Source organism: Haematobia irritans, chromosome 5, assembly GCF_050003625.1.
Source record: "Haematobia irritans isolate KBUSLIRL chromosome 5, ASM5000362v1, whole genome shotgun sequence".
Taxonomy (NCBI): domain Eukaryota; kingdom Metazoa; phylum Arthropoda; class Insecta; order Diptera; family Muscidae; genus Haematobia; species Haematobia irritans.
Window position 1 is genome coordinate 115,196,188 of NC_134401.1, and position 72,089 is coordinate 115,268,276.

At 29.6% G+C, this 72,089-nt stretch overlaps 1 protein-coding gene across 1 annotated transcript; it reads right to left on the bottom strand.

Annotated features, from left to right (window-relative positions):
• Positions 1-2,379: 2,379 nt before the first annotated feature.
• Positions 2,380-49,628, bottom strand: FMRFa (FMRFamide related propeptide). The gene is made up of 2 exons (XM_075309639.1): positions 49,400-49,628; positions 2,380-4,161 (listed from the first exon to the last, which is right to left on the bottom strand). Exon 2 carries the CDS (start codon positions 4,146-4,148, stop codon positions 2,790-2,792), a length of 1,359 nt encoding a protein of 452 aa, XP_075165754.1. The 5' UTR covers positions 4,149-4,161; positions 49,400-49,628; the 3' UTR covers positions 2,380-2,789.
• Positions 49,629-72,089: the final 22,461 nt, after the last annotated feature.

The window sequence follows — 72,089 nt, forward strand, 5'->3', positions numbered from 1 at the left end:
AGATGCCAATTGAACTCTATATTTCAAATTTAGGGCAATGTCTAATAAATAAAATAATGATATAAATACCCATCATAATATGTGAAGATACCAACAGTATATGTATTTGTGGACCAAAATTATTGATACTATCTCAAATCCTTTAAATTTGTTGCGAGCTATATAAAGGTTTATATTCCCATATGCATGAATTTGAATCTGAATCGATTTAGACAAAATTGTGTATACTTCTACAAAATCTATGTATTTAAAATTTAAATCTAACGTTATGGGACGTAACACAATTTTAACAAAAAATAAAAATGCAAGGAAAGTCTAAAGTCGGGCGGGCCGATTATAATATACTCTGCACAACTTTGTATTTAGATCTACATTTTGATAAAATCTCAAATCAGACTTCTACAAAATCTCGGGCAATATTTGGGAAATATTTATAATTGTTTAGACAATTTCGCAAAAATGCATTTATGATTCATTCATTGAAAAATTTAAAAATTTGAGTTATTTCTACAAGTTTTTGACTAAGCAGTGAGTATCAGTGAGCATACAGTTTTGGAAAAATGTTTGTCTAGTAAAAAAAAAATTTTCTACAGAAACAAAATTTTGACTAAATTTTCTATAGAAATAAAATTTTGAATAAAATTTTTATAGAAATCAAATTTTGATTATATATATATAGAAATAAAATTTTGAATAAAATTTTTATAGAAATAAAATTTGGCAAAATTTTTTTATAGAAATAAAAGTTTGAAAAAATTATCAATAGAAATACAATTAAAAAAAAAAATTGTGTAGCAAACAAAATTTTGCAAAATTTTCTATAGAAATAAAATTTTGCAAAATATTCTATAGAAACAAAGTTTTGACTAAATTTTCTATAGAAATAAAATGTTGACTAAATTTTATAAAGAAAAAAATATTTTTATATTAATAAAATTTTGAATACATTTTTTATAGCAGTGAGTATCAGTGAGCATCAGTAAGAAAAAAATTTTGAGAAAATTTGCTATAGAAATAAAATTTGCCAATTTTTTTTTTATAGAAATACAATTTTGAAAAAATTATCAATAAAAATACAATTTTAGAAAAATTTTTGTGTAGTAAATAAAATTCTGCAAAATATTCTACAGAAACAAAATTTCGACTAAATTTTCTATAGAAATAAAATTTTGACTAAATTTTCTATAGAAATAACATTTTGACAAAATTTTCTATAGAAATAAAATTTTGACCAAATTTTCTAATAAAAAAATCTATTACTATAAAATGTTGGCAAAAATTTCTATAGAAATAAAATTTTGACTTAAATTTTTATAGAAATAAAATTATCAATAGAAATAAAATTTTGAAAAAATTTTTGTGTAACAAACAAAATTTTGTAAAATTGTCTATAGAAATAAAATTTTGCAAAATATTCTATAGAAACAAAATTTTGACCAAATTTTCTAATAAAAAAGTCTATTACTATAAAATTTTGGCAACATTTTCTATAGAAATAAAATTTTGACTTAAATTTATAGAAATAAAGTTATCAATAGAAATAAAATTTTGAAAAACTTTTTGTGTAACAAACCAAATTTTGCAAAATTTTCTAAAGAAATAAAATTTTGACAAGACTTTTTATAGAAATAACATTTTGACAAATTTTTCTATAAAAAACAACTTTGAAAAAAATTTTCTGTCAATATTCCACATATGTATATGGCCTTAAAATAAAATTAAAAAAAAAATAATTTCGATTGTTCGAAATATTTCAAATAAATTGATACAGACATTAAAATGGATCGATCCAGCCCATCTGCTAGTCTAACATTCTAGGAAACATAAAAAGATAGTCGTAATTGGGAGTTGATTTTCATTTACAATCATGATGTACATTGGTCGAATGAATAACGCAATGGAAACTAATTTGCGTAAAAACTTGCTTAGTTACAAAAATGTGAAGTGTTTTAAAAAATTTGGTTTAGCCGGAGTAGAGCAAAATTTTTACGACTCCGACTCCAGCAAAATCTTGAGACTCCGACTCCAAGACTCCGACTCCGGCTCCACAGCCCTGGTTACAACTATATAATATCAGACATTTCTGCTCAGAGTGTGCCAAAACTCCCTTAACCAAAGTTATCCCAGAAATTCTAATCTTTTCTAATTCAGTAGGGGTGGTATAGGGTATGATATAGTCGGCCCCGCCCGACTTTCTGCTTTACTTACATGTTTTTTTTTTTTTTTAATTTTTTTTTTATTTTTTTATATAGAAATAACATTTTGTAGATATAACATTTGTGCTCAAATTTTCTATTGAAACAAAATTTTGCAAAAAAAAAAAAATTCTGAGGAAAAATATGTTTGAATAATGGCTCGGTTTAAATGAAAGTCATAAAATTGCTTTTGGAAATATCAACTTAATTTCTTCAATTTTATTTATAATATTTTTTTCTGGTTAATAGTGTAAAGTATACAATGTTAAACATTTACATAATGTATAATTAAAATATGATCTGTTTTGAACATTAAAGTGAATTCTTTTTATCCAGCCCTGTTGAAAAAATTCACCCATTTTTGGGGATTTGTTTGTTCAAACATATTTAATGGAATTAAAATATTTCATTTTAAAATATCCATAAAAGTTTTTTTTTTTTGGTAATCTCTTCTACATTACATTTGCTATATATCAAGATTAGTTATTTATATAAAATATTTGTGATTTTTTATTTTTTTTCTATTATTTACAAAGGATCCCTAGTAGAGTAGATTCGGTTTTTTTTTGTCATATTCTCCTGTTGCGGTGCCTATTAATTTGTCATTTTAAAAAAGTAATCCAATTCGGTATTCTGATCATCTGAAGGTCCTTCATGTTGTGTAGAATCGGCCGATTGTTCGTCATCATTATCGAAATGCTGCATTTGGTCGTTGCTTTGTTGTTCATGTTTATCGAAGAGCACTTTCATGGCTTTATCGACGGGGTTCTCATTATCGGCATTCTTATCAGCTTCATGTATGAGTTTAACTGCCTGTTTTAATTCGCTTTTTCCCAACTGCTGTTTTAATTGATTTGACACGGTGTTATTCTCGGATTTCGAAAGACTTTTGCCGAAACGCATGAAATCTGAATTTTGTAATGGGGTACGGCCGAAACGCATAAAGTTGTCGGGCCTACTGTAACGATCAAAATAACCTTTTTGAAGATCCGATGGAGAACTACGACCAAAACGCATAAAATCTTGCGGTGATGGAGCTCGGCCAAATCTCATAAAATCTTGAGCAGATGGTGTACGACCAAATCTCATAAAATCTTTAGACGATGGTGTGCGGCCAAATCTCATGAAATCTTGCTGTCCTGTCGCTGTTCTTCCAAATCGCATAAAATCTTGTCCTGCTGCCGCTCTTCCGAATCGCATAAAATCTTGCCCTGCTGCTGCTCGACCAAATCTCATGAAGTCATGGCCTGGTGCTCGACCAAATCTCATAAAATTATCTTGATTACCTCTTCCGAAACGCATAAAGTCTTGATTTGCAGCTCGTCCAAAGCGCATAAAATCATTGTTTCCACCCGAAGCTCGTCCGAAACGCATGAAATTATCATCGCCATTGCCATTGTTACCCACCGAACGACCAAATCGCATAAAATTATCACCCCTTGAGTCACGTACTACCTGATGACTATGGTGATAATCCATGCGTGTTGCTCCGGAGTTGCCAAATTCATTTCTCGACACCGGATAGTTCTCGTAAGATCGCTTGCCCCATCGTATAATATTTTCCTGTAGTGATCGCAGCCTTTTGATTTCTTCAGGGTCGAGTTTATTGTTGATTTTAGTTTGTTTGGGATTTTGAAATTTCAATAGTATGGCATTACGCAAATTGTTCAGAGTCACCCATTGAATGGGTTTGGGAAATTGCAACTCTTCAGTTTCATCATCTACAGATTGGATCACGGGAAAGTTATCTCCTCTTTCAGCAGCATTATTTTCCATATCTCCATCACTAGCGATATCTCCCAGTTCGTTTGCCAATTCATTATTATGGTTAGGAAAGAAGTCTGTATGTAGAGGATCGTCATCGTATTGTGGAGGTAAATTCGTAATGGAATTCGCCACTGTAGCTGTGTGACATAGTTGAAAAGCCAGTAAAAGAAACAGGAATGCCGTCATGCTTTGATATTACCTGCAATGATAAAATCATATAAATATTATTTCAGAGGCAATGATAAGAAACTTCTGCCGAAACTGAAAATTTAAAATTATTGAGGTTTAGAGAACAATTTCTTTGTTAAATAGTCCCTCCCTTATTTTGTTAAGATTTTTCGTGAAAGTATTGTGCATTCTTGCTTTAAAACTTCTTTGATATGAGGCAAAATTTGTTGAAAGTTTTCAAAATTTGCATCAAAAGTTTATCTCTCGTGAACTGTTCTAGCGTATTCCTCTTACATGCCGATAAAGCAGTTTTTCCATGTGTTTCTTATTCCCTTATTTTGTTAAGATTTTTCGTGAAAGTATTTTGCGTTCATGCTTTAAAACTTCTTTGATATGAGGCAAAATTTGTTGAAAGTTTTCAAAATTTGCATCAAAAGTTTATCTCTCGTGAACTGTTCTAGCGTATTCCTCTTACATGCCGATAAAGCAGTTTTTCCATGTGTTTCTTATGGGCGAAAATGTAAACAAGCTATAACATCGTCTTCTTGAACTGATTTTCGCGAGTGGTGCAAATTGTTTAATAAATATTACATGCTGATAATGCAGTACACATAGGTAGGTTCAGTTTTGAAGTTGAAAACCAGCTAATTTTCATGGTTACTTTTTTTAATCAATTAATTTAGAAATATTAAATGTTTCGCAATCTATATATTCTATATTTTCCATCCACAATTTGACAAGACTAGATAAAAATTTAATCGTCTTCATATATATTTTTTCACTTTTAATTTAATGTTTTGGTGAAAAGACCGAACATCTTCTCCCTAGAAATTCTACTGAACTACTAACATAAAAAATAGCAATAATTTTTTTTTTTGCAAAATTGAGTTACAATCGATTACATATGTTTTCTCCTTATAAAGCTGGATTCTAGATCACGATTGCCACTCGTGACATAAAAAATCTATCAAATTTAAAAAATTTAATTTATAAGGCTTTGATCAAAATTTTACCAAAATATTATTTCTATAGAAAATTTTGTCAAAATTTTATTTCTATAGAAAATATTGCAAAAATTTTATTTATATAGAAGGTTAGGTTAGGTTAGGTATAATGGCAGCCCACAGTGGTGAAATTCTCTCTTATCACTGAGTGCTGCCCGATTCCATGTTAAGCTCAATGACAAGGGACCTCCTTTTTATTGCCGAGTGCGAACGGCGTTCCACATAGAAGTGAAACCACTGAAAAGCTGAAACACACTAAGAAATATCATCAGCATTACTGAGGTGGGATAATCCACCCCTGAAAACTCTTTGGTGTGTGGTCGAAACTGGGTTCGAATCCGCGACCCTGTGTATGCAAAGCGGCCATTGCACCACGGTGGCTCCCATTTCTATAGAAAATTTTGCCAAAATTTTATTTCTATAGAAAATGTTGTCAAGATTGTATTTCTATAAAAAAATTTGTCAAAATTTTAGTTCGATAGAAAATTTTGTCAAAATTTTATTTCTATAGAAAATTGTGCCAAAATTGGATTTCTATAGAAAATTTTGCCAAAATTTTATTTCTATAGGAAATTTGGCCAAAATTTTTTTTCTATAGAAAATTTTGTTAAAATTTTATTTCTATATGAAATTTTGTAAACATTTTATTTCTATAGAAAATTGGGCCAAAATTGTATTTCTATAGAAAATTTTGCCAAAATTTTATTTCTATAGGAAATTTGGCCAAAATGTTATTTCTATAGGAAATTTTTTCAAAATTTTATTTCTATAGAAAATTGTGCCAACATTTTATTTCTATAGAAAATTTTGCCAAAATTTTATTTCTATATAAAATTTTGCCAAAATTTTATTTCTATAGAAAATTTTGTCAAAATTTTATTTCTATTGAAAATTTTGTCATAATTTTATTTCTATCGACAATTTTGTCAAAATTTTATTTCTATCGAAAAATTTATCAAGATTTTCTTTCAATCGAAAATATTGTCAAATTTTTATTTCTATAGAACATTTCGCCTAAATTTTATTTCTATAGAAAATTTTGTCAAAACTTTATTCCTATAGAAATTTTGTCAATATTGTATTTCTATAGAAAATTTTGTTAAAATTTTATTTCTATAGAAAATTTTGTCAAAATTTTATTTCTATAGAAAATTTTGCCAAAGTTTTAATTCTTTAGAAAATTTTGTCAAAATTTTATTTATTTAGAAAATTTTGTCAAAATTTTATTTCTTTAGAAAATTTTGTCAAAATTAAAAAAACAACATCTTATTTCTATACAAAATTTTGGCAAAATTTTAAAATTTACGGGTTCCCGTTTACACTGATATGTAAGTCATGGTTAGGAATCCATGCGGGTCTTAAATCATATAAACTCTGCCTATTTTCAACTTAAAGTCCGGTATATCGCCTTTCCAATAATGTACTTATGCTTTCTTATGAGAGCTAAATTTAAACAATAGATAATATCGTCTTAGAGAAGGAATTCAATCATTGTTACAGTGCGATAAAATCATTTGTAAACCTCTATTTATTGTGATTGGGTAAGTAATTTATTATAAGATGGAACAGTTCGAGCTGAGATACTCAATACAATGAATACAATGAATACAATGATTTTTTCTCCAAGATTGGACCAAAATTCGTACCAGCGGACAATTTTTCCAAATTAAATTAATAGCATTAAAAAGTTAAAATTTTTCCAAAATTATACGTCAATAGAAAATTTTTTCAAATTTTTATTTTTATTCAAAATGTTTATTTCCATAGAAAATTTTGGCAAAATTTTATTTCTATAGAAAATTTGGGCAAAATTTTATTTTTATAGAAAAATTGGTATAAATTTCATTTCTATAGAAAATTTTATCACAATTTTATTTCTATAGAAAATTTTGTCAAAATTTTGTTTCCATAGAAAGATATTGCAAAATTTTATTTCTATATAAAATTTTTACAAAATTGTCGCATAATTTTGTTTCTATACAAAATTCTTTTAAAGTTTATTTTTGTACAAAATTTGGTCAAAATTTTATTTCTATAGAAAATTTTGTCAAAGTTGTATTTCTATTGAAAATTTTGTCACAATTTCATTTCTATAGAAAATTTTGTGAATAGTTTATTTCTATAGAAAATTTTGTCAACATTTTATTTCTAAAGAAAATTTTGTCAAAATTGTATTTCTATAGAAAGATATCGCAAAGTTTTATTTCTATACAAAATGTTTACAACATTTTCGCATAATTTTGTATCTACACAAAATTCTTTTAAAGTTTATTTTTGTACAAAATTTTGGCAAAATTTTATTTCTATAGAAAATTTTGTATTTTGTCACAATTTTATTTCTATAGAAAATTTTGTCAAAATTTTATTTCTACAGAAAATTTTGTCACAATTTTATTTTTATAGAACATTTTGTCAAAATTTTATTTTTATAGAAAATTTTGTCAAAATTTTATTTCTATAGAAAATTTTGTCAAAATTTTATTTCTATAGAAAGATATCGCAAAATTGTATTTCTATATAAAATTTTTACAAAATTTTCGTATAATTTTGTATCTATACAAAATTCTTTTAAAGTTTATGTTTGTACAAAATTTTGGCAACATTTTATTTCTATAGAAAATTTGGTAAAAATTTTATTTCTATAGAAAGATATCGGAAAATGTTATTTCTATATAAAACTTTTACAAAATTTTCGCATAATTTTGTATCTATACAAAATTCTTTTAAAGTTTATTTTTGTACAAAATGTTGTCAAAATTTTATTTCTATAGAAAATTTTGTCACAATTTTATTTCTATAGGAAAATTTGTCAAAATTTTATTTCTATAGAAATTTTTTTCAACATTTTATATCTAAAGAAAATTTTGCCAAAATCTTATTTCTAAAGAAAATTTTGACAAAATTGTATTCCTATAGAAAATTTTGTTATAGTTTAATTTCTATAGAAAATTTTGTCAAAATTTTATTTCTATAGAAAAATATCGTAAAATTTTATTTCTATATAAAATTTGTACAAAATTTTCGTATAATTTTGTATCTATACAAAATTCTTTTAAAGTTTTTTTTTTTGTACAAAATTTTGCAAAATTTTATTCGTATAGAAAATATTGTTAAAATTTAATTTCTATAGAAAATTTTGTCAAAATTTTATTTCTATAGAAAAATTTGTCAAAATTTTATTTCTATAGAACATTTTTTCAACATTTTATATCTAAAGAAAATTTTGTGAAAATTTTATTTCTAAAGAAAATTTTGTCAAAATTGTATTTCTATAGAAAATTTTGTTATAGTTTAATTTCTATAGAAAATTTTGTCAAAATTTTATTTCTATAGAAAGATATCGCAACATTTTATTTCTATATAAATTTTTTACAAAATTTTCGCATAATTTTGTATCTATACAAATTCTTTTAAAGTTTTTTTTTTGTACAAAATTTTGACAAAATTTTATTCCTATAGAAAATATTGTTAAAATTTTATTTCTATAGAAAATTTTGTCAAAATTTTATTTCTATAGAAAAATTTGTCAAAATTTTATTTCTATAGAACATTTTTGCAACATTTTATATCCAAAAAATTTTGTCTAAATTTTATTTCTAAAGAAAATGTTGTAAAATTGTATTTCTATAGAAAATTTTGTTATAGTTTAATTTCTATAGAAAATTTTGTCAAAATTTTATTTCTATAGAAAGATATCGCAAAATTTTATTTCTATATAAAACTTTTACAAAATTTTATTTCTATATAAAACTTTTACAAAATTTTATTTCTATATAAAATTTTTACAAAATTTTCGCATAATTTTGTATCTATACAAAATTCTTTTAATGTTTGTTTTTGTACAAAATTTTGGCAAAATTGTATTCCTATAGAAAATATTGTTAAAATTTTATTTCTATAGAAAATTTTGTCAACATTTTATTTCTATAGAAAATTTTTTCAACATTATATTTCTATAGAAAATTTTGTCAAAATTTTATTTCTATATAAAATTTTGAAAAAATTATCGATTTGACGAAAATGGACCAAAATCAACCAAATTCCATTTGGTCCGACCATTGGACCAAATTTAAAAATTAATACGTTTTTGGACCAATTTTGATCCGATCGGACCAAAATGGCAACCCTGGGGAAGATGCAATTATCCAGAAAAGTTTTTTTTGAGTTAGTCTTTATGAAATTGATTTAATATCCTGTAAAAGAATCAACGTTTATCACATAATAGTACACTGAAAAAAATATTGACCTAATATGGAAGATTATGCAACTTAAATTTTAGGATTCGAAATTTACGCATTGTTAAGGACAAAATTCTTTAAAATAGTGACATTTTAATTAAAAGAAACTTTATAATCCTTGCTTCAAAAAAATTTTTTTTCAATAAATTTAGGACACAAATCTTGTATATTTGCGTCTCTCTGCTGAAGTTGTAGATCTTTGAAGTAAAGCAAATTTTCCTTAAAATAAAGAAAAAATTTTAATTTAAAGAAATCTTCTTTAACTCAACTGACATATTGAATTTTTAAATTTAAGATAAAAATGCTTTAAATATAGGCTAAGACTTATGTTAAGGATTTGCATCTTTGGTTTATAGTTTTTTTTTAGCATTAAGAAAACTGTTTTTACTTTGATAATTGGTATTTTGAAATTGGAATTTGTTTGTACATAAATACCTTTATTAATATATCGCAAAAATAGAATAAAAATTCGATGAATGAGATCTGTATCCAATTTTTATTTTATTAATCCTAGAGCTAAAGCCAGGGAGGTCCGTAAAACTGTCTTTATTTTAAAGAAGCCGCATCTTTGGCTCGGAATCAATACCAAAATCCTTAAGGGAAGGTCAAAATCTTTGGATCAAAGTAAACTTTTTTTTTTGAGTGTATATACTTTTCTTCCAAATAAACTTCCTTACAGCGAAAAGCAAATGGGAAACAATATTTGTTTGTCTAAAATGTCTTTTGGAAGGAAAAAAATTTTTTTTTTTGCATGTAAAACATCTCAAATTGTAAAGCATGAGCGTATGTTGTTTTAATTTGTTTTAGTGTAATTTCGTGTTTTTTTAACTATGAACTTAAATGGCCTTACAAACTAAACAGTTGTTTTTATTAGTTAACAAAAACCAACCATTATCTTCAATTGTATACAAAGAAACCTTAATGGTTACCTTACATTAATAACTTCTCTATGTTTAATTTCTTGAATTTGTGTCAATAATTTTATTGTCATTGCAGGTAATGGTTAGTTGCCGAATTGTTTTCAAAAGCAAACATCAGTAGATTTAAATTGACACCAGTCACTTCAAAAATTCATATTTGTCAAGTCGTAAATTCAAATAGGCCGAATTTTATGACATTTACAACATTATACATCATAAATGTAAGTGGACGTGTCATAATTTATTTGAGTTTTTGCAAATGAAAATACACGTAATCCCAGTATGTATGACAATGTCTGAGGTTTTATAAAGAAGCCACTCAAAGAAGAGTTTTGTCCATTTTAATGCGTTTAGCAATTCATAATCGTCAGTGAATAATCTTCCATTACATACAAAGGTTATTTGATATTTGGCCTCACCAGCAGATTGAAGGGTAGGTTAGGTTAGGTTAGTCCATTGTGATACCACATTAACTACCCAGCAAACAAAATTGGAAGTTGTTACACAAACATTTCTTTTAAAGCGCATCCCGGAATTCGCCATCAAGTTTTTTCCACTTCCGATGCAGTCGTATTGGACAAGTCCACAAACATTTATTTTAAAGCTCATCCCAGGATCTCCTATCGAATTTTTTTTTAACTTCCAATGCAGTCCTTTTGGACAAGTCTTAGAAAGTACGGAATTATACCGTTTCAAGTGAAAATTTAAGTTATGGACAATTACATTTCGAAAAAAACAATAGAAAATCAATAAAAAGTAACAAAATAATAAAAAAAAAACAAGTAAGTAAAGTAGAAAGTCGGGCGGGGCCGACTATATCATACCCTAAACCACCATTACAGAATTAGTAATCATAAGCATTTGTGGGGTAACATATAGGTCTGGGAGATAAACCGCAGTTGCATATTTAAGAAAATTAAGGGGTACATGCACTGTTAGAAAAATATGTTTTTCATATGTTCCGATATAAACAAAATGTGTTTCGGGCACAATTTTTAAACACAATATATTTAAGTGCAAACATGTAATGTTCCTAAACTAACACAAATTGTTGGGACACATATGTTAATATGTTAGAATATATTATGTTTGGGGCATGAATGTTTCATAAAAATAATATGCGTGAATGTAAACATATATAAATTTACAAATTTCGAGTAAACATATATATGTTGTGATACTTTATTCAGAGAGCGACAGAGAGAGAGAGAGAGAGAGAGAGTTAGTATAGAGAAAGAAATATAGATGGAAACCGGGAGGGTTGAATAAAAAGATATCAACATAACACAGCGAGAGAATGAAATGAGAGCAATTCTGTGAAACCGCTTGTATGTTGTTTCGGAAAACTGGCCAAAAATTTGGTATGCTTAAATCTAAATATTATTTAATTTGAATAGTAGATTGAGTATTCGGAATAAAGAGAATAGACATTCGGAACCAAGAAAATAGACATTTGAAAAAAAACAGCATATTTGTATTACAGAAAAAGATGCGAAGAACTCAAAAATTTCGTGGAAGTTAAAAATATGTGAGGGAATGAACACAATCTTCTTTGGGGAATTATTCCAAGCATATACTATTTTTGGACTCAAAATGCTTCCAAACATATAATATGCTCACATTAAACAAACATATTAATGTTTCGGCGGTATCCAATAATATATGTGCTTCCTGCAAAATATGTTTGGAACATATGTTAGAGAAGCGATTTTTTTGAGGGTGTGTCTGTGGGTGCTTTGTGTCAATCTGACTATAGCTCATAGTCAATGCTGCCGGGGAAAATGTTCTGTTTACCCTACAAGGGCAAAAAAAGTTCCCTACTTTCCCATACATTCCCAAACAATTTTCCCTACTATATTTTTCGTTAAATTTAAAAAATTTTACAAAACAAAAATGGTTCTAAGTACTTTATTATCTTAAAACATGAATATGCAACGTATATAACTTAGAATATAAATTTGTATTACCACCACGGTTGCCACAGTTAGTAGAATTCTACCCAAATTAGTATTTTTTTTTTTGTTAAATCTCTATAAAAATAAAATTTTGGAAAAAGTTTCTATAAACAAATTTTTGTGAGAAATTTTTCTATAGAAATAAAATTTTGACAATAAATTCTATAGAAATAAAATTTTGAGAAAAAATTCCACAGAAATAAAATTTTGAGAAAATTTTTTATAGAAATAATATTTTGAAAAAAATTTCTATAGAAATACAACTTTGACAAAATGTTCTATAGAATTAAAATGTTGACAAAATGTTCTACAGGAATAAAGTTTACCACACATTGTTAAAGATCAAGCCTTGCCGGCTTCTAATTTCCTCCTCTAGAGCCACCAAAATGTAAAAATTATTACAAATTGTGTTGAGTGAAAATGTCCTACATTGTGGCCCTACGTTCCTACAAGACGCTAAATATTAGAAAAACCCTACATATAGGGAATTTCCCCTACTTCTAGCAACACTGGCTGTGTTGATATTGGGCGTACGGAGTTAGTATGCCACTAATATTGAACCCATTATTAAAAAAGAGAAAATCGTTAAATTAGTGTGGGTAATAAATACAAATTTGTAAAAATCGAGCAATATTCTTATGTAAGAGCTACAAGTACGTATAAGTACGATCGGCTAGTACATCAAAATTTGAAATTTGAGTAACATTGGTTAATAAATAAGAGTACTATGGCCAAATTTGGGAAAATCGAGCGATGCATATATATGGAAGCTATATCTAAATCTGAACCAATTTGCATAATATTTTGCGGGTTTGATTAATACCACAAAAGGTTACCTTGTGCAAGATTTGAGTAAGATCAGTTACGAAATGAGGCCTGTATGGTCAAACATAAGGTTATAAGGGCGAATTTTTCAAAATTCAATATGGGAGCTATATCTAAATTTGAACCGATTTCGATGAAATTTTGCACATATAGTTAGTACTATAGAGGACTGGATCTAGCCAACTCTTAGTAAGATCGGTTAATAAATAAAGGTTCTATGGCCAAATTTGGAAAAATTGGGCTATACATATATATGGGAGCTATATCTAAATCTGAACCGATTTCGATGATTTTTTGCACATATAGTTAGTGCTATAGAAGACTATATTTAGCCAAATTTGGGTAAGATCGGTCGATAAATAAGGGTTTTATGGCCAAATTTGGAAAAATCGGGCTATACATATATATGGGAGCTATATCTAAATCTGAACCGATTTGGATGAAATTTTGCAGACTTGAAGGGCGATGAAAAAGATTACTTTTTGCCAAATTTGGTGACGATCCGTTTGAAAAAACGCGCAAAGTGACCCCCTTTGTCGAAATCGGGCGATACATATATATGGGAGCTATATCTAAATTTGATCCGATTTCTTCCAAATTCAATAGCGTTCGTCCTTGTGCCCAAAAAACTCCCTGTACCAAATTTCATCAAAATCGGTTAATAATTGCGACCGGAATCCTGTGAACAACAAATACATGGACAGACGGACGGACGGACGGACACCAAGCGCTAGATCGACTCAGGAGGTGATTCTGAGTTGATCGGTATATATTTTATGGGGTCTAAAATCAATATTTCTGGTAGGCACATTTTTTGGCCGATCAAACTTATTATACCCTGACCACTATGTGGTTTAGGGTATAGAAATAATTCCCGCTGGGATTTGAATCTGTGCCGTTTCACTTTTTCACTTCCATAGAGGTTCTTTTGAGAAGACATGGACTTGTCATAGGACAGAAGGTTAAGATAGGTTAGGTGGCAGCCCGATTTATCAGGTTCACTATTCAGTCCATTGTGATACCACATTGGTGAACTTCTCTCTTATCACTGAGTGCTGCCCGATTCCATGTTAAGCTCATTGACAAGGGACCTCCTTTTTATAGCCTAGTCCGAACGGCGTTCCACATTGCAGTGAAACCACTTTGAGAAGCTGTGAAACCCTCAGAAATGTCACCAGCATTACTGAAGTGGGATAATCAACCGCTGAAAAAACTTGTGTTCGGTCGAAGCAGCAATCGAACCAACGACCTTGTGTATGCAAGGCGCGCATGCTAACCATTGCACCACGGTGGCTTCCGGACAGCCGTTGCACTGAATTTGCATCACTTTTTAAGGTGTGATCCGAATTCAGTTTTGATACCCTCCACCATAGGATGGGGGGTATATTAACTTTGTCATTCCGTTTGTAACACATCGAAATATTGCTCAAAGACCCCATAAAGTATATATATTCTGGGTCGTTGTGAAATTCTGAGTCGATCTAAGCATGTCCGTCCGTCTGTTGAAATCACGTTAACTTCCGAACGAAGCAAGCTATCGACTTGAAACTTGGCACAAGTACTTGTTATTGATGTAGTAGGTCGGATGGTATTGCAAATGGGCCATGTCGGTCCACTTTTACGTATAGCCCGCCATATAAACGGACCCTAAGATTTGGCTTGCGGAGCCTCAAAGAGAAGTAAATTTCATCCGATCCGGCTGAAATTTGGTATATGATGTTTGGTATATAGTCTCTAAAAACCATGCAAAAATTGGTCCACATCGGTTCATAATTATATATAGCCCCCATATAAACCGATCCCCAGATTTGGCTTGCGGAGGCTCTAAGAGAAGCAAATTTCATCCGACCCGGCTGAAATTAGGTACATGGTGTTAGTATGTGGTCTTTAACCATGCAAAAATTGGTCCACATCGGTCCATAATTATATATAGCCCCATTAGCGTAGCTAGACAATTTTCCTAGGGGGGGCTATAGCCCCCCTAGCTAAAACTTTATAGACTGAACTTATAGGTTCATCTAATGTTTTATTTCATAAAATTGAATAAAAAAATAGACATCAAAATAACTCGACAATCAATTTATAATAAAGCAACTAAAAGTACCCTACGGGAAATTGGTGCAAATTTCTACTGACGGACCTATCACAGAACTGGTACCTTTGCTCCAGTTAGTTGCAATTTTCACATTTAGTGAAATAAAATTATCAGAATAACCTTTTGTTCGACATATTTCAAAAGTTTATTTTTTCATTTCGGGTTCGATTAGGAGCCCAAATTGAAAGAGATTTCTAAGAGTTTGTCCGAGACTGGTTCCTGAGGACCTGTTTATGGGTTGCTCCTGCTAAATTGTCCCAGGACGTCTCCTTTGGGATGAGTCCATGACGCGTCCTAAAATGTAAGTTTACTCCGTCAATGACAAACCCATGTTAAAGTGGACGGTCCCTTCCATACGTTTTGACCAGAAATGGGACTGGTCCATACACACCACGGACTAGTCCTGTACCAGTTCTGTGGTTGATCCATTTCCCGTAGGGTAGTTCCACACTTTTCGCAGCAAAAAATTGGGAGTTGTTCTAAAGGCACATCTTTAAAAGCACTTCCAAAAATGTCCTCACAAAGAAGTTAACTATTTTAACAACACAGGAAGTTTTTTTACTTTATTTTTTTTTTATATTTTAATGCGTAATGTTTTGTTTCCTTTTTTCAAATAGTTTAAAAAAAGAGTAAGAATAAATAAAATGGTACAAATTATTCAAATTTTCAAACAAGCGTTAGAATGCATTAAACATCATAAAAAAGTATAAAAATTATTTACTTGGGAAAATATTACACAATTTTTAATTCACATTCAAAACACTGAATTCGGTTCACACCTTAAGAAGTGATGAAAATTCATTGCAACGGCTGTTGAAACGGTGGACATTCGTTCTATGACAAGTTCATATTACATTCATCGCTTATCCGCCAATTTTGTACCACTTCCAGACCCAAAAAGAACATTTTCACTTCTTTTTTGGCGACGCTTTTTTGCAGCATTATTAAGATATTAATTTATGAAAGAATAGTTTAAACATCAATTACTATTTTTTATTCAACTAAATCATAAGTTCAACCACAGCTTTATTTCATAAATATCAGACTTCTACCACAACCCAAATAATTCGATTGTGCATGAAAGTCTTTAGTGGAACTTTGTGCATTGTACGAGTATATACTTGTTTAATTTTTATAAAAATGTAAAATCGTAAATAGGTTTTCAAATTCTGGGGGGGGGCTAAAATTTTTCTGGGGGGGTCTAAGCCCCCTCCCCAGAGGCCTTCCTACGCTTATGTATAGCCCCCATATAAACCGATCCCCCGATTGGGCTTGCGGAGCCTCTAAGAGAAGCAAATTTCATCCGATCCGGCTGAAATTTGGTACATGGTATTGGTATATGTTCTCTAATGACCATGCAAAAATTGGTCCACATCGGTCCATAATTATATATAGCCCCCATATGAACCGATCCCCCGATTTGGCTTGCGGAGCGTCTAAGAAACGAAAATTTCATCCGATCCGGCAGAAATTTGGTACATGGTGTTGGTATATGTTATCTAAAGACCATGCAAAAATTGGTCCATATCGGTCCATAATTATATATAGCCCCCATATAAATCGATTCCCAGATTTGTCCTCCGGTGCCTCTTGGAGGAGCAAAATTCATCCGATCCGGTTGAAATTTGCAACGTGGTGTTAGTATAAGGCCGCTAATATCCATGCAAAATTGGTCCATATCGGTCTATAGTTATATATAGCCGATCCCCAATCACACAAAAATTGGTCCATATCGGTTCATATTCATGGTTCCCACTCGAGCCAAAAATAATCTACCAAAATTTTATTTTTATGGAAAACATTGTCAAAATGTTATTTCTATAGAAAATTTTGTCAAAATTTTATTTCTACAGAAAATTTTGTCAAAATTTTATTTCTATAGAAAATGTTGTCAAAATTTTATTTCTATAGAAAATTTTGTCAAAATTTTATTTCTTTAGACAATTTTGTAAAAATTTTATTTCTATAGAAAATTTTGTCAAAATTTTATTTCTATAGAAAATTTTGTAAAAATGTTATTTCTATAGAAAATTTTTTCCAAATTTTATTTCTATAGAAAATTTTTTCCAAATTTTACTTCTATAGAAAATGTTGTCAAAATTTTATTTTGTCAAAATTTTATTTCTATAGAAACTTTAAACTTAATTATATACGTATTTAATCGGCCTTTATTAGTTTAATGTATACTACGCATGGACTACCTTGTAATTTAGAAGACGGTGTTAGGAAGTTTTAAAGTACCTTGCCATCGGCAAGTGTTACCGAAACCTAAATAATTCGTTTGTGGATGACAGTCTTCAGTAGAAGTTTCTACGCAATCCATGGTGGAGGGTACATAAGCATCGGCCTGGCCGAACTTACGGCCGTATATACTTGTTTTTTAGTAAAATTGTGCACTATATTTGTATACAACTTTCTTTCTTATTTTTATTTCACGTCATTAAAGTTAGCAAAAAATAATTCAAATAAGGAACATTTACTCAAAATTTAACTAAAATCAACTAATCTTCATGAACTAAAATAAACCTTAGTTGGCATTAGAGCCCCTTTTTTCTGGATATATGTTTAGTTCAATGAACATGTCAAATATGGAATAGAATTTCCTTAAATCTTCGCTCCTTTTTCGTTAATTTTTCAGTGTATTTCAGTATACTTTTTTTCCCTTAAACTATCGTTAATGTTGGAAACCGTGCTTTTGGTTTAAAATGGATGACTAGGATCTAGTTAAGTTTTTCTTCGAGTGTAGCATAAATAGTATGAAATTTTGTTTTTGAGATTATAGGTCCATTAGTTTCAATACGGAAGTCATTATCCAGTGGATATGCAGGACCATATAAGCACATCACACACATATACAAATAGATACCATTAAAGACATAATAATTTCATATTTCCGGTGAGTACAACAGCGTTATTCTCTCTCGTACCCACAAATAAACTCACACAAATGCACCGCTATAAGGCAACCTATAAACAATCGTCTTGTATACGGTTGAAATAATAATACCCCTGGTGCAGGGTTACATTTTCGTTTTCTATAGAACATACGGTTGGTTGGTTGGATGGTTCGTTGGCGTGTAGGATTTTTATTAAAGTGCTAAATATTAATTAATTATCACAAATAATATTGTTATTATATGACGCCGCTATTGCCGTTGTTAGTAGACGGAATATGGACATAATGGTATGGTAAAGTCATAAAATGTGGGTGGTCGGTGGGTGAAACTCAAATGCAGATCTTCTTTACAATGTAAATTAGTTCAATGTGAATATGAGAAGTCTCTGCAGTTAATGCTAAAGAATTTCAAGTTAATTTACATAATTTGTGTGTTATTCTCAGCAATGGGATGCGTTAAGATGTCTGGGTGGGTAGCTTATTTTGGGTAGAGGTTATATATAAACTAATTTTGTCTAATCGTAAAACTATGTCAAGGACAGGGTCAGTATAGTAGCACGAAATTCTGAAACCAGAATCTTAAGGTGTGCAAATAGGCCAATTTTACCACCTCATACTTTACATATTTTTGGCAACAAAATAAAGAGAACCGTGCGATGGGATATTTCCTGTGCTACAGTGAATAGAGATGGGACAAGCAGCGACCAATCTGATTAGTGTTTTATTTCAAGCTAATCATTTAATTGACGTCACAATCAGATTAAAAATTAAAAGCTCAAAACAAAGCAGGAATATGATCTCCTCTACAATAATTGAAGGGCATAATGTTACTTATTCATACACGCAAAAAAATAATTCTTTCCTCCCAAACGAAATTTTAGACAAACAAAGTTCGTTTCTCATTTGCTATTCGCTGTAAGGAAGTTTATTTGGAAGAAAAGTATATAATTTTTGTGATAAAGTTTATTCTTTTCCAGGATGTAAAGACAATTTCGAACAAGTATATACAGCACTAAGTTTGGCCGCGCCGAATCTTAAATACCCACCACCATGAACCAAATATTAGGGTTCCCTTTGAAATTCCAGGAGTACTTGAGGACTTGAGGACACTTCCCGAAGATAAATTTAAAGATTTTACCTATGGGGACTATATCAGATTCTGGATTTATAAGAATCATTTTTGTTTGAGTTTTAGAGGAATCATTAACATCTCTTGTAAGTGTGCAAGAAAATTATAAAATAACGTCTTGACTTGAAATCTTAAATCTGTAGAAGTAAAATCTGGAAATTTTACATTGAGTTTCAAGCAATTTTCATGATCAGTGGGCCTTCTACACCCTCAAGAAGTGAAGTCAGTCTATATGGAGGCATTACCAAATGGACCGATAAAAACTTAATCCGATACACGTTTTTGTGAGCCTAAAATACCAGAATATTTACAATTTCAGGCAAATCAGATAAAAACTACGGTTTCTAGAAACCCAAGGAGTTAAATCGGGAGATCGTTCTTATGGGGTCTATACTAAAATATGGACCGATACTCACCGTTTTCGGCACACCTCTTTATGACCCGAAAATACCTCTAGATTTCCAATTTCAGGCAAATAGGATAAAAACTTCGGATTCTAGAAGCCCAAGAATTAAAATCGGGAAATCGGTCTATATGGGGGCTATACCAAAATATGGACCGATACTCACCATTTTTGGCACACCTCTTTATGGTCCTAAAATACCTCTAGAAATAATAGTTGTGTTCCTTTACGTACTACTAGTTACTACTTTTACTAGTTTTTACTAGAAACCGTTCCTCAACCCCAAAAAATAGTAAAAGTAGTAAACAATTTTAAGAGAACAATGTCAAAATGCATGTCTCTTTTAAAATTTTTTTTACTACAAGTTACTCGACAAATTTTTTCGAGTAAAGGTTGTAGATATGTCATGACAAAAATAATTATTTGTTTTCGAATTTTCAAAACTAAAGTAGTTCCAAATCGCTTTTTGTTGGAAATAATTCTGTAACTTTTTAATGGATTAAGATATCATCATAATTTTTTCTTTGTGCCAAAGCTGAAATGTTTTTCTCTATATTTAGAGGCTTGTAGGTCCCTAGTGGATTCACGGGCTGGTCTATAGACGTTGGAAGTTGGACACCTCGGATGTATGAAATTTAGTGTTAATTGGCAAATGCACCGATTTTCATGATTTTTGCTTTGCTGGATAGAACTTATAAACTACTATAAAAAGATTGTGATTGTGTAATATTTGCGAGATAGGGCCTTACAATTTATTTTTTTGCAAAATTTGAACAAAGTGGGGTCTGTATTTTGAGTCTAGAAGGACTACATTCCTTATAAAATTCTACGTATTCTGGAGGAAAATTTTGTGAACCTTTGTGCTTTAGATTTAACGTGTAGACTCCACAATTTGGAATTTCAAAACAATGCCGAACCAATACCACTTGTTTCGAAAAAAGTACCAAAACATTGACCGACTCACACCAAATTCGGCACACCCTTTAATGGACCAAAAGTACCTCTACGTTTTGAATTTCATGCAAATCGGATAAAAGTTTTAATGTCTATGTCATGAAAACCTCAATTGGGAGGTCGGTTCATATGGAAGCAAAATCGAAACTTAGGCCGAAGTAGTCCCATCTTCAAAATTGACCTGCATGTAGAAGAAAAACGTGTCTGGTAAAATTTCAGCACTAAAGGTTCATTATTGACGGAAGTAGCCTGATTACAACAGATAGCCAGACAGAGAGACATCGTCTTATAATTTCTCCCTGATCAAGGCTATATATACTTTCTATAGTCAGAATTCGTTATTTGTATGTGTTACAAACGGAATGAAAAACCCCACCTTATAAGATACTGATAATATGCGCTATTACTCTACTTTATAGCCCAGAAGCCAGAGTTTTATTTTGATTAAAAATTTTGCAAAAGGAGTACTTTTTATAACAAAGTAAAAACCATAGCTTCTTTCTATCGTAATAAGGATTTCAAAGTTTCCTGCAAAAAATCTGCCATTTGTCAAAAAAATTTCGATATAAAAGTATTTAATTTACCTACAAGTTTTGAAAATATTTATTCAAATCACAATGCTTCTTTTGTTTTTTATTTGACATTTTTACAATTTTTACTATATTTTCGTTCCTGTATATTTAACAAATATAGAAATCTGAGAGGATTTTCAATATTTCTCTCTTTTACTACTTTTTACTACGAGTAAAGTAAAGGAACACACCTAATATAATAATAATAAGCCCAAGAAATAAAATCGGGAGATCGGGGGTATATTAACTTTATCATTCCGTTTGTAACACATCGAAATATTGCTCTAAGACCCCATAAAGTATATATATTCTGGGTCGTGGTGAAATTCTGAGTCGATCTAAGCATGTCCGTCCGTCCGTCTGTTGAAATCACGCTAACTTCCGAACGAAACAAGCTATCGACTTGAAACTTGGCACAAATACTTGTTACTGATGTAGATCGGATGGTATTGCAATTGGGCCATATCGGTCCACTTTTACGTATAGCCCCCATATAAACGGACCCCCAAATTTGGCTTGCGGGTCCTCTAAGAGAAGCAAATTTCATCCGATCCGGCCGAAATTTGGTAAATGGTGTTAGTATATCGTCTCTAACAACCATGCAAAACTTAGTCCACATCGGTCCATAATTATATATAGCCCCCATATAACCCGATTCCCCGATTCCCCGATTTGGCTTGCGGAGCCTCCAAGAGAAGCAAATTTCATCCGATCTGGCTGAAATTTGGTACATGTTTTTAGTATATGGTCTCTTACAAGCATGCAAAAATTGGTCCACATCGGTCCATAATTATATATAGCCCCCATATGAACCGATCCCCCGATTTGGCTTGCGGAGTCTCTAGGAGAAGCAAATTTAATCCGATCCGGCTGAAATTTGGTACATGGTGTTAGTATATGATCTCTAATGATCATGCAAAAATTGGTCCACATCGGTCCATAATTATATATAGCCCCCATATAAACCGATCCCCAGATTTGACCTCCGGTGCCTTTTGGAGAAGCAAAATTCATCCGATCTGGTTGAAATTTGGTACGTGATGTTAGTATATGGTTTCCAACAACCATGCAGGAATTCGTTTATATTAGTCCATAATTATATATAGCCCCCATATAAAACGATCTCCAGATTTGACCTCCGGTGCCTTTTTGAGAAGCAAAATTCATCCGATCTGGTTGAAATTTGGTACATGGTGGTAGTATATGATATTTAACTACCATGCCAAAAGTGGTCCATATCAGTCCATAATCATATATAGCCCCCATACAAACCGATCCCGAGATTTGGTTTTGGAGCCTCTTGGAGGAGCAAATTTTATCCGAGTCAATTGAAATTTGGTACTAGTATATGACCGTTAACAACCATGCCTAACTAGGTCCATATCGGTCTATAGTTATATATAGCCCTCAGAAAAAAAAGCGATCCCCAATCACACAAAAATTGGTCTGTTGAAATCACGCTAACTTCCGAACGAAACAAGCTATCGATTTGAAACTTGGCACAAGTAGTTGTTATTGGTGTAGGTCGGATGGTATTGTAAATTGGCCATATCGGTCGACTTTTACGTATAGCCCCCATATAAACGGACTCCCAAATTTGGCTTGGGGATCTTCTAAGAGAAGCATATTTCATCCGATCCGGCTGAAATTTGGTACATGGTGTTCGTATATGGTCTCTAACAACTATGCAAAACTTAGTCCATATCGGTCCATAATTATATATAGCCCCCATATAAACCGATCTCCCGATTTGGCTTGCGGAGCCTCTAAGAGAAGCAAATTTCATCCGATCCGGCTGAAATTCGGTACATGGTGTTAGTATATGATCTCTAATGACCATGCAAAAATTGGTCCACATCGGTCCATAATTATATATAGCCCCCATATAAACCGATCTCCAGATTTGACCTTCGGTGCCTTTTGGAGAAGCAAAATTCATCCGATCTGGTTGAAATTTGGTACGTGATGTTAGTATATTGTATCCAACAACCATGCAGGAATTGGTTCATATCAGTCCATAATTATATATAGCCCCCATATAAACCGATCCCCAGATTTGACCTCCGGTGCCTTTTGGAGAAGCAAAATTCTTCCGATCTGGTTGACATTTGGTACGTGGTGGTATTATATGATATTTAACAACCATGCCAAAAGTGGCCCATATCAGTCCATAATCATATATAGCCCCCATATAAACAGATCCCGAGATTAGGTTTTGGAGCCACTTGGAGGAGCAAATTTCATCCGAGTTGTGCTAGTATATGGCCGTTAACAACCATGTCTAACTAGGTCCATATCGGTCTATAGTTATATATAGCCCTCAGATAAATCGATCCGCAATCACACAAAAATTGGTCCATGTCAAGTTCACAATTGTATATAGCCCCCATATAAGCGACCCCCATATTTCAATTCTGGCTCTCGACGTATGTTATCGTGCAAAAAATCCATATCGATTCGTAATTATTTGTAGACTAACCTCTACATAACTTTTTTGTCTAATGTATACCACGAACTCTGAATTTAGAAAACGATGTTAAGAAGTTTTAAGATACCACAACCCAAGTAATTCCATTGTGGATGACAGTCTTTCGTAGAAGTTTCTACGAAATCCATGGTGGAGGGTACATAAGATTCGGCCTGGCCGAACTTGCGGTCGTATATACTTGTTAAATTATGACTTTATGTCGATAAGGATATGAAATCGGTACAACCATCTATAAAAGGCCCATGTATTCTGTCCATACAAAACGAAAACTGAATTCAAAATTTGTTTACAACAGGCAGACGTACAAATTTATATAGTCTTTGAATTATCAACATCAAACTGTCACATTACTGGTTGTTAGAAATTCTTGTCGTTGTTGTTAAAAGTCTTGTGTAGTCATCAAAGTGGTCCAATTATGTATATTTCCAATTGATGTCGTCACTTTCATATGTATTGCATTCTCAAATTATGACAACGCGTATATGAACCTTTTTAAAAGGAATGTTGAATATCGAAAAGAGAGAACATGGTAATCTAATATATTTTCTTAATTTGGCTGTAAATAAATAAACCTACTAAAATATGAATATCAATAACAAAAAAGCAAGGTGTGTAGAGTAATTGATATCATATAAAATCTGGACAAAAAAACAATACCCTTGAATCAATAAACATAACAAGAATGTTGCGATTCGATTTTCTTTGAAGTGAGAATGTGATCCTTTAAAAAACCTTAATGACGACAGGAAAGAAAATCGAAATTCATTAAGGATATATTCTAAAATTCATAAAGTAAAAAAAAAGATAAAGAAATTGTGTGTGAACGATTACAGCAATTTGTATTTCTCAAATATCAATGGAAAAAACATACATGGTTATCGTATCCTACACTCTTAGAAAAATATGTTTTTCATATGTTCCGATATAAACAAAGTGTGTTTCGGGCACAATTTTAAAACACAATATATTTAAGTGCAAACATGTAATGTTCCTAAACTAACACTAAATGTTTGGGACATCTATGTTAATATGTTAAAATATATTATGTTTGGGGCATAAATGTTTCATAAAAATCATATGTGTGAATGCAAACATATATAAATTTACAAATTTCGACTAAACATACATATGTTGTGATATTTTATCCAAAGCGACAGAGAGAGTATAGAGAAAGAAATAGAGATGGAAACCGGGAGAGTTGACGAAAGATATCAACATAACACAGCGAAACAATCCAAAGAGAGAAATTTTTGTGAAACTGCTTGTATGTTGTTTCGGAAAACTGTTTTATGATAAGGCCACAAATTTGATATGCTTAAGTCTAAATATTATTTAATTTGAATAAAGAGAATGGACATTCGGAACCAAGAGAATAGACATTTGAAAAAAAAGCATGTGTTTTCGCCTTGAGAGCAGCATTTTATGTATGTGTGGACATGTGTTTTGTTTATCATTTTGGCATTATGGGAACAATTTTTTTCTTGGTGCGTTAAAAGAAATCAGGGGTCTTCATAAAAATAACGAAAGGGCACTATTCTCTTTTTAGAGTTGGGACAGTAAAATGAAATAAGGAGGAAATAGTGAAAAATTACACAGTAAAATGTATAAAAACAAAGTTTAGTTCCTCTTTATTAATAAGTAGTCCAAGAGGAGTTGACGGACACCTTCAAATATAAAAGCGGGCATTAAGTTCGAGTTTTGCAGCTAAAACAATTTAAAAAGTTTATTTTCTTTAAAATGAATTATTAAAGAAAAATAAAAGGCATTTTAGACCGATGGTGTTAAATGCTAGTAAAAAACTGTTCACGCCTAAATAAATTTATGTTTATATTATAAAATTATTTATGTATGTTACTACTCGACTCCACGTTCTTCTTTTGTTAGAGTTTTTGAATTCCTTCCAAATTTTAAAGTTTTGTACCAAAAACAGTTTTTTGTTACAAAATTGTTATTTTTGCAATAAAAAAATAATATTTTATCCAAAAATCAGTCAATTTCGTTTATATCAAGCACTGTTAATGACTATAAATCTTTAATAACCCACATTTCGAAGTTTCATTATAAAAATTTTATATAGTATAAATATAAATGTGTAAATTAAAAAAAAAGTGTTCGGTCGGAGCAGGGATTGAACCCACGACCCTTTGCGTTCAAGGCAGACATGCTAACCACTGCTCCACGTGACAAACAAATGTATGTTTCTGTTAAATAATGTTATGTTTGCATGGGCTCGTGGGCGCTGCAAACTATGCTATATAAATGTAACTTATAACGATAATTATCTGCTGGTGACCATAACAGCTACGTAGCCCAGTGGTTAGTGTGTTGGCTTACAAACTGTATGGTCCTCGGTTCGATTCTCCGTGCAGACGAAAGGTAAAATTTAAAAAAATTATAAAAGTGAATAATTTCTTCAACATTATTTGTATTACAGAAAAAGGTGCCAAGAAATAAAATATTTCGTGGAAGTGAAAATAACGAGTATGTTAGGGAATGAGCACAATCGTCTTTGGGAAAAATTCTTCCAAGCATATAATATTTTTGGGCTCAAAATGCTTCCAAACATATAATATGTTCACATAAAACAAACATATTAATGTTTCGGCAGTATCCAATAATATATGTGCTTCCTGCAAAATATGTTTGGAACATATGTTAAAGAAGCGATTTTTTTGAGGGTGTATATTTTGTTTTAAATGCCTAAAGTATTGGTAACGATAGGTTGTATACTCCATCTTACCCCGATCATTTTATTGCTATTCTAATTTCAGCATTGACAGGAAGGTGGTCTTGCGATTTTCTTTAGAAGCAATCTAAGAGCAAATTACGCAACATAAAGTCTCTAAACCCACTGAAAAAATAGAATACGTGTTCGTAGTTATGCTAGGTGGAAACTCTTTATAATTCCAGCCTTGCTAGAAGATTTTCTGATGCGTAGAAAGTTGGTAAATATTTCCATTAGAATGGCTAAATGTAATTACTAATCAACAGAATACCAAAAATAAACTACCAAAATTTTAAGAAAATTTTACCAAATATCCACCAAATTTAAAAAATCATATAAAATTTTATTTCTATAAAAAATGTTGGCAAATTTTTTTCTCTATAGAAAATTTCGTCAAAATTTTATTTCTATAGGAAATTTTGTCAAAATTTCATTTCTAGAGAAAAATTTTGTCAAAAATTTATTTCTTTAGTAAATGTTGACAAAATTTTATTTCTATAAAAAGTTTTATCGAAATTTTATTTCTATTGAAAATTTTGTCAATATTTTATTTCTATAGAAAAATTTGGTCAAAATTTTACTTTCTAGAGAAAAATTTGTCAAAATTTTATTTCTATGGAAAATTTTTGTCAACATTTTATCTCTATAGAAAATTTTGTCAAAATTTTATCTCTATAGAAAATTTTGTCAAAATTTTATTTGTATACAAAATATTGTCAAAATTTTATTTCTTTAGAAAATTTTGTCATTTTATTTCTATAGAAAATTTTGTCAAAATTTTATTTCTATAGAAAATGTTGACAAAATTTTATTTCTATGGAAAGTTTTATTGAAATTTTATTTCTATAGAAAATTTTGTCAAAATTGTATCTCTATAGAAGATTTGGTAAAAATTTTATCTCTATAGAAAATGTTGTCAAAATTTTTTTATCTATAGAAAATGTTGTCAAAATTTTATCTCTATACAAAATTTTGTCAAAATTTTATCTCTATAGAAAAATTTGTCAAAATTTTATCTCTATACAAAATTTTGCTCAAAATTTTATTTCCATAGAAAATTTTGTCAAAATTTTATCTCTATAGAAAATTTTGTCAAAATTTATCTCTATAGAAAATTTTGTCAAAATTTTATCTCTATAGAAAATTTTGTCAAAATTTTATCTCTATAGAAAATTTTGTCAAAATTTTATCTCTATAGAAAATTTTGTGAAAATTTTATCTCTATAGAAAATTTTGTCAAAATTTTATCTCTATAGAAAATTTTGTCAAAATTTTATCTCTATAGAAAATTTTGTCAAAATTTTATCTCTATAGAAAATTTTGTCAAAATTTTATCTCTATAGAAAATTTTGTCAAAATCTTATTTTTATAGAAAATTTTATCAAAATGTCATTTCTATAGAAAATTTTGTCAACATTTTATTTCTATAGAAAATTTTGACAAAATTTTATTTCTATAGAAAATTTTGTCAAAATTTTATTTCTATAGAAAATTTTGTCATAATTTTATATCTATAGAAAATATAGTCAAAATTTTATTTCTACAGAAAATTTTGTCAAAATTTTATCTCTATAGAAAATGTTGACAAAATTTTATCTCTATAGAAAATTTTGTCAAAATTTTATCTATATTGAAAATTTTATCTCTATAGAAAATTTTGTCAAAATTTTATCTCTATAGAAAATTTTGTCAAAATTTTATCTATATTGAAAATTTTGTCAAAATTTTATCTCTATAGAAAATTTTGTCAACATTTTATCTCTATAGAAAATTTTGTCAAAATTTTATCTCTATAGACAATTTTGTCAAAATGTTATTTCTATAGAAAATTTCGTCAACATTTTATTTCTAGAGGAAATTTTGTCAACATTTCATTTCTATAGGAAATTTTATCGAAACCTTATTTCTATAGGAAATTTTGTCAAAATCTTATTTCTATAGAAAATTTTATCAAAATGTTATTTCTATAGAAAATTTTGTCAAAATTTTATTTCTATAGAAAATTTCGTCAAAATTTTATTTTGTATAGGAAATTTTGTCAAAATTTCATTTCTATAGGAAACTTTGTCAAAATCTTATTTTTATAGAAAATTTTATCAAAATGTCATTTCTATAGAAAATTTTATCAAAATTTTATTTCTATAGGGAATTTTGTCAAAATTTTATTTCTATAGAAAATTATGTCAAACTTTTATTTCTATAGAAAATTTTGTCAAAATTTAATTTCTACAGAAAATTTTGTCAAAATTTAATTTCTATAGAAAATGTTGTCTAAGTTTTATTTCTGTAGAAAATTTTGTCAAAATTTTATTTTTACAAAAAATTGTGTTGAAATTTCATTTCTATAGAAAATGTTGTCAAAATTTTATCTTTCTAGAGAATTTTGTCAAAATTTTATCTTTCTAGAGAATTTTGTCAAAATTTTATATCTATAGAACACTTGTCAAAATTTTATTTCTACAGAAAATTTTCTAAAAATTTTATTTCTATAGAAAATTTTTTCAACATTTTTTTCTATTTTTATGTTAGCCTGATATCAACGCAAGCTGGTTTTTCGTCCAAATCAATTACTTTATGTGACATATTATTACAATTTTTGAATGCTAATTGGACATGAAAATTAAGGAATTGCTATTATTATGCTATAGAAAAGAAAATGCCAGATACCCATCTTTCAAGCCTGAATATATGTTACATATGTTTCAGTGTCGGCCAGTCCACATTTCCATAGTCTCTAGTAAGATCTAGAAAATTTTGTCAACATTTTATTTCTACAGAAAAATTAGTCAAAATTTTATTTCTATGAACAATTTTCTCAAAATTTTATTTCTATGAAAAAATTTCTCAAAATTTTATTTCCATAGAAAGTTTTGTCAAAATTTTATTTCTATTGAAAATTTTCTCAAAATTTTATTTCCATAGAAAGTTTTGTCAAAATTTTATTTCTATTGAAAATTTTGTCAAAATTTTATTTGTATACAAATTTTTGCCAACTTTTTATTTCTATAGAAATTTTTGTCAACTTTTTATTTCTATAGAAAATTTTTTCAAAATTTTATTTCTATAAAAAACTTTATCGAAATTTTATTTCTATAAAAAACTTAGTCGAAATTTTATTTTTATAGAAAATTTTGTCAAAATTTGATATCTATGTTATAGAAATTTTTTCAAAATTTTTTATCTAGAAAATTTTGTCAAAAAATTATTTCTCTAAAAAATGTTGTCAAAACGCTATTTCTATAGAAAATTTTGTCAAAATTTTATTTCTGTGGAAAATTTTATTGAAATTTTATTTCTATAGAAAATTTTGTCAACATTTTATTTCTATAGAAAGATTTTGTCAAAATTTTACTTTTTGGAGAAAAATTTGTCAAAATATTATCAAAATTTTATTTCTATAGAAAATTTTTGTCAATATTGTATTTCTATAGAAAATTTTATCAAAATTTTATTCTTATAGAAAATTTCGTCAAAATTTTATTCCTATAGAAAATTGTGTCAAAATTTAATCCTATAGAAAATTTTGTCAAAAGTGTATTTCTACAGAAAATTTTGTCAAAATTTTATTTTTTGGCGCGATGTAACTGTCAGAATAATAGCAACCTAAAGGTTGCAATACATATCTCCCACCCTGTATTTTGCTTTTAACGTTGCAAGAAAAAAATAAAAAACACATTTACGCAGTAAAGTTTTAATCATAATTCTTAATTTTGTGTGTTTGTTTCGATTTGAATTATTCATCAATTATTCGCAATGCTTTAGCGAAAAACTGTATTTCGGTCAAAACCACTATAGTTGGATGTCATACAGATGAAGTGTCTCTGTGATGATGTGATGCGACTGTTAGTTTTCGTTTTTTGTCACCTTTGAAAAATATGACGGAAATTGTGCCAGAGAATGTGAAAATAGACCACCTGATTGATGATGGTCACACAGGTAGGTGAATGTGCATTGGCTAACATCTGTCCAGGAATATCATACACAACAATATCTCTATGTAATCCAATGTCAGGATAATTTTGATGCATATGTGTGAAGTTTGCCAGTTTCTCGTTGAATCTTCTCCATAATCTTTCAACATGATAGCGAAATAAATCAACCATTAGCCGCCTAGCCTTTAGAATCACAAACAAATGACTGTTGAATATTTTGCCAGCATTAAACTGTTGCGAAAATCTTAATAAATTGTTGTAGCGAATAAAACATGGCAGCCAGATGATATATTAAGAGTTTCGAGGCAAGAAAAGTATCTCAAGATAGAATTTTATGATTCAAATGGTTTTTGGGGATTTTGTGCTGTGGTGCAGCGATGAAAAGGATTGTCTTAGATAAAGTGTGATTTTTTTAAGAATTATAGGGAATTAAAAAAAAACATACAGAAAATTCAAATATTTATTTGAATCAATAGTACTGTCCATATAATTTAACGTTTGAGGTCCCTATCTCACGAATAAATTCTACAAGGCTGTCTTCCAATGCTTTAATTGAAGCGGGCGTGTCCTGTATAGACATGAGCTTGAACATAGTCCCACAAAAATAGTATAAAGGCGGTAAATCGCATGATCTAGAAGGCCCACTGGTCAGTCCCGAACGTGAAATAAAATGTTCACCGAACTCGGTGAACATTGTCGTGCAAGTCAAGATCTTGCATTTTGGAAAAATTGGGATACCAACTCACGATAGTGCTCATCATTCACCACGATGCCACTAGCCAATAAACTTAACCAAAATATGACTTTTTCTGGATGCATTGGTAGTATTTGCAATGCTTCTGAATTTTAGCCAATATTAAAAGTTGATTTGGGTCGATTTTCAAAAATATCAAAAGTCGAATTTGAAGGCAAAAAGTCGATTAGTCGATAAGTTGATTTTCGATTTTTGTATTCATTTTTCGAATTGTCAAGACATAACAGAAAAACAATGGCCGAATCTTATATTGATAGTATCAGCCTTGAAGGCACACGCACAGAAAAAACATGTTTGGACATGGTTGCCGCATCCATTTAATGCTTATCTAGAGTAGGTAATTGTCGCGAAAACCATGTATTTTGTCTTTGTAAAAATAACTTTCGAGCGGAGAAAAATATATGTTGGCAATAAGCCTTTGAATGGTTCTCAAATGTCGCAAACATGTTCTATTATTTAAATGATAGAATTTGGTCGGGAAAATCATGTACCTGACCATTCAATTTGTTTACTTTTTTGCAAAGAAAAAAGTATTTTTATAGGTTGCGTATATACAAAAAGAGTGTGTAAAAATATATGATGTTTGTTTGCACGACATTATAAATACAAATAAACAATGAATTAGTTTATAAATAAATAAAAACAAATAAATTTTGTGTTTTCTTTTCTCAAGTGGCGTCCTTTTTTCGACGACGAAAAAAGTTTTTTCATAAAGATCAAAACATTTTTGACGAATACCATAACATTTTAGATCGTGAAAATTGTCTTTTAATGGAAACACAATTCTTTTTATCAATATAATAATATTTAAGATGAGGACAATTTTATTTTTCTTAGAACCATGTTCGTTGAGCCAACATGGTTGCAGGTGAAAATGTTACATGGTCGCCGCAAAAATAGCTCCTATCATATTATTTTGCTCTTCGAATATGATTGTGACAATCATGTTTCTTCTCTGCGTGCAGTTATGTTGAGTAAAATATAATAACAAGTATATACGGCCGTAAGTTCGGCCAGGCCGAATCTTATGTACCCTCCACCATAGATTGCATAGAAATTTGTACTAAAGACTGTCATCCACAATCAAATTAGTTGGGTTGGGGTAACACTTGCCGATGGCAAGGTATCTTAAAACTTCTTAACACTGTCTTCTCAATTGTAAGTTAGTCCATACGGGGTATAAAGGGTGATACGGTCAAAATTTGGTCAATATAAACTTGACGTATTTCTTTCAATTTTGCATTTAAAAAACCTGAATACCCCTCATTTTGCAGGTGTGTGTGTAGAATGTTGCTCCTATTTTGATTTTGGAATTCACTCTTCAGTTGTCACAATGCCGTCCAAGCAAGAAGAGCAGCGTATCAAAATTTTGCTCGCGCATCGCGAAAATCCGAGCTACTCGCACGCAAAGCTGGCAAAATCGCAAAAACTTGCCAAATCAACCGTTAAAAATGTAATTAAAGTGTTTGGGGAACGTTTGTCGACAGCCAGGAAGTCTGGATCGGGGAAATCGAAAACGGGAAGTCGTTGAGACGACAAAGAGAGTTGCCGGTAGTTTCAAGCGAAACCCTAACCTCTCTCTTCGAGATGCCGCAAATAAGCTGGGTGTATCGTCTACAACCGTGCATTGAGCCAAAAAACGAGCCGGACTATCGACTTACAAGAAGGTATTGACTCCAAATCGCGACGATAAACAAAATACGACGGCCAAAACGCGATCCCGGAGGCTGTACACGACGATGCTGACGAAGTTTGACTGCGTGGTAATGGACGACGAAACCTACGTCAAAGCCGACTACAAGCAGCTTCCGGGACAGGAGTTTTATACGGCAAAAGGAAGGAGAAAGGTAGCAGATATTTTCAAGCACATAAAACTGTGGTTTGGCAAGCCATCTGTACCTGTGGCTTGAAAAGCAGCATTCTCATAGCTTCCGGGACTGTCAGCCAAGAAATTTACGTGAAAGAGTGTTTGAATAAACGTCTGCTGCCTTTCCTGAAGAAACACGGTTGTTCCGTACTGTTTTGGCCGGATTTGGCATCTTGCCATTACGGTAAAAAGGCCATGGAGTGGTACGCCGCCAACAACGTGCAGGTGGTTCCCAAGGACAAGAACCCTCCCAACACGCCAGAGCTCCGCCCAATTGAGAAATACTGGGCTATTGTTAAGCGGAACCTAAAGAAGACCAAAAAAACTGCTAGGGACGAGCAGCAGTTCAAGGCAAACTGGCTTTCTGCGGCGAAGAAGGTGGACAAGGTGGCTGTACAAAATCTGATGGCAGGTGTCAAGCGTGAGGCCCGGCAATTCGGATTTGGAAAAGCGAAAGCCTAACTGAATATTTTTCCTGAATTTTATACTAATTGAACTTGAAAAAGAAATTTAATTTGATTTTTTAAATAAACAATTTCACCGATTTACACGCGTTTTCCCTTTACCAAATTTTGACCGTATCACCCTTTATATTAAACAAAAAAGGCCGATTAAATACGTATATAATTCAGTTTGACAAAATTTTCTACAGCAATAAAATTTTGACAAAATTTTCCATAGAAATAAAATTTTGACAAAATAGAAATAACATTTAGGTAGATTATTTTTGGGGATCGGCTATATATAACTATAACCGATATGGAGCAATTTTGGCATGGTTTTTAGCGGTTATATACTAGCGCAATGTACCAAATTTTAACCGGATCGGATGAATTTTGCTCCTCCAAGAGCTCCGGAGGTCAAATCTGGGGATCGGTTTAAATGGAGGTTGTATATAATTAAGACATGTATGGACCAACTTTTGCATGGTTGTTAGAGACCATATACTAACATAACACCACGTACCAAATTTCAACCGAATCGGATGAAGTTTGCTCATCCATGAGGCTCCAGAGGTCAAATCTTGGGATCGGTTTATATGGGGGCTATATGTTATATAATTATGGACCGATGTGGACCAATTGTTCATGGTTGTTGGAGACCATATACTAACACCATATATTACATTTCCGCCGGATCGGATGAAATTTGCTCCTCTTAGAGGCTCCGCAAGCCAAATCGGGGGTCGGTTGATATGGGGGCTATATATAATTATGGACCGAAGTGTACCAATTTTTGCGTAGTTGTTAGAGACCATATACTTACACCATGTACCAAATTTCAGCCGGATCGGATGAAATTTGCTTCTTTTAGAGGCTCCGCAAGCCAAATCTGTGGATCGGTTTATATGGGGGCTATATATAATTATTTACCGATATAGACCCCTTTTTGCATAGTTATTAGAGCCACCAAATTTCAGCCGGATCGGATAAAATTTTCTTCTCTTAGAGGCTCCGCAAGCCAAATTTGGGGATCGGTTTATATGGGGGCTATATATAATTATGGACCGATGTGGACCAATTTTTGCATGGTTGTTAAAGACAATATACTAACACCATGTACCAACTTTCAGCCGGATCGGGTGAAATTTGCTTCTCTTAGAGGCTCCGAAAGCCAAATCGGGGGATAGGTTTATATGGGGGCTATATATAATTATGGACCGATGTGGACCAATTTTTGCATGGTTGTTAGAGACCATATACTAACATCATGTACCAAATTTCAGCCGGATCAGATGAAATTTGCTTCTCTTAGAGGGTCTGCAAGCCAAATTTGGGGGTGCGTTTATATGGGGGCTATACGTAAAAGTGGACAGATATGGCCCATTTGCAATAACATCCGACCACATCAATAGCAACTACTTGTGCCAAGTTTCAAGTCGATAGTTTGTTTCGTTCGGAAGTTAGCGTTATTTCAACAGACGGATGGACGGACATGCTCAGATCGACTCAGAATTTCACCTCGACCCAGAATATATATACTTTATGAGGTCTTAGAGCAATATTTCGATGTGTTACAAAGGGAATGACAAAGTTAATATACCCCCATCCTATGGTGGAGGGTATAATTATAGCAACTCACTTCACATTTATTATTGTAATTATGCTCGCTATGTTAAACTCGCTCGCTATTCTAATCATCTACATTGGTATGCCGGTGAATCATTTATTGTTTGTATTCACTTCAGGGATGGAAAATGCAGTACTATAGTACTTTTTTCAATACTTTTTCAACCAGGTCAGTACCGTAGTACCCCCGCGAATGATTTAGTACCTTTTGTGTAGACATTTTTGAGTCGATATCAGATTTATGGTACCATAGCTTTGACAAAATATTTTAATATTTTGAGAAAGTCTTTATCAACCTTATTTGCTAATAGTCTTTTACAAATATGGCAAAACAGACATGTTCATGTGGGAAGAAAATCTCGATTTTGTAAAAGACATAGTCAAAAACAGGATTTTATTGAACTTCAAGAATGTTTTAGTCGAAAAAAGAATGCGATTCTATATTATCGATTTTTTATTTCGGTAGAAAATGTTGTCAAAATTTTATTTCTATATAGAATTTTTGCAAAATTTTATTTTTATAGAAAATTTTGTCAAAATTTTATTTCAATTGAAAATTTTGTACAAATTTTATTTCTATAGGAAATTTTTGCAAAATTTTATTTCTATAGAAAAAATTTTGCAACATTTTTTTCTACAGATTTTTTTTGCAAAATTTTATTTCTATAGAAAATTTTTGCCAAATTTTATTTATATAGAAAATTTTGTCAAAATTTTATTTTCTTTAAAATTTAGTCTCTTCACAATAATTTTCCAGTGAAATGTTTGTTGAAATTTAGTAAAAAGTACCTTTTCTCTCAAAAAATACCTTTTTTGTACTTTCTTAAAAATTGTATTTTCCATCCCTGATTCACTTATGGTTCGTGAGTTGCGAAAATGTTCATTAGTGCCGACTAGGAAAAATTGCCGTCACGAAATTGGTCGTGAGTCCCAAGAATTTTTAAGTAATTCATAGGGATACCAGTATTGTTGCGAGACATGCTAATTATCGTGAAGTACTAAAACATTTTTGTTATTTAAAATTAGCGTGTGAGTACGATTTTTCAATCCATGAGTTCGTATGAGCCTGCATTTCTAACATACCACACTTGAGCACAGACATTTTCCTTCCCGAGTGTGAGTGAAATTCTACTCACGAGCTCATCCCTAATAGTTTTAATGGGAGCTTTCACATACAACAATGAGTATGTATTTCTATGCTCAGGATAGTAGTTTTTTTCTCTTGCGAATGTTTATTCAGTTTCAGTATAAAATCTCTTTCTAAGTCAATTATATCAGAATTAGATGGCATTGACGATAGTTAAAATATAAACAACGATTCAATTTTTCTACAGTTCTAATTGTTTGTGATTTTTAATTAGAGCTCTTACACTAGGTAAAAGGACACATACACTGAAAAAAATATTGTCGTGAGGTCAAAGATTTCATGTCTTTAAAATACGAATGCAAATTTTGCTTAGCATAGAAGACGCATTTCTCTACTATAAAGTTTTTTTCCTTGACCAAAGGTCGATAAACTTTTCAATGAAGTCGTATTGTCCTTATAATTAAGTGATTTGATTTAAAAATGGATATCATAACATGAAAGAGAAAATGTTTGGGCTAAGGTCAACTTGACTTTAATAATTCAGAAAAAATCTTTAAATTTAATGAAATTGTCTTTAAATTTGTTGTCTTTTTGCATCTTAACTACGAAGCAAAAAATCGTTCAAATATAGGACATGTTTTTCAACACTTTATTTTAAAGACGTTTTTACTTGAAACACAGCATAATTTCTACTAGAAGTCGAGTCTTACTTTGGAAAATAAAGTCGTCGTTAACTTGTTTTTAAAGGACTTTGATAGCATATGAAGAAAAAAAGCTGAAAAAGCGAAAAATTAAAATTTGTTTCCTAGAAGCAAGTACACAAAACCCGATTTTAAAAGAGAATTGTGTCTTAAAAGTATCCTTACTTGTATTCTCCGCTTCTTTGGCTCGGAATCAATACCAAATTGTTTAAAGTAAAGACAAAATCTTTGGAACCGGGTATGCTTTTTTTTCAGTGTACACGGGAAGAAGAAAAAATCGTAAAGATACACAGAAAAAAATTTTCCGTAGTTAAACTAACGCCAAATTTAACTTATTTTTATTGGAAAAAAATATTTGTTTGTAGTTCAATTATATTATTTTTGGCGAAATTTTCTACAGTCCAATGAAATTTTCGTTTTTTTTAAGTATGTCTCAAATATTTTATGAACTAAACGCGAGTATAAAGTTCAATGGCCGTACACATAAGTTCATTTTTAACTAAAACAAATAAAAATGTTCGTACGATTCGCAAAAATAGTAAGAATGAACTACTGTATGGTTAAAATGGTCATGATTTGGCGCCAATGATTTTCTTATTTACTTTTAGTTAATTTTTTCTTCAATGAGAGGGAGTAATTTCGAGAACAACAGTTAAAAAGTCCAACATGGTACTAAATTTTCCTGGTTTTAACAACACATCGTGGAAATCTCAAAACATGGAGTACAAAATAGTTAAATTTTCGCTCGAGGTAGTTCATTCTTTCTATAAAACAGTTTACTTTTTTCGGTATACAAATGATTGAAGAGGATTGTAATGAGATCCAAAAAGTTGACAATACGTATTATAGATATTTTTAAATTTGAAAAAATATATTACAACTTTTCTACTTGGGAACTTTGTACTTTACTTTTTACTTTGGACTTTTAAAATTTTTGTAAAATCCTGCACAAAAAAAATATTGACCTACACAGAAAAAAAAGTAAACAACATTATGGGAAAAATGAACTATCTCGTGCGAAAATTGTTCTAAATTGTAATCCAAATTTTGAGGTTCATTAAATTAACGAACATTTTTCGACATTTTTGGAGTTTTAATTACCATTTACGAAATGCGAAATTCTCGAAAAGAAAAAATGAACTAAAAATAAAGAAAAATCTTAGATGCCAGATCATTCCCATTTTAACCACACTGTGGTTCATTCTTACTATTTTGGAGAAGTGTACGAAACACTTCTTCTGTTTTAGTTAGAATTAAACAAATTTGTATGTCATTGAAATATTACTAAATTTTTGAGACATACTTGGAATCAAGAAAAAATCGTTGGGCTGGGGAAAATTTCTTATAAAATTCCAAACAAAATAAAAATTTTGCAATAAATATTAGTTCATTTTATCATCAGGTTTACAACAGACCTTTTTCTGTGTAATGTGAAATATTGTGCAACCTAAATTTAGGACACACAATTAACACAATATCAAGGACAAATTTCTTAAAAAAATGAAATTTGAATTAAAGGAAAGTTAATAACATTTGGTTCAAAAAAAATTTCATTAAATTTAGGACACGACCCAGCAAACAAAGCGTCGCCAAAAAAGTAATGAAAATGTTCTTTTTGGATCCGGAAGTGGTGCAAAATTGACGCAGAAGCGATGAATTTAACATGGGCTTGTCATAGGATGGAAGTCCTCCATTTCAACAGCCGCTGCACTGAATTTGCACCACATCTTTAGGTATGATCCGAATTCAATGTTTTGGATGTAAATTAAAAAATGCTATGATATTTTGTCAAATAAATAATTTTTATAATTTTTTATAATTTTTAATGGATTCTACAGCTTGTCGGTAACATTTGACCTCAAAAATTTTCAAAAATTCAGAATTTTTTCAGATTGGATTTAGCATTTTTTTTTTCGACAAAATTTAAATGATTTGTACCATTCTATGAATTTTTACTCTGTTTTTAACCTATTTGAAACAAAAAAGTTTAAATTACCCATTAAAATTATGAAAAAACCAAGTTATAAAAAATTTAATTAAAAGAACTTCTTGGGTAGTTAAAATAAAGGACATCATTGGGAGTGCATCTTCTGGAAGTGCTTTTAAAGTTGTGCCTTTGGAAGAACTTCCAAATTTTTTTGCTGGGGAATATTGGAAATTTTCGTTCCTCCGTTAACAACAAAAAACACAGAGACAAAACCCTTCAAATATATGCTAACATTTATTTTGAGGAATTTGCCTATTTGCCTCCTTGCTTCTTTTTTTGGTATTAAGAAAACATTTTTTACTTTCAAGTATATAATATTACTAGGATTTTTAAACTGACATTTATTAGTACGTGAATAGATATATTAATGAAACGCAAAAAAAGGAATACAAATTCAATACATTAGACCTGTATCCTAATTTTAATTTTATGAAGACTAGATTTAAGGCTAGATAGGTCCCTAAAAATTTCCAAAAAATTGCACCTTTGGCTCGGAATCAATATCAAAATCCTTAAGGTAATGTCCAATTTTTTGAATCCAACCAAACATTTTTTAGTGTGGAAGCGATATCCACAATATAAACGAAGCTAGATTTGTGTGTCACAGAATCTCATTCCCCATTTTACAACATAGGACGAAATTTTATAAAATTATAAAATCTATATCATATATTATTACTAAATTGTTTGTATTAAAAAAGAGAAAATTATGAGAATTAAATAAATCAATGGGAAATGAGGGACCTATTAGTCAGAAAACTCAAATGGTGTGAGTCGTCATTAAATTGTTTTCACACTACCTAATACACCAGAATCTCTACGATACAGTATAACGAGATATTTTGTAGCAGAGCTATGCAAAAATGCTCAACTGAATTTTAGTTTATTTTCTGAAGTTTAAATTACATCTAATTTACCTCCCAGGAGAGGGACAAAGCAGCACATTGATTTATGGAAATTTTTGCAGTTGATTAATTGAATATGGCTGGCTGACAGGAAGTGTTATATTTAATAATTTAATTATATATATTTTTTTCATGATGACCTTTTCCAATATTGTCAATCAAAATTAATGAATAGATATTTACGTATTTGAGATTATAAAATATTGTTTAAATTTTACACTTATATCCCAGTATTCAAAATATTTTACAAACAGGAATTTGTGTGGTAAAAGGAGGCTTAATGTGTTTAAAATTTAAGATTAAATCATCATTTAATACCATAGCTGGTATTAAATGTGAATTGTAATCACGATTGCCACAGTTGGTAGAATTCTACCAAATATGGTAGATTTTTTGTACTGTTGGGTAGATTTGTAGAATTCTTGATGTTTTGGTAGATTTTGCAAAGTATACCTCTCCAACTAAGAGCTACATTAATTTTCTATAAAAAAAATTGAAAAAATTTTCTATAGAAATTAAATTTTTATAAGATTTTCTATAGAAATAAAATTTTGACAACATTTTCAACAGAAAAAAATGTTGACAAAATTTTCTGTAGAAAAAAAATTTTGATAAAACATTCCGCAGCAATAAAATTTAAACAAAATTTTCTATAGAAATAAAATTTTGACGAAAATTTTCTATAGAAATAAAATTGTGATTTGTTTTCTATAGAAAACAAATTCTGACAAAAATTTCTAATGAAATAAAATTTTGAGAAAAATTTCTATAGAAAAAAAAATTGACAAAATTTTCTATAGAAATAAAATTTAAAAAAAATTTCTACAGAAATAAAATTTTGATAAAATTTTCTATAGAAATAAAATTTTATTATATTACATGTTAGCCTGATACCGAAACAGGCAATTGACGTCCAAATGCATTATATCTAATTATACAATTAGATCTATACTAAAGGCTGTGGAAAGGTTCATTCGCCCGAACCGAAACATGTACAGTCCAGGCGTGTATAGATTGGTATCTGGCGTTTTCTTTTCAATGGCTCTATTAACCATGTTCCTTAATCTATATCTGTCCATAAAGCTCGAAAAATAATTGTATAATTAGAAATAAAATTTTGGCAAAATTGTCTATAGAACTAAAATTTTGACAAAATTTTCTATAGAAATAAAATTTTGACAAAATCTCCAATAGAAATAAAATTTTACAAAATTTTCTATAAAAATTAAATTTTGACACAATTTTCTATAGAAGTAAAATTTGGACAAAATTTTCTATAGAAATAAAATTTGACAAAATTTTCTATAGAAATAAAATTGACAAAATTTAAAAAAAAAATAAAATTTTGACAAAATTTTCTATAGAAATAATATTTCGACAAAATTTTCTATAGAAATAAAATTTTGACAAAATTTTCTAAAAAAATAAAATTTTGAAAAAAAAATTCTATAGAAATAAAATTTTGACAATATATTGTATAGAAATACAATTTTGGCAAAATATTCTATAGAAAAAAAAATTTATAAAACATTCTGTAGAAAAAAAAAATAATAAAATTTTCTATATAAATAAAATGTTGACAAAATTTTCTATAGAAATTTTGACACAATTTTCTATAGAAGTAAGATTTTTACAAAATCTTCTGTAGAAATGAAATTTTGACAAAATGTTCTATAGAAATAAAATTTTGACAAAATTTTCTATAGAAATAAAATTTTGACAAAATTTTCTATAGAAATAAAATTTTGACAAAATTTTCTATAGAAATGAAATTTTGACAAAATTTCCAATAGAAATAAAATTTTACAAAATTTTCTATAAAAATTAAATTTTGACACAATTTTCTATAGAAGTAAAATTTGGACAAAATTTTCTATAGAAATAAAATTTGACAAAATTTTCTATAGAAATAAAATTGACAAAATTTAAAAAAAAAATAAAATTTTGACAAAATTTTCTATAGAAATAATATTTCGACAAAATTTTCTATAGAAATAAAATTTTGGCAAAATTTTCTAAAGAAATAAAATTTTGAAAAAAAATTCTATAGAAATAAAATTTTGACAATACATTGTATAGAAATACAATTTTGACAAAATATTCTATAGAAAAAAAATTATAAAACATTCTGTAGAAAAAAAATAATAAAATTTTTTGTATATAAATAAAATGTTGACAAAATTTTCTATAGAAATAAAATTTTGACAAAATTTTCTATAAAAATAAAATTTTGACACAATTTTCTATAGAAGTAAGATTTTTACAAAATCTTCTATAGAAATAAAATTTTGACAAAATTTTCTATAGAAATAAAATGTTGACAAAATTTTCTATAGAAATAACATTTTGACAAAATTTTCTATAGAAATAAAATTGACAAAATTTTTTAAAGAAATAAAATTTTGACAAAATTTTCTATAGAAATAAAATTTTGACAAAATTTTCTATAGAAATAAAATTTTGACAAAATTTTCTATAGAAATAAAATTTGAAAAAAAATTCTATAGAAATTAAATTTTGACAAAATTATCTATAGAAATAAAATTTTGACAAAATTTTCTATAGAAATAAAATTTTGACAAAATTTTCTATAGAAATAAAATTGTGATAAAATTTTCTATAGAAAAAAAATTTTGACAAAAATTTCTAAAGAAATACATTTTTGAAAAAAATTTTCTAAAGAAATAAAATTTTGACAAAATTTTCTATAGAAATAAAATTTTGACAAAATTTTCTATAGAAATAAAATTTTGACAAAATTTTCTATAGAAATAAAATTTTGACAAAATTTTCTATAGAAATAAAATTTTGACAAAATTTTCTATAGAAATAAAATTTTGACAAAATTTTCTATAGAAATAAAATTTTGACAAAATTTTATAGAAATAAAATTTTGACAAAATTTTCTATAGAAATAAAATTTTGACAAAATTTTCTATAGAAATAAAATTTTGACACAATTTTCTATAGAAATAAAATTTCGATTAAATTTTCTATAGAAATAAAATTTTCACAAAATTTTCTATAGAAATAAAATTGTGATAAAATTTTCTATAGAAATAAAATTTTGTCAAAATTTTCTATAGAAATGGAATTTTGACAAAATTTTCTATAGAAATAACATTTTGGCAAGCTTCTAAATAACTTTTTTTTAATTTGGTAGATTTCTGGTATTTTTTTTTAATTTTAGTAAATTGTTTTTTGGCCCGAGTGGCAACCACACCCTCAAAAAAAATCGCTACTTTAACATATGTTCCAAACATATTTTGCAGGAAGCACATATATTATTGGATACAGCCGAAACATTTATATGTTTGTTTTATGTGAACATATTATATGTTTGGAAGCATTTTGAGCCCAAAAATATTATTTGCGTGGAAGAATGTTTCCCAAAGACGATTGTGCTCATTGCCTAATATACCCGTAATTTTCACTTCCACGAAATATTTTAGTTATTGGCACCTTTTTCTGTAATACAAATAATGTTGAAGAAATTATTCACTTTTATAACTTTTTTAAATTTTACCTTTCGCCTGCACGGAGAATCGAAACGAGGAGCACACAGTTTGTAAGCCAAAACAATATCCATTGGAATACGTAGCTGTTATAGTCACCAGTAGATAATTGTCGTTATAAGTTACATTTGTATAGCATAGTTTGCAGCGCCCACGAGCCCATGCAAACATAACATTATTTAAAGAAACATACATTTGTTTGCCACGTGGAGCAGTGGTTAGCATGTCTGCCTTGCATGCAAAGTGTCGTGGGTTCAATCCCTGCTCCGACCGAACACTTTTTTTTTTAATTTACACATTTATATTTATACTATATTAAATTTTTATAATGAAACTTCGAAATGTGGGTTATTAAAGATTTATAGTCAGTAACAGTGCTTGATATAAACGAAATTGACTGATTTTTGGATAAAATATTATTTTTTTATTCCAAAAATAAAAATTTTGTAACAAAAAACTGTTTTTGGTACAAAACTTTAAAATTTGGAAGGAATAAAATGCCTTTTGTTTTTCTTTAATAATTCATTTTAAAGAAAATAAACTTTTTAAATTGTTTTTGCTGGAAAACTCGAACTTAATGCCCGCTTTTATATTTGAAGGTGTCCGTCAACTCCTCGTGGACTACTTATTAATAAAGTGGAACTAAACGTTGTTTTTATACATTTTACTGTGTAATTTTTCACTATTTCCTCGTTATTTCATTTTACTGTCCCAACTCTAAAAAGAGTATAGTGCCCTTTCTTTATTTTTATGAAGACCCCTGATTTCTTTTAACGAACCTAGAAAAAAATTGTGCCCATAATGCCAAAATGATAAACAAAACACATGTGCACACATACATAAAATGCTGCTCTCAAGACGAAAACATATGATGTTTGTTTTTTCAAATGTCTATTCTCTTGGTTCCGAATGTCTATTCTCTTTATTCAAATTAAATTATATTTAGACTTAAGCATATCATATTTTTGGCCTTATCATAAAACAGTTTTCCGAAACATCATACAAGCGGTTTCACAGAAATTGTTCTCTTTTGATTCTTTCGCTGTGTTATGTTGATATCTTTCGTCAACTCTACCGGTTTCCATCTCTTTCTTTCTCTATACTCTCTCTGTCGCTTTGAATAAAATATCAACATATGTATGTTCAGTCGAAATTTGTAAATTTATATATGTTTGCATTCACACATATGATTTTTAAGAAACATTCATGCCCCAAACATAATATATTCTAACATATTAACATAGATGTCCCAAACATTTAGTGTTAGTTTAGGAACATTACATGTTTGCACTTAAATATATTGTATTTTAAAATTGTGACCGAAACATATTTTGTTTATATCGGAACATATGAAAAACATATTTTTCTAACAGTGCATGATTGTAATACAATCTTTGCAATTAGTGTAGTCCAGTACTATGCTATGCTCAAACTTCAACATTCAGAGAGTTGGTTCAATTTGATCAAAACCAATCGATATATATAGGGAAGAAATAATTTCGAACCGATATGAACTTTTGTGCGGTAATTATAGAGTCAGAATTGAAAAATGGGGGTCGCTTTATATGGGCCCCAATTATGAACACGAGTCTACCAAAAATGGCAGATTTTTTATTGTTTGGTAAATTGGTAGGATTCTTGATGTTTTGGAAGATTTTGCAAAATATTCCTCTCCAACTATGAAATGTTTCATAAATTGTGTATAGAAATAACATTTTTAAAAAAGTTTCTACAGAAATAAAATTCTGACAAAATTTTCTATAGAAATAAAATTTTGACAATATTTTCTATAGAAATAAATTTTGACAAAATTTTCTATAGAAATGTAAATTTTTTGGGGGCTATATATAATATAGATCGATACGGACCAATTTTGGCATGATTGTTATCGGTCATTTACTAGCGAAATGTACCAAATTACAACCGGATCGGATGAATTTTGTTCCACCAAGAGGCTCCGGAGGTCAAATCTGGGGATCTGTTTGTATGGGGGCTATATATACCCAGTAAAAAAAGCGTCGCCAAAAAAGCAGTGAAAATGTTCTTTTTGGATCCGGAAGTGGTGCCAAATTGACGTAGAAGCGATGAATTCAACATGGGCTGGTCATAGGACGGATGTCCAACATTTCAACAGCCGCTGCACTGAATTTGCATCACTTCTTAAGGTGTGAGGTGATTTCAGTGTTTTGGATGTGAATTAAGAATTTTTGTGATATTTTGACAAATAAATAACATTTAATTTTTATAGAAAGGATTTAACATTTTTTTCGGCTAAATTGATTATTATGATATTAATATGTTTTTAACTTATTTGAAACAAATAAATTTCCCTTTAAAAATATGAAAAAAGCGAGTTATAAGAAAATTGTGCAGTTAAAATTAAGAACATCTTTGGGAGAGCATTTTTGGAAGTTCTTTTAAAGTTTTGCCTTGAGAAGAACTTCCATATTTTTTTGCTTGGTAATTATGGACCGATGTGGACCAATTTTTGCATGGTTGTTAGTGGCCATATACCAACACCATGTTCTAAATTTCAGCCGGATCGGAAGAAATTTGCTTCTCTTTGAGGCTCCGGAAGCCAAATCTGGGGATCGGTTTATATGGGGGCTATATATAATTATGGACCGATGTGGACCAATTTTTGCATGGTTGTTAGAGACTATATACCAACACCATGTATAAATTTTCAGCCGGATCGGATGAAGTTTGCTTCTCTTTGAGGCTCCGCAAACCAAATCTGGGGATCGGTTTATATGGGGGCTATATATAATTATGGACCGATGTGGACCAATTTTTGCATGGTTGTTAGAGACCATATAACAACACCATGTACCTAATTTCAGCAGGATCGGATGAAATTTGCTTCTCTTTGAGGCTCCGCAAGCCAAATCTGGGAATCGGTTTATATGGGTGCTATATATAATTATTGACCGATGTGGACCAATTTGTGCATTGTTGTTAGAGACCATATACCAACATCATCTACAAAATTTCAGCCAGATCGGATGGAATATGCTTCTCTTAAAGGCTCCACAAATCTGGGGATCCGTTTATATGGGGGCTATACGTAAAAGTGATCCGATATGGCCCATTTGCAATACCATCCGATCTACATCAATAACAACTACTTGTGCCTAGTTTCAAGTCGATAGCTTGTTTCGTTCGGAGGATAGCGTGAATTCAACAGACGGACGGATGGACCCAGAATTTCACCACGACCGAGAATATATATACTTTATGGGGTCTTAGAGCAATATTTCGATGTGTTACAAACGGAATGCCAAAGTTTATATACCCCCCATCCTATGGTGGAGGGTATAAAAATGTAAATATTTGATGCTTTTTATACCCTGCGCCACCCTGTGGAACAGGGTATTATAAGTTAGTGCATATGTTTGCAACACCCAGAAGGAGACGAGATAGACACATGGTGTCTTTGGCAAAAATGCTCAGGGTGGGCTCCTGAGTCGATATAGCGATGTCCGTCTGCCCGTCTGTCCGTGAACACATTTTTGTAATCAAAGTCTAGGTCGCAGTTTTAGTCCAATCGACTTCAAATTTGGCACAAGTATGTGTTTTGGCTCAGAATAGAACCCAATTGATGAAATCGGTTCAGATTTAGATATAGCTTCCATATATATTTCACCCGATATGGACTTATATGGCCCTAGATGGCAGAGTTTTACCCTACTTTGCTTAAAATTTGGCACAAAAAGAACAATTAGTACTATAGTCAAGTGTGCCAAATTTTATTGAAATCGGTTCAGATTTAGATATAGCTCCCATATATATATTTTGCCCGATATGGACTAATATGGTCCCAGAAGCCAGAGTTTTACTCCAATTTGGTTGAAATATTGCACTAGGAGTACAATTAGTAGTGTAGTCAAGTGTGCCAAATTTTATTGGCTCGATTTACACTCATATGACCACAGTGGCCAATCTTTTACTCCGATTTAATTGAAATTTTGCACAGGGAGTAGAATTGGCATTGTAGCTATGCGTGCCAAATTTGGTTGAAATCGGTTCAGATTTAGATATAGCTCCCATATATAGCTTTCGCCCGATTTACACTCATATGACCACAGAGGCCAATTTTTTGCTCCGATTTAGTTGACATTTTGCACAGGGAGTAGAATTAGCATTGTTGCTATGCGTGCCAAATTTGGTTGAAATCGGTTCAGATTTAGATATAGCTCCCATATATATGTTTTTCTGATTTCGACAAAAATGATCAAAATACCAACATTTTCCTTGTAAAATCGCCACTGCTTAGTCGAAAAGTTGTAAAAATGACTCTAATTTCCCTAAACTTCTAAAATTGCTTCAGATTTAAATGTTTGCCATTTTTGTTACTAACATTGTGTTCCACCCTAGTGCATTAGCCGACTTAAATTTTGAGTCTATAGATTTTGTAGAAGTCTATCAAATTCTGTCCAGATCGAGTGATATTTAAATGTATACTGAAAAAAAAACATACTCGGTTCCAAAGATTTTGTCTTTACTTTAAAAAATTTGGTATTGATTCCGAGCCAAAGAAGCGGAGAATACAAGTAAGGATACTTTTAAGACACAATTCTCTTTTAAATGTAGGTTTTGTGTACTTGCTTCTAGGAAGCAAATTTTAATTTTTCGCTTTCTTAGCTTTTTTTCTTCATATGCTATCAAAGTCCTTTAAAAACGAGTTAACAACAACTTTATTTTCCAAATTCTGACTCGACTTCCAGTAGAAATTGTGCTATGTTTCAAGTAAAAAAGTCTTTAAAATAAAGCGTTGAAAAACATGTCCTATATTTGAACGATTTTTTGCTTTATAGTCAAGATGCAAAAAGACAACATATTTAAAGACAATTTCATTACATTTAAAGAATTTTTCTGAATTATTAAAGTCAAGTTGACCTTAGCCTATAAATTTTTTCTTTCATGTTAAGATACCCATTTTTAAGTCAAATCACTTAATTATAAGGACAATACGACTTCATTGAAAAATTTATCGACTTTTGGACAAGGAAAATAACTTTATTTTAGACAAATGCGTCTTCTATGCTAAGCAAAATTTGTATTCGTATTTTAAAGACATGAAATCTTTTACCTCACGACAATATTTTTTTCAGTGTATGTATTTGGGACAAACCTTTATATATAGCCCCCAACACATTTGACGGATGTGATATGGTATCGAAAATTTAGATCTACAAAGTGGTGTAGGGTATAATATAGTCGGTCCCACCCGACTTTAGACTTTCCTTACTTGTTATCTTTAATCCAAGCATTCAAAATATCAGTTAATTTAAATTTTATTTCTTTAAATCAAAAATGATTTTCTTTATTTTAAGGAAGATTTAACTTACTTCAATTCATTTAAATTTCTTACTTCAACAACATACCCCTTCTAATTTAAAAAGAAAAAAATTAAACACACGTAGTAAACTGTCTTTGCTTTATTTTAAAGAAATTTATCCGTAATATTGTGAAAATTGCATGTCCTTAAATTTAATGGAAAATATTCGAAAACAAAAATCGTAAACTCATTTACAATTTAAATTAAGAAAATAAATATAAAACGAAAATTAAGTGCTAACAAAGAAGGTTTTTGATCTAAGATTGTAAACTTTCTTTGATTTAACATTTATTTATTTAAAAAATATATATCGTTAATATTGTGTAAATTGTATGTTGTTGGAGTTAGGTTGCATAATCTTTCATAATAGGTCAATATTTTTAGAGTGTAAGATATTTATATTAAAGAAGCCTCGGCGTTTGCTCGGAATCAATACCAAAACCCTTTAGTGAAATTCAAAGGGATATTGAATTTTTAAGTCATAGTTTTATTTGAATGTATTTTGTATATCATGTGCCCATGTAATAGAAATCATTTCAAATTAAAAAGAAATAAAATTTTCCTCTTTATGGCTCCATTTTTTTAATGTATACATTTTGCCTGATACACTTTCGATACATGCCGATGTATTGCTTTTAAATTCCGAAGGTTTTATTTTTCCATGGTGGTTTTATATTATTTTTATTTTTTTTATATATTTCCCCTTGGAGACATTATAAAATAGATTTTTTGTAATATTTTCCTTTGGATAATTTTTAAAAAAGTTTTTTTTGTTTTGTCCTTGGATATGTTATAATATATATATTTCTTTTTGGATAATTTATAAGTTTTTTTGTTTATTTTATAACACTATTATTGATTTTTTCGATTTTTTTTATATTTAGTAGCTTCTATCACACGAACTTACCTAGCTATGATTGCACAAAGAAATTTAAAAAAAATGATTTTTAATTGTCCAAATAACAAACACTTTCAAACTAAATTTCAATAATTTTCTGTTTTTAAATCCGAAGCAATGAGAAGACAATTCCCCAAAATAATTTTGAAAATTAGGAAAATCCGTTACAACGATAATTCAAATAAACAAGATCCGGAAAATCAATATCCGGGAAATGCCGACACTTGTTGACTGTGGTGAGACGTTGCAACTTCTGTGAATGCTGTGTAAACAAACAGGTCTTTTTATATGTGGCATAGGATAAGCCAATACCACCAACAACAGCATCCAACACTAACACCAACATAAGCACTCTGACAGACAACAGAAGGAACAGCTGTAACAGGACTAACACCAATGACAATGATGATGGTGATGATGCTGGTGACGAAGACACCAACACGAATATCCTGTAATACCGTAATCATCATGGTGTTTATCAAACTTTGCGTTCAATGTTTTGTGTGTGTGTGTGCGTGGGGGTATAAGGTAACATTATCCTCTGAGTTGCAAATGGACCACCGAAATGTTTGCGCACACAAAGCCATATACAGAAACTTAAAATCATTTCGAAAACTAATGAATTTTTTAGATTTATGTGGGTATGTGTAGATAAATGTATCGAGGAAATCAGGAATTGAAAAATTTTAAGATACTATTTTTTTGATTAAATTCTTCGTGTAATTGGGCCTAAGTATTTATTTATTTATTACAAGATTTACAATCATAAAAAATTATGAAAATAAATATAAAAAAATTAGGCCTAAGTAATAAATCTCAATTAGTAAAAAATAATTTCAAAATTTAAAAATTAAGGTTGTTTATATTTTTTCCCAATTTGAAGATGTTCATTTAAAAGAGATTATTTTTTAATGTTTTAATAGCTTCGTTCGCGTAACCGATAATGTTTGATAAGTATCACAATTTTTTTGTCTATGTCGATCGTTTACACAGTGTTACCAGGTTTTTTGCTGGCTCTTGTCCCCAAATGATGAAGATTTATCCCAAAAAATCTCCAATTTAAACTTAAATTCCTCACAAAAATTCTCAAAACATTTTTGACATGTTTTCTTTTTTTTTTTGACATGGCTCTGCTGTAGAAAATCAGTAACAATTTAAAAATTAAAATTTTGCAAATCCAACAAACTGCAGATTTCAAACCACACCACCAAGAGACTGGTGATCGTCTTCTAAACGCTGGATATATGAAAATAGAAGTTCGGTCTCCTTGTATTTATGAACGAAAATTTACTCCTAAATATTCAAGTAGTAAAATTGAACGTGCTACCACGTTGCCAAGTTGGAAGTTGTACATTTTTATTGTTTGGTAGATTGGTAGAATTTTTGATGTTTTGTAGAGTTTGCAAAGAGATACTTCATAAATTGTCTATAGAAATAAACTTGTGACAAAATTTTCTATATATTAATACAATTTTCTATAGAAATAAAAATTTTGACAAAATTTTCTATAGAAATGAAATTTGGACAAAATTTTCTGTAGAAAGAAAATTTTGACAAAATTTTCTATAGAAATAAAATTTTGACAAAATTTTCTACAGAAATAAAATTTTGACAAAATTTTCTATAGAAATAAACTTGTGAGAAAATTTTCTATATATTAATACAATTTTGACAAAATTTTCTATAGAAATAAAATGTTGCAAAAAACTATATAGAAATAACATTTTGACAAAATTTTCTAGAGAAATAAAATTTTGACAAAATTTTCTATAGAAAAAAAATTTTGACAAAATTTTCTATATAAATAAAAATTTTGACAAAATTTTCTATAGAAATGAAATTTGGACAAAATTTTCTATAGAAAAAAAAAATTTTTTGAGAAAATTTTCTGTAGAAAGAAAGTTATGATTTTCTATAGAAATAAAATTTTGACAAAATTTCTATAGAAATAAAATTTTGAAAAAGTTTTCTATACAAATAAAATTTTGACAAAATTTTCTATAGAAATAAAATTTTGACAAAATTTTCTATAGAAATAAAATTTGGACAAAATTTTCTATAGATATAAAATTTTGACAACATTTTCTACAGAAATAAAATTTATAATGAAATAATTTATCAAGCTCGAGGTCTGATAAATAATTTCATTATATATTAATAAAGGTCAAATAAAAAGAAAATTAATAAATGAAATTTTGTGGAACAGGGTATTATAAGTTAGTGCATATGTTTGCAACACCCAGAAGGAGACGAGATAGACACATGGTGTCTTTGGCAAAAATGCTCAGGGTGGGCTCCTGAGTCGATATAGCGATGTCCGTCTGCCCGTCTGTCCGTGAACACATTTTTGTAATCAAAGTCTAGGTCGCAGTTTTAGTCCAATCGACTTCAAATTTGGCACAAGTATGTGTTTTGGCTCAGAATAGAACCCAATTGATGAAATCGGTTCAGATTTAGATATAGCTTCCATATATATTTCACCCGATATGGACTTATATGGCCCTAGATGGCAGAGTTTTACCCTACTTTGCTTAAAATTTGGCACAAAAAGAACAATTAGTACTATAGTCAAGTGTGCCAAATTTTATTGAAATCGGTTCAGATTTAGATATAGCTCCCATATATATATTTTGCCCGATATGGACTAATATGGTCCCAGAAGCCAGAGTTTTACTCCAATTTGGTTGAAATATTGCACTAGGAGTACAATTAGTAGTGTAGTCAAGTGTGCCAAATTTTATTGGCTCGATTTACACTCATATGACCACAGTGGCCAATCTTTTACTCCGATTTAATTGAAATTTTGCACAGGGAGTAGAATTGGCATTGTAGCTATGCGTGCCAAATTTGGTTGAAATCGGTTCAGATTTAGATATAGCTCCCATATATAGCTTTCGCCCGATTTACACTCATATGACCACAGAGGCCAATTTTTTGCTCCGATTTAGTTGACATTTTGCACAGGGAGTAGAATTAGCATTGTTGCTATGCGTGCCAAATTTGGTTGAAATCGGTTCAGATTTAGATATAGCTCCCATATATATGTTTTTCTGATTTCGACAAAAATGATCAAAATACCAACATTTTCCTTGTAAAATCGCCACTGCTTAGTCGAAAAGTTGTAAAAATGACTCTAATTTCCCTAAACTTCTAAAATTGCTTCAGATTTAAATGTTTGCCATTTTTGTTACTAACATTGTGTTCCACCCTAGTGCATTAGCCGACTTAAATTTTGAGTCTATAGATTTTGTAGAAGTCTATCAAATTCTGTCCAGATCGAGTGATATTTAAATGTATACTGAAAAAAAAACATACTCGGTTCCAAAGATTTTGTCTTTACTTTAAAAAATTTGGTATTGATTCCGAGCCAAAGAAGCGGAGAATACAAGTAAGGATACTTTTAAGACACAATTCTCTTTTAAATGTAGGTTTTGTGTACTTGCTTCTAGGAAGCAAATTTTAATTTTTCGCTTTCTTAGCTTTTTTTCTTCATATGCTATCAAAGTCCTTTAAAAACGAGTTAACAACAACTTTATTTTCCAAATTCTGACTCGACTTCCAGTAGAAATTGTGCTATGTTTCAAGTAAAAAAGTCTTTAAAATAAAGCGTTGAAAAACATGTCCTATATTTGAACGATTTTTTGCTTTATAGTCAAGATGCAAAAAGACAACATATTTAAAGACAATTTCATTACATTTAAAGAATTTTTCTGAATTATTAAAGTCAAGTTGACCTTAGCCTATAAATTTTTTCTTTCATGTTAAGATACCCATTTTTAAGTCAAATCACTTAATTATAAGGACAATACGACTTCATTGAAAAATTTATCGACTTTTGGACAAGGAAAATAACTTTATTTTAGACAAATGCGTCTTCTATGCTAAGCAAAATTTGTATTCGTATTTTAAAGACATGAAATCTTTTACCTCACGACAATATTTTTTTCAGTGTATGTATTTGGGACAAACCTTTATATATAGCCCCCAACACATTTGACGGATGTGATATGGTATCGAAAATTTAGATCTACAAAGTGGTGTAGGGTATAATATAGTCGGTCCCACCCGACTTTAGACTTTCCTTACTTGTTATCTTTAATCCAAGCATTCAAAATATCAGTTAATTTAAATTTTATTTCTTTAAATCAAAAATGATTTTCTTTATTTTAAGGAAGATTTAACTTACTTCAATTCATTTAAATTTCTTACTTCAACAACATACCCCTTCTAATTTAAAAAGAAAAAAATTAAACACACGTAGTAAACTGTCTTTGCTTTATTTTAAAGAAATTTATCCGTAATATTGTGAAAATTGCATGTCCTTAAATTTAATGGAAAATATTCGAAAACAAAAATCGTAAACTCATTTACAATTTAAATTAAGAAAATAAATATAAAACGAAAATTAAGTGCTAACAAAGAAGGTTTTTGATCTAAGATTGTAAACTTTCTTTGATTTAACATTTATTTATTTAAAAAATATATATCGTTAATATTGTGTAAATTGTATGTTGTTGGAGTTAGGTTGCATAATCTTTCATAATAGGTCAATATTTTTAGAGTGTAAGATATTTATATTAAAGAAGCCTCGGCGTTTGCTCGGAATCAATACCAAAACCCTTTAGTGAAATTCAAAGGGATATTGAATTTTTAAGTCATAGTTTTATTTGAATGTATTTTGTATATCATGTGCCCATGTAATAGAAATCATTTCAAATTAAAAAGAAATAAAATTTTCCTCTTTATGGCTCCATTTTTTTAATGTATACATTTTGCCTGATACACTTTCGATACATGCCGATGTATTGCTTTTAAATTCCGAAGGTTTTATTTTTGCATGGTGGTTTTATATTATTTTTATTTTTTTTATATATTTCCCCTTGGAGACATTATAAAATAGATTTTTTGTAATATTTTCCTTTGGATAATTTTTAAAAAAGTTTTTTTTGTTTTGTCCTTGGATATGTTATAATATATATATTTCTTTTTGGATAATTTATAAGTTTTTTTGTTTATTTTATAACACTATTATTGATTTTTTCGATTTTTTTTATATTTAGTAGCTTCTATCACACGAACTTACCTAGCTATGATTGCACAAAGAAATTTAAAAAAAATGATTTTTAATTGTCCAAATAACAAACACTTTCAAACTAAATTTCAATAATTTTCTGTTTTTAAATCCGAAGCAATGAGAAGACAATTCCCCAAAATAATTTTGAAAATTAGGAAAATCCGTTACAACGATAATTCAAATAAACAAGATCCGGAAAATCAATATCCGGGAAATGCCGACACTTGTTGACTGTGGTGAGACGTTGCAACTTCTGTGAATGCTGTGTAAACAAACAGGTCTTTTTATATGTGGCATAGGATAAGCCAATACCACCAACAACAGCATCCAACACTAACACCAACATAAGCACTCTGACAGACAACAGAAGGAACAGCTGTAACAGGACTAACACCAATGACAATGATGATGGTGATGATGCTGGTGACGAAGACACCAACACGAATATCCTGTAATACCGTAATCATCATGGTGTTTATCAAACTTTGCGTTCAATGTTTTGTGTGTGTGTGTGCGTGGGGGTATAAGGTAACATTATCCTCTGAGTTGCAAATGGACCACCGAAATGTTTGCGCACACAAAGCCATATACAGAAACTTAAAATCATTTCGAAAACTAATGAATTTTTTAGATTTATGTGGGTATGTGTAGATAAATGTATCGAGGAAATCAGGAATTGAAAAATTTTAAGATACTATTTTTTTGATTAAATTCTTCGTGTAATTGGGCCTAAGTATTTATTTATTTATTACAAGATTTACAATCATAAAAAATTATGAAAATAAATATAAAAAAATTAGGCCTAAGTAATAAATCTCAATTAGTAAAAAATAATTTCAAAATTTAAAAATTAAGGTTGTTTATATTTTTTCCCAATTTGAAGATGTTCATTTAAAAGAGATTATTTTTTAATGTTTTAATAGCTTCGTTCGCGTAACCGATAATGTTTGATAAGTATCACAATTTTTTTGTCTATGTCGATCGTTTACACAGTGTTACCAGGTTTTTTGCTGGCTCTTGTCCCCAAATGATGAAGATTTATCCCAAAAAATCTCCAATTTAAACTTAAATTCCTCACAAAAATTCTCAAAACATTTTTGACATGTTTTCTTTTTTTTTTTGACATGGCTCTGCTGTAGAAAATCAGTAACAATTTAAAAATTAAAATTTTGCAAATCCAACAAACTGCAGATTTCAAACCACACCACCAAGAGACTGGTGATCGTCTTCTAAACGCTGGATATATGAAAATAGAAGTTCGGTCTCCTTGTATTTATGAACGAAAATTTACTCCTAAATATTCAAGTAGTAAAATTGAACGTGCTACCACGTTGCCAAGTTGGAAGTTGTACATTTTTATTGTTTGGTAGATTGGTAGAATTTTTGATGTTTTGTAGAGTTTGCAAAGAGATACTTCATAAATTGTCTATAGAAATAAACTTGTGACAAAATTTTCTATATATTAATACAATTTTCTATAGAAATAAAAATTTTGACAAAATTTTCTATAGAAATGAAATTTGGACAAAATTTTCTGTAGAAAGAAAATTTTGACAAAATTTTCTATAGAAATAAAATTTTGACAAAATTTTCTACAGAAATAAAATTTTGACAAAATTTTCTATAGAAATAAACTTGTGAGAAAATTTTCTATATATTAATACAATTTTGACAAAATTTTCTATAGAAATAAAATGTTGCAAAAAACTATATAGAAATAACATTTTGACAAAATTTTCTAGAGAAATAAAATTTTGACAAAATTTTCTATAGAAAAAAAATTTTGACAAAATTTTCTATATAAATAAAAATTTTGACAAAATTTTCTATAGAAATGAAATTTGGACAAAATTTTCTATAGAAAAAAAAAATTTTTTGAGAAAATTTTCTGTAGAAAGAAAGTTATGATTTTCTATAGAAATAAAATTTTGACAAAATTTCTATAGAAATAAAATTTTGACAAAGTTTTCTATACAAATAAAATTTTGACAAAATTTTCTATAGAAATAAAATTTTGACAAAATTTTCTATAGAAATAAAATTTGGACAAAATTTTCTATAGATATAAAATTTTGACAACATTTTCTACAGAAATAAAATTTATAATGAAATAATTTATCAAGCTCGAGGTCTGATAAATAATTTCATTATATATTAATAAAGGTCAAATAAAAAGAAAATTAATAAATGAAATAAAATTTTGACAAAATTTTCTATCGAAAGAAAAATTTTGACAAAATTGTCTATAGAAATAAAATTTTGACAAAATTTTCTATCGACATAAAAATTTTGACAAAATTGTTTTCTCCATAAGGAGTTAGCATAAAGGGCCCAAAATTGAGTTATCTCTCCCAGCCAGATCTATACTAAAGGCTGTGGAAAGGTTCATTCGCCCGAACCGAAACATGTACAGTCCAGGCGTGTATAGATTTGTATCTGGCGTTTTCATTTTAATGGCTCTATTAACCATGTTCCTTAATCTATATCTGTCCATAAAGCTCGAATAATAATTGTATAATTAGATATAATGCATTTGGACGTCAATTGCCTGTTTCGGTATCAGGCTAACATGTAATAAAATTGTCTATAGAAATAAAATTTGAAATAATTAGAAATAACATTTTGACAAAATTTTCTATAGAAATAAAATTTTGACAAAATTTTCTATAGAAATAAGATTTTGACAAAATTTTCTACAGAAATAAAAATTTTGACAAAATTTTCTACAGAAATGAAATTTGGACAAAATTTTCTGTAGAAATAAAATTTGGACAAAATTTTCTATAAAAATAAAATTTTGACAAAATTTTCTATAGAAAAAAAATTTTGAGAAAATTATCTATAGACATAGAATTTTGACAAAATTTCTTATAGAAATAAAATTTTGTGTAAAAGAAGATTGAAATGGTTTTTCGAAAAAATCCCCAAATAATGCACAAAATTTTCTATAGAAATAATATTTTGAAATTTTTTTTTTATAGAAAATGGACAAAATTTTCTATAGAAATAATATTTTGGAAAATTTTTTATAGAAATAAAATTTTCTATAGAAAAAAAAATTTTTGAGAAAATTATCTATAGAAATAGAATTTTGACAAAAAATTTCCTATAGAAATAAAATTTAGTGCAAAAGAAGATTAAACCGATTTTTCGAAAAACATCCCAAAATAATGGACAAAATTTTCTATAGAAATAATATTTTGATAAATATTATTTTGAGAAAATTATCTATAGAAATAGAATTTTGACAAAATTTCCTATAGAAATAAAATTTTGTTAAAAAAAGGATAAACCGATTCTCGAAACAATCCCCAAATAATGGACAAAGTTTTCTATAGAAATAATATTTTGAAAAAATTTTTATAGAAATTAAATTTTGACAGAATTTTCTATAGAAAAAAAATTTGAGAAAATTATCTATAGAAATAGAATTTTGACAAAATTTCCTATAGAAATAAAATTTTGTGTAAAAGAAATTAAACCGATTTTTCGAAAAATTCCCCAAATAATGGACAAAATTTTCTATAGAAATAATATTTTGAAAAAATTTTTATAGAATAATATTTTGACAAAATTTTCCATAGAAAAAATATTTTGAGAAAATTATCAATAGAAATAGAATTTTGACAAAATTTCCTATAGAAATAAAATTTTGTGTAAAAGAAGATTAAACCGTTTTTCGAAAAAATCCCCAAATAATGGAGAAAATTTTCTATAGAAATAATATTTTGAAAAAAAAATTTATAGAAATAAAATGTTGACAAAATTTTCTATAACAAAAAAAATTTGTTGAGAAAATTATCTATAGAAATAGAATTTTGACAAAATTTCCTATAGAAATAAAAGTTTGTTAAAAAGATTAAAGCGATTTCTCGAGAAAAATCCCCAAATAATAGCAACACTGCGTTTACAGCAAAAAACCGACAAAAGAGAGCCAGAGAGAGATAGGTTAGGTTAGTGGCAGCCCGATGTATCAGGCTCACTTAGACTATTCAGTCCATTGTGATACCACATTGGTGAACTTCTCTCTTATCACTGAGTGCTGCCCGATTCCTTGTTAAGCTCAATGTCAAGGGACCTCCTTTTTATAGCCGAGTCCGAACGGCGTACCACATTGCAGTGAAACCACTTAGAGAAGCTTTTAAACCCTCAGAAATGTCACCAGCATTAATGGGGTGGGATAATCCACCGCTGAAAAATTTTTTAGTGTTCGGTCCAAGCAGCAATCGAACCCACGACCTTGTGTATGCAAGGTGGGCATGCTAACCATTGCACCACGGTGGTGCAATGGTTAGTAATGCTGGTGACAATTCTGAGGGCTATAATGGACTGAATAGTCTAAGTGAGCCTGATACATCGGGCTGCCACCTAACCTAACCTAACTTATATTACCTTCCAAGTAATCGGGTATTCTTGAAACATGACAAATAGTCCATCCTTTCGAGAAAACATTTTATTTGCTTCCATCAAGAAATAATTTTTTTAATGAAAAATTTAATTGGAAAATATGTTTGTGTTATTTTTTTCTTCATGGGACAGTCTGAGACGGTGCCACAAAAATTCAACTACACTATAAACGTAAATATATTACTTACATAACATTTGGAGTAGATACACACAAAAAAAAATTACGATTCAATCATGAAATTAATTGATCCAAATAATTTTTTAATGGAAATGTCTTCAATCACGAAAATGATAGTATCAATTGCAGTTTTAATTGGGCATAAAAAAAAATATTTGTTAAAAAAATTAATTGATTTGAAATTTTCAATTAAACTTTTGATTAAATCGATTAAAAATTTAATTGATGTTGATTGCAAAGAGCAATTAATTTTTTAATTGATTCAATTAAAATGTTAACAGATATTCATTGCAAAAATCTATTATTTTAATTGATTCAAACAAAAATGTCAATTGTGGTTTGCAACCGACATCGATTAAATTTTTAATAGAATCAATTAAAAAATAATTTTTTTTTAATTGTAACAATTAATTGTTGTTTGATTAAAAAAATTATTGTATCAATTATTTTTTAATTAAAGACATAACTATTTTCAATAAATTTCTAAATTTACTTTGTGTTTTTATTTTGATTAATTTTTTTTTTATTAAAAATTATAAAAGTCAATCATTGACTTAATTGACTTAATATTTCGAATTTGATTAAAATGTTAATTTTAAGTTAAAACTAAAGTTTTAATTGAAAAAAATGTTCAGCTGCAATTAACTTTTTAATTGGAAATATTCAACTGAAGAAAGAAAGAACTACCTCGAATTGCAAAGGTTGCCAAATTAAAATTTTAAAAATTCACTTTATCATCTCGTCCTTGGGGAATGACCCTGTTAAATACGCCACTTCACTGGGAGGTCGAATTATTGATCTTAGATTCAAGTCATGGAACGATTCTTCAGTCTCAGCAGACCTACATTTTCCGCTACCACGAATCAAAGTAGGGAATGCGCATTAAGAGTTTTCGAAATGAAAATGTAGAATAAAATGGAGAAAATTCTACCAAAAAACTACCGAAGAAAAAAATCTTCTATAGAAAATGTTGTCAAAATTTTATTTCTATAGATTTTTTTTTTTATAAAAAATTTTATTTCTATAGAATTTATTGTCAAAATTTTATTTCTATTGAAAATTTTGTCAAAATTTAGTTCTATAGAATTTTTTGTCAAAATTTTATTTATATAGAAAATTTTGTCAAAATTTTATTTTTAAAGATAATTTTGTCAAAATTTTATTTTTAAAGAAAATTTTGTCAACATTTTATTGTTATGTTTTTAATATGGTATTGATTCCTAGACAAAGAAACGAAGATTTGAAGTAAGGATACTTTTAAGACAGAATTCTCTTTTAAATTTAAGTTTTGCGTACTTGATCCTAGGCAGCAAATTTTAATTTATTCGTTTTTTCTGTTTTTATATCGTGTTAACGGCAATATAAATTTTCAAATTCAGACTCCACTTCAAGTAGAAATTATGCTATGTCTCAAGTAAAAATCGTCTTGTCAAGATGCAAAAAGACAACAAATTTAAAGACAATTTCTTTAATATTGAAGTTTTTTACACAATTATTAAAGACAAGTTGACCTTAGCCAAACTAAATTTTCTTTCATTTTAAGATACCCATTTTTAATTTGAATTACTTAATTATAAGAAAAAAACGACTTTATAGAAAAGTTCATCGCCTTTCGGGGAAGAAAAAAACCTTCTATCAGAGAAATGCGTCTTCTATGCTAAGCAAAAAACGCATTCGTATTTTAAGGACGTGAAATTTTTGGCCTCACGACAATATTTTTTTTTCAGTGTATAGAAAATTTTGTCAAAATTTTATTTCTATAGAAAATGTTGTCAAAATTTTATTTCTACAGAAAATTTTGTTAAAATCGTATTTCTTCATAAAATTTTGTCAAAATTTTATTTTTATAGAAAATGTTCTCAAAATTTTATTTCTATAGAAAATTTTGTCGAAATCTTCCAAGACATCAAGAAATCTACCAATCTACCAAACTGTAAAAATATACCATTTTTGGTAGAATTTTACCAACTATGACAATCGTGCCAGACACACAGACGAAAAAGACTGTTTTTCATATGTTTGTGTGTAAAAATTATATATTTGGAACTCAAATTTGTTAACACAATATTTTTAAGTGCAAGCATATAATGTTCATAAACTAGCATAATATGTTTGGGACATATATGATAATATGATACAACATATTATGTTTGGGACATAAAATGTTTGTAAATATAATATGCTTAGATGTAAACATATATTATATTAGAAATAGCCTACAAACATATATGTGTTTAGAAAGAGATTATGCTGCAAGTAAAATAATGGAAGTGACCAATTGGCGCCTTAGAAATGTATCCACACAAAGAAAATTGCATTAAAATTTGTTTCTACCAGTGTATGCTCTAAGGTGAAACATAATATGTTTAAATAATACAAACAATATTCTGTTTGGACCAATCCTGAAAATATATATCCTTGAAGCAAAATGTGTTTGGGGTAACAGGTTGGCTGATAAGTCCCCGGTCTGACACATAGATGGCGTCGCTAGTATTAAATGCATATTATTTTTATAAATTACCAACCTTCAAATGATTCGTGTCAAAATTTGACGTCTGTAAGTCAATTAGTTTGTGAGATAGAGCGTCTTTTGTGAAGCAACTTTTTTTATTGTGAAAAAAATGGATAAAAAAGGAATTTAGTGTTTTGATAAAATACTGTTTTCTCAAGGGAAAAAATACGGTGGAAGCAAAAACTTGGCTTGATAATGAGTTTCCGGACTCTGGCCCAGGGAAATCAATTGATTGGTATGCAAAATTCAAGCGTGGTGAAATGAGCACGGAGGACTGTGAACGCAGTGGACGCCCGAAAGAGGTGGTTACCGACGAAAACATAAAAAAAAATCCACAAAATGATTTTGAATGACCGTAAAATGAAGTTGATCGAGATAGCAGAGGCCTTAAATATATCAAAGGAACGCGTTGGTCATATCATTCATCAATATTTGGATATGCGGAAGCTCTGTGCAAAATGGGTGCCGCGCGAGCTCACATTTGACCAAAAACAACAACGTGTTGATGATTCTGAGCGGAGTTTGCAGCTGTTAACTCGTAATACATCCCAGTTTTTCCGTAGATATGTGACAATGGATGAAACATGGCTCCATCACTACACTCCTGAATCCAATCGACAGTCGGCTGAGTGGACAGCGACCCGTGAACCGTCTCCGAAGCGTGGAAAGACTCAAAAGTCCGCTGGCAAAGTAATGGCCTCTGTTTTTTGGGATGCGCATGGAATAATTTTTATCGATTATCCTGAGAAGGGAAAAACCATCAACAGTGACTATTATATGGAGTTATTGGAGCGTTTGAAGGTCGAAATCGCGGCAAAACGGCCCCATATGAAAAAGAAACAAGTATATACAGCAGTAAGTTCGGCCGGGCCGAATCTTAAATACCCACCACCATGAACCAAATATTAGGGTTTCCTTTAAAATTTCAGGAGGGCTTGAGGACTTGAGGACACTTCCCGAAGATAAATTTAAAGATTTCATCTATGAAGACTATATCAGATTCTGGATTTATAAGAACCATTTTTGTTTGAGTTTTAGAGGAATCATTAACCTCTCTTGTAAGTGTGCAAGAAAATTATAAAATAACGTCTTGATTTGAAATCTTAAATCTGTAGAAGTAAAATCTGGAAATTTTACATTGAGTTTCAAGCAATTTTCATGATCAGTGCGCCTTCTACACCCTCAAGAAGTGAAGTCGGTCTATATGGAGGCATTACCAAATGGACCGATAAAAACTTAATCCGATACACGTTTTTGTGAGCTTAAAATACCAGAATATTTACAATTTCAGGCATATCAGATAAAAACTACTGTTTCTAGAAACCCAAGGAGTTAAATCGGGAGATCGTTCTTATGGGGCTATACTAAAATATGGACCGATACTCACCATTTTCGGCACACCTCTTTGTGACCCGAAAATACCTCTAGATTTCCAATTTCAGGCAAATAGGATAAAAACTTCGGATTCTAGAAGCCCAAGAAGTGAAATTGGGAAATCGATCTATATGGGGGCTATACCAAAATATGGACCGATACTCACCATTTTCGGCACACCTCTTTATGGTCCTTAAATACCTCTAGATTTCCAATTTCAGACAAATTGGATAAAAACTACGGTTTCTATAAGCCCAAGACCCCAAATCGGGAGATCGGTCTATATGGGGGCTATACCGAAATATGGACCGATACTCACAATTTTTGGCACACGTATTTGTGGTCCTACAATACCTCTATATTTCCAATTTCAGGTAAATTTAATAAAAACTGCGATTTCTATAAGCCCAAGAAGTAAAATCGGGAGATCGGTTTATATGGGGGCTATACCAAAATATGGACCGATATTCACAATTTTTGACACACATATATGTGGTCCTACAATACCTCTAGATTTCCAATTTCAGATAAATTGAATAAAAACTGCGTTTTCTATAAGCCCAAGAAGTAAAATCGGGAGATCGGTCTATATGGGGGCTATACCAAAATATGGACCGATACTCACAATTTTTGGCACACGTATTTGTGGTCCTACAATACCTTTAGATTTCCAATTTCAGGTAAATTGAATAAAAACTGCGGTTTCTATAAGCCCAAGAAGTAAAATCGGGAGATCGGTCTATATGGGGGCTATACCAAAACGTGGACCGATACTCACCATTTTTGGCACACCTCTTTATGGTCATAAAATACCTCCAGATTTCAAATTTCAGGCAAATTGGATAAAAACTACGATTTCTATAAGCCCAAGACCCCAAATCGGGAGGTCGGTTTATATGGGGACTATATCAAAACCTGGACCGATATAGCCCATCTTCGAACTTGACCTGCCTGCAGACAAAAGACGAGCTTGTGCAAAATTTCAGCACGATTGCTCCATTATTGAAGACTGTAGCGTGATTACAACAGACAGACAGACAGACAGACAGACAGACAGACAGACAGACAGACGGACAGACGGACATCGTTATATCGTCTTAGAATTTCTCCCTGATCAAGAATATATATACTTTATATAGTCGGAAATCTATATTTCGATGTGTTACAAACGGAATGACAAACTTATTATACCCCCGTCACCATTCTATGGTGGTGGGTATAAAAAGTGTTGTTCCACCAAGACAACGCACCGTGCCACAAATCATTGAGAACGATGGCAAAAATTCACGAATTGGGCTTCGAATTGCTTCCCCACCCACCGCATTCTCCAGATCTGGCCCACAGTGACTTTTTCTTGTTCTCAGACCTCAAAAGGAAGAGGTGATCGCCGAAACTGAGGCATATTTTGAGGCAAAACCGAAGGAGTACTACCAAAATGGTATCAAAAAATTGTAAGGTCGTTATAATCGTTGTATCGCTCTTGAATGGAACAATGTTGAATAATAAAAACGAATTTTGACAAAAAAAAATGTGTTTTTCTTTGTTAGACCGGAGACTTATCAGCCAAACTGTTATATGCTACAGAAGCAATTTTTTTTGAGGGTGCATACAATTTTGCACCAAGTAATGATGGACATGGACAAGGCCATGTAAAAGTAATCACCATTTCGATTTAATATTAAGTATTTTTGATATAATTTACCACCAAGATTACTTGGTAATGAGAGTTTTTGCAGGGAGGCTTCTTTGGCCTAATTCACCTTTGGTCTCGGATTTTATTTCACACTTCTTAAAAACTAAAACTGTATATTTTTGCCCGTCAACATTGGAATGTTTCTAAACATATTATCCCTCAACATTTGATGTTTCTAAACATTTACTTAAATGTGACCACAATCTAATATAATAGATATTCTCTTGCCTTTTTTTACCATTTTGATTATCCCCATGACTTATAATCTTTAGGGAGTGTTAACGCCTTTTTTACCCATATGATGGCAGTACTTTGTTATTAAAAACCATAATCACATAGCAAAGAAGGACAATAACTGTGGCTACTTTGTGTTATCAAGTTTAACAACTGCTTGCTAATATACTCGTACTCGTTTGCAGAGAAAGCCAAGAAATCTAAACGCCTTATGTATCATTTTAGAGCTTAATATGACCATAAACACAGCTCTATGTTCATGTCATGGCCAAGGACGGTGAAAAGTTCTTTACATACCAAATTAGCTACGCTTGCTGTCTTCTTGCATGCATTCCATCTTAGACATGGCATCATTCTACATTTTGTACTTTTCATTCATTGTTTGTTATGAGTCTTTCCTTTGGAAAAAGGACCACGAGCGAATTTCCTCATTTTTTTTCTCTGGGAGAAACGGGCCATATAAGTAATCCATAATCTATGGCTGGTGACATATGGAGCGATGTGGTACCGTTCGAGATAGGTGTCCCAAAACGAAGCAAGACTACACGGATAAAATATATGTTTTTCATACACTAAAAAAAAAATATTGACCCAATATGTAGGATTGTTTAACCCAAATTTTAGGACACGCAATTTACACAATATTGAGAACAAATTTCTTTAAAATAATGAAAAATGAAATCAAAAAATTTTGTCTTTAAATTTAGTATATGAATCTTGAAAATTCGCGTCCCTTCGCCAAATTCGTACGTCTTCGAACCAAGAAAAATTGTTCTAAAAATAAAGAAAAACATTTTTGCTTTAAATAAATCGATTTGTAAATTAACTGATATATTGAATCTTTAGATTTAAGATAAAAAGGCTTCAAATATAGGATAAGACTTATTTGAGGATTTTGCATCTTTGGTTTAAAGTTGTTTTGGATTTAAGAAAAGATTTGTTACTTAGAAGTATCCGTCATAATTCGAATATTTAAAGTGACATTTGTTTGTACGTGAATAGATTTATTAACCCTTAAATGCACAAGATAACCGATTGCTCAGAAAAAATATACAAAATCCTAGCAAAAAAATTTGAAAGTTCTTCCAAAGGCACAAAGCACTTTCAGAAGATGCACTCCCAATGATATTCTTTATGGTTTTTTTTTCATACTTTTAATGGGTAATTTTAACTTTTTTTGTTTCAAATAGCTTAAAAACAGAGTAAGAATATGGGGACTATATTAAAACTTGGACCGATATAGCCCATCTTCGAACTTGACTTGCCTGCAAACAAAAGACGAGTTTATGCGAAATTTCAGCACGATTGCTTTATTATTGAAGACTGTAGCGTGATTACAACAGACAGACAGCCAGACAGACAGACAGACGGACATGACTATATCGTCTTAGAATTTCTCCCTGATCAAGAATATATATACTTTATATAGTCGGAAATCGATATTTCGATGTGTTACAAACGGAATGACAAACTTATTATATCCCCGTCACCATTCTATGGTGGTGGCTATAAAAAAACAATAAAACTTATAGCGTTGTACTTTGTGATATTACATATCAGATACCCTGCATATGTTCACAGAAAGCAAATATCATAATGTTTTGGCAGTATCCAAAACTATACGTGTAGATGCACCGTCTGAAGACCTTGACAATAGGAGCAGCGAAAAATTATTTATTTAGGACGTAAGGTGAGGATAAGAAGACTTTGGAGGGTCTACACAGAAAGAAATATCACGAAAATGTTTTCCAATTAAAATTTTAATTGAGTTTTAAAAGAATTCAATTAGAAATTTAATTGATTCAACAAAGCGTTTAATTGAAACAAAATGAATCACAAATATTAGGTGTATCAATTAATTTTTTAATTGACTTAGGTGATTGATAGTGTCAATCACCTAAGTCAATTAAATTTCTGTGATTGAAGACATTTCAAGTAAATATTAATTGGATCAATTAATTTCGTGATTGAAGATAAAAAATATTTTGTATGTTTTTAGTTTCCACTTCTGAGAGGTACTATGATGTATAAAATCACCCATATGTTTTGAGAAACATTTCGCGAAAATGTTTTCAAAATACAAGCATATACGGTATAAAGCATACGGCATTGCTATCATCTTGTCAGTGATAATAAAAACTGGATATGATGAACTTATGTCGTCATTCAACAATTGTTACTGTCTTCTATTCCCAATGGTAAACAAATGACTATATTTCCATTGTTTATGTAATGGACAGTGAAATATTTAAAATTTTAGCAGTTATTAATATTTAAGTGCTTAAGCTTAATATGTGATTGGAGATTTGTAATTGAAATTCTGTACTTATATTTCGATAAGGTTTCCATATAAAACAGAGCTGTGCCAAATTCCATTAAACCGGTATTGGAATTAAAATGTATACGAATTATCAATTATTTTATATTTATTTGTTTTGATTTTACCCACCAAAAATGGCATAATATGGATGATTATATAAAGCAAATTTTAGAAAACAAAACATTTTTTAAATAATTTAATTTTTTTTTAACAAACATTATTTTAAAAATTGTTTCACTGGTTAAAGCCGCATGTCTTTGGTATAAGCCAAAATTTTCTTTTAACATAAATCAAAAAAAATATTTAATTAAGTAGAAATTTGAATCTTTGTATTAAATATAAATATATAAGATTTATTCGAAGGATGATGAATCCTCAATGTAAAGTTTTATTTAATTTAAAAACAAAACTTTTTACTTTGAAATTGTTTGTTTAATTTGGATTTAAAATTGATCCCCAAAAAAACAAACAAATAAAAAATCTATAAGTTAGAGCTGGATCCTAATTGGCTGATAAGTCCCCGGTCTAACACATAGATGGCGTCGCTAGTATTAAATGCATATTATTATACCCACCACCATAGGATGGGGGGTATATTAACTTTATCATTCCGTTTGTAACACATCGAAATATTGCTCTAAGACCCCATAAAGTATATATATTCTGGGTCGTGGTGAAATTCTGAGTCGATCTGAGCATGTCCGTCCGTCCGTCCGTCTGTTGAAATCACGCTAACTTCCGAACGAAACAAGCTATCGACTTGAAACTTGGCACAAGTAGTTGTTATTGATGTAGGTCAGACGGTATTGCAAATGGGCCATATCGGTCCACTTTTACGTATAGCCCCCATATAAACGGACCCCAAAATTTGGCTTGCGAGGCCTCTAAGAGAAGCAAATTTCATCCGATCCGGCTGAAATTTGGTACATGGTGTTAGTATATGGTCTCTAACAACCACGCAAAAATTGGTCCACATCGGTCCATAATTATATATAGCCCCCATATAAACCGATCCCCCGATTTGGCTTGCGAGGCCCCTAAGAGAAGCAAATTTCATCCGATCCGGCTGAAATTTGGTACATGGTGTCAGTATATGGTCTCTAACAACCATGCAAAAATTGGTCCACATCGGTCCATAATTATATATAGCCCCCATATAAACCGATCCCCCGATTTGGCTTGCGTGGCCTCTAAGAGAAGCAAATTTCATCCGATCCGGCTGAAATTTGGTGCATGGTGTTAGTATATGGTCTCGAACAACCATGCAAAAATTGGTCCACATCGGTCCATAATTATATATAGCCCCCATATAAACCGATCCCCCGATTTGACTTGCGAGGCCTCTAAGAGAAGCAAATTTCATGCGATATGGCTGAAATTTGGTACGTGATGTTAGTATATGGTCTCTAACAACCATGCAAAAATTGGTATACATCGGTTCATAATTATATATAGCCCCCATATAAACCGATCACCAGATTTGACCTCCGGAACCTCTTGGAAGACCAAAATTCATCTGATTCAGTTGAAATTTGGTACGTGGTATTAATATATGGCCTCAAACTCCCATGCAAAAATTGGTCGATATCGGTCCATAATTATATATAGGCCCCATATAAACCGATCCCCAGATTTGACCTCCAGAGCCCCTTGGAAGAGCAAAATACTTCCCATTCGGTTGAAATTTGGTACGTGATGTTAGTATATGGTATCCAACAACCATGCAGGAATAAGAAGTTTTAAGATACCACAACCCAAGTAATTCGATTGTGGGTGACAGTCTTTCGTAGAAGTTTCTACGCAATCCATGGTGGTGGGTACATAAGATTCGGCCTGGCCGAACTTGCGGCCGTATATACTTGTTTTTATATAGTACCAACCTTCAAATGATTCGCGTCAAAATTTGACGTCTGTAAGTCAATTAGTTTGTAAGATACAGCGTCTTTTGTGAAGCAACTTTTGTTATTGTGAAAAAAAATGTTCTATCAAATTATGAATTTAAAAAGTCTAAGAAAATTATTACGAAACATTTTATATTTCTAAATTAAAATTAAATGGTTTTCAGCTTGAAAACTAAACATAGTACTTACCTTTTTAATACAAAATCGAAGCATACATTATTGCGAAAGCGGATGAGAATTTGTTATACTTAACTATTACTCTCAATAACGCTAGTGACGAACAAACTCGTTGTTTAGTCAATGATTTAAATAATTGTCATAACAAGTTTCTCTCGGGTCAATATCTATTCACCTTGTCATGAGTCAGCCTAGGAAAATTTATTTTTCTTTTATGATAAAATAAAACGTCTATCATTAAATTGATTTATTTGATAGATATAAAAAAAATACCTACGTCATATACTGTGCGTTTTATTATTTCTAAGAATTCCGGTGATTTGCAAATTTTATTAACCCTTTCCGCACCGAATTAAACTTAACTACTTAAACTGCATTAATTTTGCATTCCGAATTACTTTTCGCAACAGAACATAGCAAAGATTATGAAGTTTTGTACCTCTATTGCTTGCAAAATTAACTAGATTTCTTCTATTAATTAAAAAACTAGCAACGTTTAATGAAAACTATAAAAAGTGGTAAAGATAGATATATTTTCTATATGTTCTGAAGAGAAAGTAAGGTCAAGTCCAAATTTTCTTTAGAAATACAATTTTGACAAAATTATCTAAAAAAAATCAACAAAATTTTCTCTAGAAACAAAATATAGAATAGAAAAATAATTTTGACGAAAATTTTCTATAGAAAAATAATTTTGACGAAAATTTCCTATGGAAAAAAAATGTTGACGAAAATTTTATATAGAATAAAAATTTTCTATAGAAACAAATGTTTCTATAGAAATAAATTTTTGACAAAATTTCCATAGAAATAAAACCTTGACAAAATTTTCTATAGAAATAAAATTTTGACAAAATTTTCTATAGAATTAAATTTTGACAAAATTTCTATAGGAATAAAATTTTGGCAAAATTTGCTGTAGAAAAAAATTTTGACAAAATTATCTTCAAAAATAAAAATGTTGACAAAATTTTCTATAGAAATAAAATTTTGACAAAATTCGCTATAAAAATAAATTGTTGACGAAATTTTCTACAGAAATAAAATGTTGAAAATTTTCTATAGAAATAAAATTTTGAAAAAAAAAAAATTTATAGAAATAACATTTTCTATAGAAATAAAATTTTTACAAAAATTTTTATAGAAATAACATTTTGGACAAAATTATCTACAAAAATAAAAATTTTGACAAAATTTTTTTATAGAAATAAAATTTTGACAAAATTTTCTATAGAAATAAAATTTTGACGTAAATTTTCTATAGAAACAAAATTATAAAATAAATTTTCTATAGAAACAAAATTTTCTATAGAAATAAAATTTTTTACAAAAAAAAATTTTCACAAAATTATCTACAAAAATAAAAATTTTGATAAAATTTTTTATAGAAATAAAATTTTGACAAAATTTTCTATAGAAATAAAATTTTGACAAAATTTTCTATAGAAACAAAATGTTAACAAAATTTTCTATAGAACTAAAATTTTGACAAAATTTTCTATAGAAGCAAAATTTTGACAAAATTATCTACAAAAATAAAATTTTTACAAAAGTATCTACAAACATAAAATTTTGACAAAAATTTCTATAGAAATAAAATTTTGACAAAATTCTCTATAGAAATAAATTTTTGACGAAATTTTCTACAGAAATAAAATGTTGAAAATTTTCTATAGAAATAAAATTTTGACAAAAATTTCTATAGAAATAATATTTTGACAAAATTCTCTATAGAAATAAATTTTTGACGAAATTTTCTACAGAAATAAAATGTTGAAAAATTTCTATAGAAATAAAATTTTGACAAAATTTTTTATAGAAATAACATTTTGGCAAAATTCTCTATAGGAATAAAATTTTGACAAAATTTTCTATAGACATAAAATTTTGGCAAAATTCTCTATAGAAATAAAATTTTGACAAAATTTTCTATAGAAATAAAATTTTGGCAAAATTCTCTATAGGAATAAAATTTTGACAAAATTTTCTATAGACATAAAATTTTGGCAAAAATTCTCTATAGAAATAAATTTTTGACGAAATTTTCTAAAGATATAAAATGTTGAAAATTTTCTATAGAAATAAAATTTTGGCAAATTTTTTTATAGAAATAAAATTTTTACAAAATTTTCTATAAAAATAAAATTTTTACAAAATTTTCTGTAGAAATAAAATTTTTACAAAAGTATCTACAAAAATAAAATTTTGACAAAAATTTCTATAGAAATAAAATTTTGCCAAAATTCTCTATAGAAATAAATTTTTGTCGAAATAAATAAAATGTTGAAAATTTTCTAAATAAAATTTTGGCAACATTTTTTTATAGAAATAAAATTTTTACAAAATTTTCTATAGAAATAAAATTTGTACGAAATTTTCTATAAAAATACATTTTTTACAAAATTTTCTGTAGAAATAAAAATTTTGACAAAATTTTCTATAGAAGTAAAATTTTAACAAAATTTTTTATAGAAATAGAATTTTCTACAGAAACAAAAATTTGACAAAATTTTCTATAGAAATAAAATTTTGACAAAATTTTCTATAGAAATCAAATTTTGGCAAAATTTTCTGTAGAAATAAAATTTTGACAAAATGTTCTATAGAAATAAAATTTTGACAAAATTTTCTACAGAAATAAAAGTTTGACAAAATTTTCTATTGAAATAAAAATTAGACAAAATTTTCTATAGATATAAAATTTTGTCAAAATGTTCTATAGGTATACAATTTTGACAAAATTTTCTATAGAAATAAATTTTTACAAAATTGTCTATAGAAATAAAATTTTGACAAAATTTTCTATAGAAATAAAATTTTGACAAAATT

What these genes read in the sequence shown, in the direction of transcription:
- FMRFa (XM_075309639.1), bottom strand. Translation starts at nt 4,148, where the DNA reads ATGACGGCATTCCTGTTTCTTTTACTGGCTTTTCAACTATGTCACACA.